The sequence below is a fragment of the Lissotriton vulgaris genome, chromosome 4_1, assembly GCF_964263255.1.
Source record: "Lissotriton vulgaris chromosome 4_1, aLisVul1.2, whole genome shotgun sequence".
Classification (NCBI taxonomy): domain Eukaryota; kingdom Metazoa; phylum Chordata; class Amphibia; order Caudata; family Salamandridae; genus Lissotriton; species Lissotriton vulgaris.
The window spans coordinates 16,594,642-16,666,730 of record NC_141691.1 but is presented as its reverse complement, the minus strand read 5'-3'; the positions used below and the strand labels follow the sequence as shown (position 1 = coordinate 16,666,730).

At 44.9% G+C, this 72,089-nt stretch overlaps 1 protein-coding gene across 1 annotated transcript; it reads right to left on the bottom strand.

Annotated features, from left to right (window-relative positions):
• Positions 1-16,302: 16,302 nt before the first annotated feature.
• LOC147718231 (indolethylamine N-methyltransferase-like) lies at positions 16,303-58,115 on the bottom strand. The gene is made up of 3 exons (XM_086966651.1): positions 57,955-58,115; positions 41,524-41,731; positions 16,303-17,282 (listed from the first exon to the last, which is right to left on the bottom strand). The coding sequence occupies exons 1-3, from the start codon at positions 58,100-58,102 to the stop codon at positions 16,778-16,780; spliced, it is 861 nt and encodes a 286-aa protein (XP_086822777.1). The 5' UTR covers positions 58,103-58,115; the 3' UTR covers positions 16,303-16,777.
• Positions 58,116-72,089: the final 13,974 nt, after the last annotated feature.

Below are 72,089 nucleotides of genomic sequence, written 5' to 3'. Positions count from 1 at the left end.
CAATATGGCATCCAGCAGTGAGAACGCCGTCAGGAGCTGAATAGCTTCTAAAGAGATTCATCTCCCTGCCAAATTGGAGCCATATCGGAGTGGACACTAGAATTTTGCTCTCCAGAATTGTCTAGTTACAGGAATTTATTATCAAAGCGAGAATACTCTCCATAGCCAGGGAGCATAGAACATTCACTGTACCAGTGGGGTATTATTTTTCCATATTCCAAAACTTGCCCATGGAAACTGCATTTAAGGTACAGAAAATGAGGGCTTTCTAGGTTTAAGGCCATTTCAATTCTAATTTCTTTTACACGGGGCTCGTCTTCAAAATTCCCTTTGAAAGGTTCATTTGTTATATTCTCCAAACCAGAGCAAGCCTAACAGTTTTTACAAGAGGAGAGTCCAAATTATTTGGCTTTGATGTATAGTTCATTGTAGGTCCAGTGAGTTGGAATTGGAGGGAAGAAGGTTTTTGGTGTTTATTCCGGAGACCAATTCCGGAGTTGGAGATGAAACTATACTATTGCCTGGATATCAGGAGTGACATCAGCACACAAGGTCCTAATCCCCATCCCTAGCAGGGCCAGAGCCAGCAGGGCCATTGCTGGATCTTTCTAGAGGCCTTGGGATGGGTTGGGGTGGAGATAGGGGAATGGATGGGTGAAGGGGAGGTGACAGGGAGGTGGGGGCAAACAAGAAAATAAAGTAAGGATTACTTAAAACCTGCCAATAAGGCTGCAATTGTTGAATCAGTTGCGGTTAACAATAAAACTAATGGGGGCGTGGCTAGCCGAGCAGCGAGATGGCCGCTCTCTGAGTGAGCTCCGCCGGCTACTCCAATTAATCCTTTAGTTCTCCTGTTCCTGGTGCCTGCAGACCCCCATTCCTCACGGGTTCAGCTCCGCACACCCGGGTGATCCTTAATCCCGAGTTTGGAGCGCTGGGGCGACTCTCATTAGCAGCGGAGACGGACTGAATTTTCGCCGGCCGGCGTGCAGATCGTGACCCTCGCCAGAAGTGCCTCTCGCTGGGAGCCGCGAGACACTGTGGGCCGCGGCTGCGGAGGCCCCTGTAGCTTGAACGGACTTTGCGGAGGAACGTTGCTGGCCGCGATACTGCCGAAGGCACTTTACCGCTGGACCCCCGCTGCAGCCGACAACGGTCTAAGCTGGCGAGAGGCTGTGGTGAGCCGGCAGAGACTGGCGCGGCTTGGCGAGAACGGCCGCACCGTGGCGGAGTGATCCTGCGTCCACCTGCGGCGGCGCTGACCTGTGAGGGCCCGGTGACGGAAGAGGAGATCGCGCCTGCACCACCCGCATTGCTGCAGAGGCCGGAGAGGAGGTGAGAAGGTGCTGCGGAAGGACGGGGTTAACTTGGTGCTCCTCCCGCTTCGCAGCCGCGCCCGGACCTCCCGCGGATCTCAGACTCGGCGGAGCGGACCACCGCACTCGCGGTGGGGTGCCTTGCTGCCCTGATCCCCCGGCACCCCTGGGCTGCGTTTTTCCTGCCTGGTGAGTGGATTATCCATTGCGCTGCAGGGACCCACCATTTTGAGCCCTGAAGAGGCCTGCTCCGCGTGCGGAAGATTCATGACCTCACTGGACACCTGCAGCTATCCTTAACGCGGCTGGCCCAACATACCGCGTTTGCATCATCACGCCTGGCGCGCCCTGGCACCACCTGGACAATAACGAGCAGGCTGAGCACTTGCTGGCAGTGGCGCAAGATAGGTGCTGCCCCATTGAGTGGCCGGCGGATTTATTTGGACTGCGGAGATGGGGAAAAACGACGCCAAACAATCTAAACTCAGCTTTGACAATAGAAAGCCACCGAAACACACGGCGATGGAATCGGATAATGGCGCATCGTCATCGCAAGGTGCTACCCCGGACATAGATTTTGGGGCCCTCATCATGGAGGTGAGAACCAGCTTGAAGAGCATAGATGCCAAGCTTGACAATATGGCCGCGCAACTCGAATCCGTGAAGGCAAAGGTGGACACCCACGAGAAGAGACTGGACTGTCTCGAAAATAGGCAGACCGAATGTTGCGAATTCCAGCAACAGGCCAAGCGACATATCACGACGCTGGAGCGGGAAATCGACAATTTGCGCGCCAAGTCGGACGATTTGGAAGCACGTTCCAGAAGATCCAACATCCGCATTACAGGCATTCCGGAGACTACCAACACAGGAAAGATGGAATCGTTTGTATCGAGCCTCCTACATGACCTGTTTGATCCAGATCTGTCCCCGGTTTTCGCGGTGGAGAGAGCGCACAGGTCCCTTGGGAAAAAAACCCCGGTGGGCGCCCCTCCGCGTCCGATTCTAGCTAAACTTCTCAACTACCAGGATAGGGACGTCATTCTGCGCTTGGCGAGAGAGAAGGGTAAGATCACACACCAAGGCAATCACATCTCCTTCTACCCGGATTTCACCCCCCTGGTGCAAGCGGCCCGTAAAGGATTCCTACCAGCAAAGAAAATTCTACTGCAGGCTGGCGTGCCCTACTCTCTCCTATACCCGGCAAAGTTGAAGGTTCAACACGAAAACACCGCTCACTTCTTCACAGACGCCAAGTCTGCCCTCAAGTTCGCCAAACACATTTGTGCTGGAGCTAGGAGAAAATCGCCGAGACTTGAGGAAGCTTCAGACCACCTCAGTGACAATGACTGAGGACTCTACAACGCTCACCCTGCATGGCTGCAAATTTACTCTTTGCCTCGAACTTGGGAGCCTGAGTCAGCCTTGCACACAGATCTGCTCCTCCCGAACTGACTCACTGGGGGTAAGTCATTGAGACGCTTTTGAGCGCCAAATTTTGCTGTTGTCACCGCGCCTCCTTTGAGACATTGGTTGCTTGCGGACGTATTGGACCACGGGATGGGGGCACTGCTGGAACCCAGGAACTCTAAAGTTTGACTGTAGCCACCCCGCGTATACGGGGGTGTTTGCCGAGCGCACCACGCCTCATGGGGTGCCTCCCTTTGTTGTTGATGTTGGGGTATTTTCACGCTATGCGTGCATGTTTCTGGGATATGTCACAACCTAATTGGGGGGTTGCTGAGGGTGGGGGATGGAGGGGGGGATTTCGCAAGTTGCGAGTTTTAGTTCATATCTGGTGCAATGTACTACTACACATGCCTATATATTTGCGCGCTGTGTCTGCAGCTATGGTGTCTGGGTGCCCGTCAGGCCTCCGGGGGCGGGGATATGTGGTGGGGTTTCAATGCTGTCATGCACTTTAATGGGGGGTATCAAACTTTGGACTTGGAACATTAGAGGCCTTGGGGACTTCAAGAAGGCCCGTTTGCTGCATGGCATGTTGTCCAGACACAATGTTGATATTTGCTTTCTACAAGAAACTCATTTGAATGTGACCCCCTCAGCTCGATTGAAAAATTCCAGATGGGCGCACGTCTATTCTTCCATATACTCCACTTATGCAAGGGGCGTTGCCATACTCATTCGCAGAGGGTTGGATTGGCGGGAATACTCCCAGGTGTGTGATGTGGAGGGTAGATATGTCCTGCTCCATGGGTCTTTACAGGGGCGACCCATTGTCCTGGCTGCAATCTATGGCCCCAATGTGGACGATCCTGACTTTTTCAGAAATGTTTGGGCGAGGATTGAGTTGCTGAACTGCCAGACGGTTGTGCTGGGGGGTGATTTTAACGTTGTGTTGAATGACGACATGGATCGTAGGGGTGTGAGCAGACCGCAGCATATTAGAGCACGTCAGGCGCTCTTTGATGTCATGAATGAGGGTCTGCTTTCAGATGTGTGGAGAGCCAGGAATCCGGGAGTCAAAGTGGGGACCTGCTACACCTGCCATAAAGCTGCCTGGTCCAGGCTAGACTTCTGGTTGGTGTCTCCTGAAGTTGCGACTTGGGTGTCGAATGTTGATATCATGGCTAGATCACTGTCAGACCATGCTCCGTGTCTGTTGGAACTGCGCCCCCCCCGACACTATAAACAGGGCGTTCCAATAGCGCCTTCCCCCACATGTGCTCACAGACCCAGTATTCGTAGAGGAGATCAGAGAGGACATCACTAAATATTTTGCTGAGAATGCTGGGTCTGCCACATCTGAGGCTATTGTGTGGGATGCCTTCAAAGCTATAATCAGAGGTCAATGTATAGCACGAAAAGCAGGGGTCCTACGCACCATCAGGGACACGTTGGCTAAACTTGAGGGGGAACTGAAAGACCTTGATGTTGCTTTTAGCTCTGACCCGTCGTTGGAGATTGCTGGCGCTCTCAAAACTAAATTGCTGGCCTTTAGTGAGGAAGCAGAGCGGGAGGTGCGATTTCTGGGGAAACAAGCTGAAGCGCGCAGATATGGGGAGGGGGATAGACCGAGCAGGACCCTTGCCAGGCTGATTACTCCTCGCACACAATCAAACTATATCCACACTATTTATGATAAATCCGGACACTTAGTGATGGGCCAGGAGGCAGTGTTAGGAGCCTTCGCGGACTTCTATGCTACCCTGTACACCTCAAAACAACCCACTGCACCGACATCACTACGAGAATTCCTTGACTCCATAGCGCTCGTATGGTTCAACAACAACCACAGACAGTACATGGACCTCACCGTCACAATACAAGATATCGCCCAGGTGATTAAAAGCATGCCGGCCAATAAAGCCCCTGGCCCAGATGGCCTGACCACCTCCTTCTATAAAACCTATGTAGCTGAACTGGCGCCGAGACTACACTCCGTATTTGTCGAGGCTCTTGAATTAAATTCCCTTCCAGACTCCATGCGTGAGGCTCTAATTATCACACTGCTTAAGCCGGATAAAGATGAACAACAGCTAGACTCCTACAGGCCCCTATCTCTTATAAACGTTGATGCTAAAATATACGCGAAGGTCATTGCAGATAGATTACAACCGATGTTGCCTATGATTGCGCTTCCAGACCAATCGGGGTTCATCCCTGGCCGCGCGACATCACATAATCTCAGAACTATCTTCTCTGTCCTTCACTATTTACACCCATCAGTACAGGCGGCGGTGGTGTTCCTTGACGCCACCAAGGCCTTCGACTCCTTAGAGTGGCCCTACCTCTTTAGTGTCCTGAGGCGGATGGGCTTCAGCCAAAACTTCATGACCCTGATCAAGCTCCTTTACACGGAACCCAGAGCCCGGGTGAGCGTTAATGGTCTCGTCTCCAAGCCATTTAGTGTCTCAAGAGGTACCAGGCAGGGTTGTCCTCTGTCCCCACTCCTCTTTGCGATTGCGATGGAGCCGCTTGCGGCTCGAGTAAGGCAACATCATACCGCCAGGGGCATTGGATTTAGTGCTAGAAGCTTACTGATTTCGCTATACGCGGATGATGTCACCTTGTACGTCCTGAATCCCAAAGATAACCTGAGTCCGCTACTCCGTGAATTTGTAAGATTTGAGGGCCTGGCGGGGATATCCATTAACTGGTCAAAGTCAGTGGCCTCCCCCCTGACGGAGAGCACAGATCGCCCTGCTCCTGACTACCCCCTCAGATGGGAGACGGAAGCTGTCAGGTATTTGGGCATCTGGATCAGCCGAGATGTGCAGGAGTTGTGGTCGCTGAATTTCGGGAGGGCGGTGGACTGGTTGGAAGGGAAGGTCGAGGTCTGGAACAAATTACCGCTATCCCTGGTCGCGAGAATTGCACTGGCCAAAATGGTGGTTCTCCCCAAATTCTTGTATTTGTTTGTAAACGTACCACTGCCTATGACGGCGTACTTCCACGCTCGTGTCCGCTCACTACTGCTGAAACTGGTGTGGGCCGGCGGTCAGGCCAGAGTCTCCTGGGACCTACTCACGCTTCCGCTCCGACAAGGGGGCCTGGGTGCCCCGGACTTGAAGCTCTATTCCCTCTGTGCGCAGGCTCACTTCCTGGAGCTAGCAGTGGTCGCCCCCTTGCCACTACGAGTGGCACTATACGGAAAGGTTACATGCCCGTCGCGTGAGGTAGACACAGTGGAAATGGTCCGCTGGTCCTGGCGCGAACTTCAGAAAAGAGCCGGTCTCTCCCTCCTTTATGCGCCAGCCGTCCCCCTGAGAGGTAACCCGATGCTGCCTTGTTTGACAGCAAGAGGTGACGTCCTCACTATCCGTGGAAATCGACGTCTCACCTTCGCTGACCTATATCCTGACGGCACTTTTTTCGAGATGCCCGCTGGTGGGGACGACCAGTCCTGCTCGTTTGCTGACACGCTACTATACCATTCCCTTAGGGAATCTTGCAAGAAGATTGGACCGTGCTTCCCGGAGGAACCTTGCACACTAGCCGCCCTCCAAAACTTGCTTTCACGACCTTCTCCCAAGAAGCTGGTGTCCAGACTGTATAACTGCATGCAGGACCAGGCCCCGGTGATAGTGGCCGCGGCCAAGCATGCTTGGGCGGAGGACCTGGGGAGCCTGCTGCCGGACGACACATGGGAGTATTGCTGTATGCAACTCACAGCCCTATCCCCAAATTATCGGTTGCGGCTTATCCACTTCAAATTCCTACACCGATATTACCGCACTCCGACACTACTACACCGTATGGGTATCCGTGAGGACGCCTCTTGCTGGAAATGTGGGGGTGAGGGTGCGTCCTTTATTCATGTGGCTTGGAGCTGCCCCAAGCTGAGTACATACTGGTCGGAGGTCTTCACGGCCATCAATCACATCATACATAGGAATGACTCACCGTCCCCACTACTGGGTCTGCTGGGGTATGTTAAAGACACTGAACCCTGCGACAGGAAACTGCATGCATTACTCCTATTATACGCCAAACGACAGGTCGCACTGCACTGGGGCAGACCGGCCCTCCCCTCTTTCGAGGGCTGGATCAGAGATGTGACATACGGCCACACACAACTGACGCACTACTGGGAGACCATGCCCACCGCTTCCAGACCCACTGACATATGGGGCCCGTTTATACAGTGGACTAAAGAGCGCACGGGTTCAGACACCCCAGGTACCTCACGTGCTATGAGTGTTTCAGACGACATGGGCTGAATGTGCGCGCTGCGTAGGTTAATGAGTCTAATCTCCTGGACACGCGCTGCCGCGGACAAACCCTGCCCCGACGCACGCTCTGCGTTTGCTGTCCTCACTGACCCTGATTATGTCCATGGCCCCCCCCCTCACTCTGGCCCACCTGTGGTCCACTCATTGCCCCTCCCCCCACACGCCCTTTGGCCTATACGTGCACAGAAAAGATGCACTTACACGCCCGCCCTGACTATGGCTTGCCCTCTATCTGAATGATCCGTGGCAGGCCCACAAGTCCCTTTTGCTGACTGAAGTGTTGTATGGCTGCTGTTTCTACGTACTTGCACCTAGGTTTGACGTTTTTTGGTTTAGCTTGTTGGGGGGTCCTGTTGGGAGAAAAATGGTGCTGATAGACACATCCTTTCTACAAGCCGCGGCAGCGGGTGGTTGACCGCTGCTTATTTAGGTGCGGCTTCATTGATCTTCGCTATCTTTCAAATGTCAACAGCACTGTGAGAAAAGTAAGACCGTTTACTTGCTGAAGTCGCACTGCACACGCTACAGATTTTATTGTATTCCGTGTTTACCTCTGTATGCTTCACCCGGCCGGATGACGGCCTCTGATCTGTTTCTCTGCAATTTTTGTATGACCTACCTGATAGCGGCCTGCCTCCGGGGTGTTGGCGTGACGCAGTGTGAATCTTCTTTTTCATTTGTTTACAATAAATGTCTTACAACAAAAAAAAAACAAAAAAAAAAAAAAAACAATAAAACTAATAAGGACAATGGTTACCATCTTGTCTTGAAATATTAATGGTATGAAAATTCAGAAGAAACATTGTGAATCAATCTAGATATTCCGGTAATACAAGAACTCTATATTTCTAAAATGGAGGCTAAAATTCACAACTTATCGAAATGCTGCAGAGGGTGTATCGTATCGTTGAGCTCCACAGAGCTTCTGCATCTTCTATGTTCGCTTCACTCAGTTATCATGTTGACATGGGAAGACAACTGTTAATTTAATACAAATTCATGTGACTTGTATTTCCCCAAATATATTTTAGGTTGTTCTATTTATATTCAGTATTTATGTACACTTAGGCATGAATATGTATTGATTAATCAAGTCTCAGCACATCCTAAAACAAACACAAAAAAAATCTCTGCAGGAAGGCGACTGAATATGTTCATTCAGATCCGTATGTCATAATTTATGTCCCGCTCAGGGTAGCACAAAAACACACATAGAAATCACGGTCTTACGCAGTTGTATTAAGGCTTTACTAACTCAATAAAAAGGCATTTCCAACATGTATGTTCCTTTTTGCATTAGTTCAAAAATCCTGCAGCTGTTGGCATCCTTAAGTAAACTCAACATGTTGCCAATTTCTATTGCTCAACTCAGGCATCCAGATGGCCAGCTATGTACTCATCACTCTGAGATTATATTAAGCTGCACTTTATTAGGCGGAGTCAGACAGAAGTACTACAGTCATTGGAGTTTTTCTCAGACACTTACGCCTGCGTAAACTTGATAATGGGATCATATCATGGTTAGTGAAAAGTTCTCCAAAAAAGAGGTTATACAAATCATATCTGATTTGCCTGGAGTGAAAGCCCCAGGACCACATTATATTTCAACCAAAATCCACAAGATTCTGTTTTTTAGAAATACAACTATATTTTTGGAAGTGACTAGGGGAAATTCAGAACTCAGGCTGTATTCCTTCTTCCTGAGATGCAGCCACAATAACAATATTTAAAACAATATGATAAGAAACAGGACAAATCTACCTCATATTGCCCTTGTTTACTAGTTCCTATTTTACTACTTAACAAAAATTCCAAGATCTGGCTTAAATTACTGTGTGCCCTTGGGAGGTGGTTGTCCCAGGGCTGAGTGGGGCACAATGCCTCCTGCACTTTATGATTAAAGCCCTGGGGAGGTGGCGGTCCCAGGGCTGAGAGGGTCACAATGCCCCCTGCACTTTATGATTAAAGCCCTGGGGAGGTGGCGGTCCCAGGGGCTGAGAGGGGCACAATGCCCCCTGCACTTTATGATTAAAGCCCTGGGGAGGTGGCGGTCCCAAGGGCTGAGAGGGGCACAATGCCCCCTGCACTTTATGATTAAAGCCCTGGGGAGGTGGCGGTCCCAGGGCTGAGAGGGGCACAATGCCCCATGCACTTTATGATTAAAGCCCTGGGGAGGTGGCGGTCCCAGGGGCTGAGAGGGGCACAATGCCCCCTGCACTTTATGATTAAAGCCCTGGGGAGGGGGCGGTCGCCAGGGCTGAGAGGGGCACAATGCCCCCTGCACTTTATGATTAAAGCCCTGGGGAGGTGGCAGTCCCAGGGGCTGAGAGGGTCACAATGCCCCCTGCACTTTATGATTAAAGCCCTGGGGAGGTGGCGGTCCCAGGGGCTGAGAGGGGCACAATGCCCCCTGCACTTTATGAGTAAAGCCCTGGGGAGGTGGCAGTCCCCAGGGCTGAGAGGGGCACAATGCCCCCTGCACTTTATGATTAAAGCGCTGGGGAGGTGGCGGTCCCCAGGGCTGAGAGGGGCACAATGCCCCCTGCACTTTATGATTAAAGCCCTGGGGAGGTGGCGGTCCCCAGGGCTGAGAGGGGCACAATGCCCCCTGCACTTTATGATTAAAGCCCTAGGGAGGTGGCGGTCCCAGGGGCTGCGAGGGGCAAAATGCGCCCTGCACTTTATGATTAAAGCCCTGGGGAGGTGGCGGTCCCCAGGGCTGAGAGGGGCACAATGCCCCCTGCACTTTATGATTAAAGCCCTGGGGAGGTGGCGGTCCCCAGCGCTGAGAGGGGCACAATGCCCCCTGCACTTTATGATTAAAGCCCTGGGGAGGTGGCGGTCCCCAGGGCTGAGAGGGGCACAATGCCCCCTGCACTTTATGATTAAAGCGCTGGGGAGGTGGCGGTCCCAGGGGCTGCATGGGGGGTCAAGAGCCCCCCTATGCTTTTCATTTTTTTTTTCAATAAAGCCACAGGGAGGTGGCAGTCCCTGGGACTGTGGGGGCTCCACAGGCCCCCCATACCTTTATTAAATATTGCCTCTCAGGGGCTTTAAGAAACCAAAGTGCAGAAGACCGCACTTCATTTTTTAAAAATGTTCTTCTTGATTTGTGAACCCAGTGCAACTCTGAACAATCTTTTTTTTAATTCTTTTTTTGGGCCTGGGCGTCCCCGACCCCCTGAGCAGGCCTAGGGTGTCAGGATGTTTCTACCCTTCACTTTTTTCTTTATTTTACATTTTTTTTTCCTCTTCCTTCAGTCTGGTTTGGAATGTTGGCAGCCAATCAGAATTAAGCTTGTGCTCGGGAGGATTTGTGGCTCTTCCTCGGTGCTAAGATATCCTACTTTTATTTGTTTAATTCCTCAGGAACTACTGAATTAATTTACTAAGGGTGGGCGTAAAATCCGTTTCGCGGGCGAATTTGCGGATTTTCCGCAATTTCGCGATCCGCGAATCTCGCGAAATCGCGGTAAATCCGCGAATCAGCGGGGACGAATTTTCAGCCAAGCAAGGGTTACAGCAGCAGGTGCAAAAGTTGAACCTAATTTCTTTGTAACCTTTTACAGTGCAGTGCAGTCCTCAACATCAAGTTGGCGACCACAAGCAAGCAAAATGACATCCCGGCGAGACTTTTTCCTCGCTCGCGATCAGCAACATCAAGTTGCTAATTGCGAGTATGGAAAAAAAACTCCTGGTGAGATTCTCAACGTGGGATGGTCAGGTTTCTCATTGCGAGTGGTTGCGTATGCTCGCAACCACTCCTGATGAGAAACTACCAGTCCTCATTGAGAAAGCTGCCGCTCGTGGAAAAATCTACTTGATCAGCAGTAAAAGACAGCTCTCACTGTGCAAGATGCCGTATTCAGTGATTGCACCGAGCGGATACGTATCTGGCACTCTGCAATCATCGTGAAAAGTGCACTACGCAGTTTGCGTAGTGCTAAGCTAAATTTGCATAGTGTGAAGTGCACTTCAGGTAGCTACGTGTAGCGCTACTTCTCGACTACGCCCAGGGTTTGTTTTTTTACTCATAACCTCTGCACAGTGCATATACAGCATAGTAATAATGGGCAAATTACATCCTGTGCTGATAGCTACAGAACCATTGGGATAGTCAGATATTCCTAAATGTAGACACTTCAGATTTGCATTTCTTGCTTTCATATCGCAAGTCATCATTAATCCAGTTTGTTAAATTGAGTTAATCATGACTCCAGGTCCCACAATACACCATGTCAGACCATGCTTTAACCCCTTCCATGCTGGTGACGAACCCCAGCCGACATGCACTACGGTGCTCGTGTGCTGATGACGGCTGGGGTTCGTCATGGCCCGCCCGTGTTCGGCCGGCGGCCGCACACGGGAAAAATCGCGGCCGCATCGAAGGGGTAAGCATGAAATCTTACTTCTGTGAAGGCTAATCCACCTGGGAGGGACCCATGTTACTGTAAACTCTATTGGCACAGGTACACTCGTCAATATCACGTGGCCTATTTTCTAACTGCATGTTGAAGAATGTTTAATAGTACTAGAGTAGCAGTGTCCCGGCGCTAATCCAGTAGCAAGCCGAGTTACAAAGTGAATATTCACGTTTGCATCCCCCTCCTGAAAGTATATCTTGAGCTTTCCTACTACAGGTGCACTGGAAGAGAATTCCATCGAGATGGCCTTAGACAGGAAAAGGCCCATCCACTAATCCTTGACAATCTCACTCTCGACACTCTACCCACAGCCAGATGTGACGCCCGGAGGCTACTTGCAGGATTTAAAAAATAGAATACGAGAAGCCAGATAGCATGGACCAATATTGTGGAGAGCACAAAAAATTATGCACCAAGGTTTTGTACCAAATCAATCAATCAATCATGGTATTTATAAGGCACACTACATACCCGAGAGGCTCTCAAGGCGCTGGAGTGGGGGAACGCTGCTACTGTTCGAAGAGCCAGGTCTTAAGAAGTCTCCTGAAGGTTAGGAGGTTTTCAGTCTGCTGCAGGCGGATGGGGAGGGTGTTATATGTCTTGGCGGCGAGGTGGGAGAATGATCTGCCGCCGGTGATCACTCTTCGGATTCTGGGGACGGTCGCGAGAGTGTGGTCTGCTGAGCGGAGCTGGTGGGTGGGTGGGGATGAAGAGGCTAAGTCGGCTGTTGAGGTATTCTGGTCCCGTGTTATGGAGTGCCTTATGTGCATGGGTGAGGAGCTTGAAGGTTATCCTCTTGTTGATGGTGAGCCATTGCAGGTCTCTCAGGTGGGGGGTGATGTGGCTGCGGCAAGGGATGTTGAGGATCAGGCGGGCGGAGAAGTTCTGGATGCGAATTGAGTCATTATTTATTACCCCTCAAAAATAATGATACATCATTTGTTGAGGCAGATAAATAAAGCCTATTTGGAGTTAAAGGGAATACCATGAGGATTTAGGTCTTTAGTGCATCAAAATCAGCATGATACAGCAGAGTACATATGCTTTCTCTGTTAAATTCCAGCAGGTTTGATGTCCTGTAATATAGTGAATGCTGGGATATTGAGGCACTTGAAAACTATCAAACCTGTTAAATTAAGTCAAACTGTACGTAAATAGTGATTTATGCAGCCACTCATAATTAGGCCCTAAGCAGTAAATGTGGGAGGGGAAAGAAGGTGGGCATACTGACACTAAATAAACGTATAATGACCTTAAAGTATTACATTTACTGTACTCTTGAGATAAACATAGACATGTATTTGAAATTCGGTTTCAATTAGTTTAATGTGTTGTTTAAACATAATAATTAAGATCTGTTTACTTAAGGTTATAGCAAAATCAGTTTTTACATATTAATAAACCTACATGTGTGCCTTATTCATATTCTGTGGTGAACATGATTGGCATTAGACATTTTAAAATATGTTTTAAAATATCTATAGAGCTGACTAGGACTTTGACGGTGCTACATCGGCTCTCCGCCGACACAGCACCGCCAAGCTATGCAAGGACTGCACACCTTATTATGAGTTGAACTCGTGTAAGGCAGTGTATCCTGTGTGGTGCTTGTGACCTAGTGTAGTATTCTGCGTTTAGAAAGCAGCTTTCAGCCAGGAGGTACAATAGAACAAGGATATCCGTAGTGCCATGTTGTTGGCTTCAACTTGGTGAATGGGGATGTGATCTATACGGGGCTTTTCCCCAAAAAAATATATAGAAAGAAGGTAACTCATGAGAGACATTTTTTATCCGTGAATTCCATTTCTATTTTTTGCACAGGTTGTCAAGTCGGGGTCCAAGGAATATGGTGCCCAATGCTGCTGACAATTCTAATTGGACGAAACGTCCTCCATCGAATCTATTTAGGGTATCAATGTGCACTTTTAGTGGGCCATTTTTTAGGTGCATTTTGGAAAGAAAAACAGTTTGTTTAGAGTTCAACAAGTCAATGTTTGAATTATTGAAGAGAAGAAAAGTGGTACACAGATTTTTTAGATTAGAGAATGGTCTCAGGTTTTTTAATAAAATGTGGTCCATTTTTTTTCCAACAGAGAAGTAGTTTGTCCAGTCTTGAGTGAGGAGAGGTATTTACCTGGGTACATGTCCATCTGCCGTATGCATAAAGAGGGAAGAGATTCCATGTGTTGGACAAATTATTAAACAATTTCTCCTATAATTGTAGATTACAAAAGATTTGCCAAAACCCCTTTCTATCCAAATCCATTGTGAAAGAACATTCAGGATTTATAAGATGGAGACTCTCTTCAGACAACACTAGATTGTTTTTTAAATGTTCTTAATAATTCTTCCCTCGTTTATAATCCATTAACAGCAATAACTGTAGATGTGGAAACAGCACTTGATAGGATTGATAGGAATTTTATGCTCAAATCTTTAGATTGGCATGGCTTTGGCCTAAACGTTATCTCACTCATCTCCTTACTGTACGTCTCTCCGAAAGCCTCCGTTTTGGTCAATGGGAAAACTTCTTCTTCTGTCTTTAAAGGAGGGCTCATAAAAAATCCCCAATAGCCCCTTATTATTTGTTCTGACCCTCGAACCCTTCATTTCAGAATTCATAGTCCCCCTCAATAATAGGTTTTTATTTGGGAGATACTCAATTAAGATAATCAGCATATGTTGAAGACATTTATTTTTTATTTTGAAAGGAGGTACCTCCATACCATCTCTAATTAAGGAAATGTTTTAATTTGTCCTTGATTTCAGGCTAGAAAATCAATTACAATAAAACTGAATTCCTCCCTCTCAATGCATTCTCAAAAATTAATTTATTCATCTAGATTGATGAAACCCTTGAACAAATACATATCTAGGAATTTCAATAAGGCCCACCATTAGTGAGTTATTTCTTTTTAATTTCAAGGAAGCTTTGACTACAGCAAGTTGAGACCTTACTTTCCCAATGGTATCCTTTGTTTATTTCTTGTTGGGGCCATCTCAAATTGAATCAAATGATTATTACTCCTGTATGATCACTGTAAGTGAATCTGTCCTTTCTGAATTCGTAGTGGGACATAACAAATCCAGATTTTCTTTAGCAAAGCTTAAGCAATCTAAACAAGAATGTGGTACAAATGTTCCAGAATTCTAGCTTTACCATAGCACCTTTTGTTTACAACAAGACTCTGCTTGAATGCTGGGCACTTCTTCCCATATTCTACGTTATTCCCAGATACCAAGGTGTCACTCATGACGTCTTTATTAACTCATGTTTTAACTTCTTTTGCCTCATATTCCCCAGTTACATGTTTACACCTTTTATAAAAATACTGGCCAAGTGCTGAACCCCTACTAATACCCATATGTTCTAAATCATAATAATACTTACAACCTGTTTACTGTATAACACATTTACAATTCCCCAGGCCTCAACTTTTTCAGAATCCTTTTGCCTATTAAGTTCCTTCCTAAAGCCCTCTTAATAAACAATCATTGTGTATTTAAAAATCTCTCTTCACCTAAATCAAAGTTGGAACTTCTTTGGGAATCTGAATTATGATGGGATAAAATGAAGCTTACCATGCACAAAATATCTACCCGGACTGATACAACACAAACATTGCTTTTTATCATGTACTCAATGATATTCCCTCTCTTACTGCTAAATTATCTAAAGCCAGTACTAATAACATTTGGTCATGTAACCTCACACTGATACAAGGGATATGCTATTTTGGGGTCCAAACAACATAACATTTTATCCTACAGTTTGGTCTCAAATTAAAGTGATCCTTCATATTCAGGGTCCATTCTTGATTTTAACTCCTTTTCTAGGAAGTTTGGTCGATAACAAAAATCAAACCATGTATACAATTAGGTTGTAAGATTTTTTGTTGTCTTTTGTTTTTCAACAAATAACTACTAATTGGAAATGCTCTTCTAATGTTTCCCTTGAAGCGTGTTGGTATAGCGTATGTCATCACCATAGACTTGTTAGAACCTTTGTGCCCCATTCTTTTTCTGTAAACATAGAAACTCTCTTTGCTTGCCATTTGCACTTTTTCTGGATTGTAATTTTAGATATGTTTCCAACTACAATTGTATATCATCAGAAAACTCTAAGGCACTATGAATGCTGAATTCTCTGGTTTTTTGTTATGTCATATTTATTAAACTTCGATAGCCTAATGTCACTGTATTCATTTTGATTAATAAACAATGCAATATTTTCTCTCATCCTCTTGTGTCCCCATCCCTTTTAACCTTTATCCTTGTTTTTCTTGATGTTAATGTTTGATGTTAATCGATAAATCGTTTCACCCCTAAACTGCGTACTTTGACTTATGATGCACATGGGTTTGTGTGACTCTATGCAGCATGATTCTGCTCTAACACCGGGGAGAGAGCAGGAAAGTGCTGCATCCCTGTAGATGTGCTGCTTTTCTTCTCTCTCTGTCATGCAATGCGGTGCAGCAACTTAGGGTGATATGCTGTGTTCTGTGGCATCTTCTAAACCAGGGTCTAAGACCTCAGTAATAGCTGATGATCATCATCCTGGGCACAGGCAGTCTTTGACCCAACCTTCATAGGCACAAGTCCTCCTTTGAGGCCAAGATAGCAGTAAGATCAGACTGGGGAAACAGGTCAATGTTGAAAAGCAGAGGGCCCAGAAATGATCACAAAGGAACCCACAGAATATTGTTTCAAAGATGGCATCATCTGACCAAGTGAGAAGATACAACCGTACTGTGCGCCGCACCCTGAAAAGCAGCTTCAAGTCTATGCAGTCAAACCTCATGAGAAGCAGTGTCAGAAAACATTGTTGATCTATGCATGCAGATCAAATAACATACAACCAGAAAATTAATGATGAAAACATTTATTTTTATGATTTCTAATGCACCATATTTACTGAGGGCGCCTTTCCGAGGAGCTCTGATAATCTAAAGGATGCTGGTGATTAATAAATGGCTTTATTTGAGCGATTGTGAAACATTATAGAAGTAAGCTCTTGAGATTTAACCCACATGAAAAAAAGGCCAATAACATTATTCATTCATTTACATTGCTAATTTCTTTAGCTGGGAAATGGAAGATACATTCAGCTGCTGCATGAACACTGGGCCTATAGGCTGAAAATGAATATACGTAGAACCTTGAGGGGGAGAAATGGAGAAACTGAAGCAGAAACCAGGAGAGAGAGGAGGAGAGATTAGACAAGGAGGGGCAGACAAAAAAGAATTCTACTGCTAAGCAGCAAGAGAAGATACAGAAAGCAACACATTCTTGATGTCAGCAGTCGTGAGGTTAATAAGAGTGGAAACAAGGAAAATGTTACTCAGGTCAAAGGTGACCTGTCTGCTTCCTCTTGGGTTGGAAGGTCAATCAAGTGTGGGTCATCAGAGGATGGGGTGTCTACCACTTTGCGGGCGAAAGCATATATAAAGCTATGATAATCTCCCATCTCATACAAGCGGCGACATGTTCTTGGTAATACATGTAGATCCTCAATGACATAACCATAATCCTCGAGTGCTTGTCTCACAAATTCCGCCTCAATGCTCAGGTGAGGCCACCGGAAATTCCCAACCAGGAAATAGGTTTCTCCAAGGCAAGCTATTATTATCAGATGCCCCCCCTTTTTCAACAGTGAGGAGACATTCTTCATGGCACTGCAGAACGCATCCTTGCTGGTCACGTGACACTCCAAGCAGTGTGCCAGGAACAGGCAGTCAGCTGGGGGCACGACCACAGGGTGGAAGGGATTACTTCGGCAGACATCATATTTAAGAACTTGTTTCATATTCGTCCTCAGCATGTCCTCCATCTCAGTCCATGGTTCCCTAGAAATAAAGATACACACACAACTCATTTCATGTTTGATTGTTGAATTTAATATTTGTTTTTCATTTTATGTCATAAGAAGTTCCTAAACCTGGTTTCGAGCCTTGTAATTTGGTGTTTTAGTAAAAAAGAGTCCTCGCTCTGAAGCACCTGTACAGCACATTTCCATTGGTGGTATGGCGGGCCCATCTGCACTGCCCACAGGTCCCCAGTGCTTCCAGTCCAGACTCCAGCACACAAATCTTGAGTATGGGTGGTAAGGCTGGCTCATTTGTGCTGCCCACAGACCTCTAGTGCCACCAGCCCAGACCACAGCACAAAGAATACGTCATAGATTGTGATTGGTAAGGCTGGCCCATCTACTGGCCATAGGTACCAGTCCTTACAGTCCAGTCCACAGCACTCTGAACATGTCATAGGTAAAGGTAAGAACATATAATAAATAAAACCCTACCAGCATGCATTACATAACACCCTGCAGAGTTAACAGCATGCATAAAATAACACTATTCAGAGGTAACTGCAAACATATAATAACATAAAATAAAATAAGGTAACAAGCACTTGAAGAGATTCCTTAAAAGGCAAAAATGTGAGAGGAGGACAGGTCTATGCCGTGAGGGCCGTCCTCACAGCCATGGAATGTGTCTGCTTCAGCCTGACTTTGCCTTCACTGAGATGACATTTATTCAACTTTTTAGACAAATTGTGAAAGAGACATGCAGAGAATGTTTGTGCCGCACACACTGTTGACTGAGCCTTGGAAAGGAAGACGTGTTAAAATGTATCTCATGTCTACAAGGAAGGAGGAGGTAACCAGGTGAGCTTGGAGCCAGTAACATGAGCAAGATAAAGATTGGGAAGATGAGTCACCTGGAATTTCAGTTTGTACTAATTTGAATGATACTTGGAAGCTCATTGGTGTTAGCATGACTAGACCCTTGCCTCATTCTGAGACCAGGCGGCTCCGCGGGACTGCGAGGACCAGCGGGTGTTGCGTTCCCAAATCGGCCCAAGCAGGTCCTCTTCCCGTCACTCCCCGCCTGCATCCACCTCCTACCTGCTGCCATAAAACGGCTTGCGGGCCCCGCTTCGCGGGAGCCGCTCACAGCAGTGTTGACTGCAACCTTCCTGGAGCCTTTGTTTTATTGTACATGCTGGATTAAGCTGATTACTTTTAGGGACCTTGCCTCATTCTGAGACCGGTCGGCTCCGTGGGACTGCCAGGACCAGCAGGCGTTGCGTTCCCAAATCAGCCCCAGCTGGACTCTTCCCGTCACTCCCCGCCTGCAACCACCTCTTACCTGCTGCCATAAAACTGCTCACTGCCCCCTCTTTGCGGGAGCCGCTCCCAGCAGTATTGACTGGAGCCTTCCTGGAGTCTTTGTTTTATTGTACCTGCTGGATTAAGCTGATTACTTTTACGGACCTAGATCATTCTGAGACCGGGCGTCTCCGCGGGACATGCGAGGACCAGCGGGCATTGTGTTCCCAAATCGGCCCCAGCTGGCCCTCTTCCCACCTACTCCGCGCCTATTTTAGCCCCGCCCTTACTGTGTTTTGCGGGACCGCGCGCTGGCTAAGCCTGGGCAAAGGGCCGGCCGTCTGAGGCCGTCCGAAGACGATCGAGGCCGAGCTGGGCCAAGCTCTTATTGTTGGAAAACACCTGGCTGTCTTTTCTGTTTGCCGGTCAAGTCATAGTTGTTAATTTACTAAATGGCGCCACACCCAGGGAGGGGGAAAAGGATCACCCTTTCCACAAATGGCGGGGTGGCTACTGGGAACCTTGATAATTTTCTTAAACGGGCAACGGTAATCCTAGAAAAAAAAATAGCTTATACAGAAAAACCCCTGTCTTTAGACCTTCTAACTGGGAAGTGTTCTTCTCTGGGCACTATTGGGTCAGCGACCACTTCTGAACAATTTAGACCAATAGATCCTTTGGTCGTCCCGAGTTTGAGTCCGTGTTCATTGTTGGAGGGGCCTGACAATGATCTGGCGGCTTGTTCCATCGTAAGCCTTACCCCAAGTAGTATCTATTCAAGTGCCTCGAGCAGTATAGTTTCTAAATCTCTATCACTACAGAGATCCCCTCCAAAAGCTCTAGAGCAGGTGCTAGGAGTGAGTATAAAACCTACAACCATAGTAACAACTAGTAAAAGGAAAAGAGGGGGAGGACATCAGAAGGGTGGTTGTGCAAAAATACCAAAGGCACAAAATGTGAATCAGGCCCCACCTACTATAGTTCAATCCCCTAGCTTGACTAGGGTGTCCGTTGCCTCTACCCAATTGCCAACTCAATGTAGTGTAAATGAGGGGTTATTGAGAGAAATAGGAAAACTTGTTAAATCATTGATGCTACCCTTACTGGAGAGGTCGAAAGTAATTAACTTAAAACTTGACCAATTGGAAAAGCTAGTAAGTGCGAACACATCTATGTTGAATAAGCTGACAAAGGGCTTAGAGAGAGAATGCACAAAAGCCTTGACTACCCCATATCGAGGGCCTAGGAAACCCACCAAATCTAGCAGGGTTGCTCAGTTACCCACTGCTGTAAGTTCAGAGAAAAATCCGGTAGTGAGTAATCCCCTACGAACTACTAGTGATAGGGGTTCAGGGGCAAATGAGGCGACTAGTTTGCAGCCTGCATCGCTTGTAAAACCATTGGGAAATCAGCTAAAGGGACAACAATTATTGGGCAACGTTGATTCCACACAGCAGCTACCTTGTATAAACCTTCCCCCTTAATCAGCATTGTATACTATCATATTGACAGGCATCCTGGGAATTAGGGCAAACCAAGTAGAGTCACATAGGGAGCTGAAAAATAAAGTCACTTTTTGGCTGAATAAAAATAGAACGCCCCCCCTATTCTAATGCCGAGATTTTAAGTGTCAGAAGGGTGAGCTGGTTGGGTAGCAGTAAGAAGGACCTTGAGGGTGACTGTGTTATTGTCAATTTTAGAGACCCCTGGGTAGTCGATTATATTTGCCAAGAAACAAGGTTTGGCAGAGTGGGAGTTATTCAATCCATAGATCTAAGTTATTTGTATCCGTATATGAATTGTGGTCCATCTCGTCCAAAATATAACCATTGTAGGGGAAGACCTCATGGTGAAAACCAATTTGATTAGGCAACCCAGTATCGCCCTTTGAGAAATCGATTTGAGCCACTCAAAGGGCTGGAGGGGGTGGACTGACTTGTAAATGGCCCTAGTGGAGATATTGTGGTTATTGGCAAGGCAAAGCACCTTCTGAAAGTCTAATTAGATTGTTAGTGGAAAGACCAGCAGTCGCAGAAACGGTCGTTAGTAGGGACACAGATCCAATTGTGGAACGTATGTGCCCAGTTTTTCCAACCAACTAGATGGGTGTACCTTCAGCTTAATTACATGGACTATAGCAGGTCTTTCCCGTAAGTTACAGGACGAGGCATGGTCCAAATATATAACAAGTTTTGACATTATCTGTCTCCAAGAAACGTGGAGCAGAAATGATTGAGACTTGGATGGTTACCAATCCTTTAATGTGCATGCTGAACCATCACAGGCAGAAACGGCAAAGGGCGGGTTAATGGCAGCTATTTCTGTAAAATATAATTCTGTAAAAACACTTAAAGTTGTGGATTCTCCTTGGTACCAACTGCTTCTGATTACAAATCTGTTCCCAGTTCCTATGCTTTTGATCAATTGGTATTATAACATCTTTGACCCTAACTCCACATTTGTTATTTATATGTTACAAGGGGAGATAGCTGAGGTGTCGAATAGCTTATCTTCACTGTTCACTATGTGGGTAGGGGATTTTAATTGTTCTATGTGCAAACTTAGTGGGTCCAGGGCTCGTGGACTGGTTGATACGAATGAGCAGCCATTACTGCATTTTAAGCACACGCCACAAGGAGAGGCATTGAATGACATCATTGTGATAAATGAACTTTGTATTTCAGATATGCCAACCACTGGTGAATCTTTGCCATTATCAACTTTCCAAGGGACGGGGGGCCAAATGAGTGTAATTATTTTTGCTATGGTTTCTAGTAGGTACACTCATTTTGTAGATGACTTTAAAATAGAAGTAAATCCTGCTAGTGACCATAACCCCCATGTTCTGAAATTGTGCCCTGAGATTGCAGGAAGCCAGCTCACTGAGCAACCAATGAAATATAGCCAAAACCAAGGTTTAACCATAATGTGGGACAAGGTTGATGTGAGAAAGTTGGAGGAAACGATTTTCAAGACAAATAATCTAGAGATAGATATTTGTTTAACGTCCACATCTGAGCCAGAAATGATAATTCAGAACTTTGAAGTTCTTTGTGGAAATGTGGCCACTGACCTTGTTAAACCGATAGGTAAGGGAGTTCCAAAGGAGCGCAAATGGTTTGATGCTGAGTGTTCGGGAGCACAAAAACTATTAAAAAAGGTGTTACGCCAAGTACCTCGGGACAAGGAATTGGTTAAAATTGCAAGGACATCTTATAAGGATACTATTATGAAGCGGAAATTGGAATTAAAAAAGAAGAAAGGCATCTTATTAAAAGCACCAGGTCCAGATGCAGTACCTTTAGACTTATTTCAAAGTAACCTTGATGTGTGGGCTCCATTACTACTTAATGTCTTTAGGGCGATCGTGGTCGGGCGTATCCCTCTGTCATGGAAAGAGGCGGTAGTTGTACCAATTTTTAAAAAGGGTAACACACACGACCCGTGCTGTTACAGGCAAATCTCATTAATAGATGCATCCTGTAAGCTGATGGGGAGGGTTATACTATCCCACCTGGAGACCTGGGCAGACTCGTCTGGCCTTCTTGTAGACTCACAGTATGGGTTCAAGAGAGGTAAGGGGACAACATAGCAGTGTCTGCATTTGGCCCTGGGTGTTTCTATACACCTGGCCTTCATGGACTTATCCACTGCCTTCAACACTGTATGTAGGGACAAGCTATGGCGGATGATGTATGCTATGGGGTTCGAGGAACCTTTGGTTACCTTGCTTCGTAGATTACACGCTGCTACTACTGTGTCGATTAGATATGGCCCGGGGGGAGAAAAAACAAAATCGATCCCTTGGACTGAAGGCATACGCCAGGGCTGTATTTTGGCCCCTTTTTTGTTTTTACTCTATACAAATGGTTTGGAAAAGTTTCTGCTACAGAATTGTTCAGATTTCCGGAAAGCAAATGGTAGACATATACCTTTGTTGTTCTTTGCTGATGACACTGTATTAATGACTCTAACTGCTAATAGCATGCAACAGTGTCTGACTGCATTTAATGATTACATGCAGGACCTAGACCTTAGGGTAAATTTTACGAAGTCCTTTGTTATGGTATGCGGTCCTAGAGGGACAAAAACCCGTAGACAACCTGAGTATTGAAATTATTTAGGTAATCTATTTAACAAAAATTTGAGCTGGGTTCCATTAATAACGGCTCGAGTACAATAAGCCACACGATCCATAGAGGCACTTTTCTGTTTCGGAAGTAAATTGGGTCAAAAACCAATTGCTGACTTTTATGAAGCAAAATGTTTGCCTGTTGCCACCTAAGGGGCAGAGGTGTGGGGGACACATAAAGCCACACAAATACAAGTCATGGAGAACAAGTTTTTAAAGCGTCTTTTGTCAATTCCAACCAGTTCACCAAATGATTTTCCCCATTTGGAGATGGGTATAGAATTTTTGAGCGATGTTATTCATGTCTCCCCATTACTCCTGTGGGGGAAAATCTGGTTATCTGAGAACCTGCATCTTATGAAAGATCGGATCATGCCATGCGGATCCCATGACTGTCATACGTGAAGGAAACCTTTTATAAAATTGGTCTAGGCAATATTTATGAAAGTCCAGAATTTATTCAGCAGGACACAAGGATTGTAATTAGGAACGCTTATCGTGATACTTTGGGTCAGTTAAAACACAATGAACAGCACAGTATCATAGGGGTAAATTGCAGCATCAATTTTATCTGACTTTTACCATACATATGCAATGGCGATTTTATTTGACGCGATTCCGATTAAACATATTGCATTTCCTTTTTGCTTTACCGAAACAGGGGGATTTGTGTGAGAGGTTACCCCCTTGCCCATGCAATAATAAAGCTCAATAATGCACTTTGCACTTTGTTCTTTTCTGCCCTTTGTACAAAAATCCCAGAAACCGGTTTATTAAACCGATAATAATGGATATTCGTCCCTGTATTTATAAAGAAGGCTATGAGCATTTAAAATCATTGCATACTGCTGCTATATGTAGTGCCATGCTTAACTTTATTAAATTGTCATTTACCATTAGGAATCGCTATTGAAATATTGGAATTGAAATATTGAAATATATACCTGATGTAAGATTACAGGCCAACTTGAAAGGTTCTATCGGTTTTTCATGTGATATCTATTATTTGTATTAGCAGATTGCATTTTACTATTGCATATTTGGGCTTTTGTATTTATTATGATTTATGATTTATGTCAACCTTTAGGTATTTTAATTGCTTTTAGTGATTCGCATTTGCTTTTGGCTTTTCTGTCCTTGGTTTGAGGGCTTACCTGCTAGCTGACGCTCCTGCTGACATCCTTGGTCCCCCTACCGCCGCCGCTGCTGGTTATCTTGCAGCTGGCAAGAGGAGGGAGACTACACTTCCCAGCCTGCCCTGCTCCCACCAGGAAACCCAACACAGCTGACACCGCGCCCGGAGGCGCTTTAAATTCGTGGCAGACCCCGCGTCACGGAATCGTACGCGGATCGCGCCGGGTGAAGCCCGGGCAAAGGGCGGGCCCTCTGTGGCTCTCAGAGGCCAGAGAAGGCCGGGCTGGACCTACACTCTTACACCCCGGCCAGGGCAGATTGTGCTATATTCTAGTAAGCTCAAATACGTTGCAGTCTGGTCAAAAGAATCCTGGAAATACTGTCTGTGCTCCTTTATGGTTGACATTACACTTATGCTTAAGTGTGTTCAAAATTGTCCCCCGCTACTCTTGCCACGCACCATGGCCTCGAGTCTTATCAAAGGAACATCCACGTTGGCAGGAGAAGCAAATAGAGGAACATTAGACAAGTATCCTATTAGGCCTCTGTGGACAACCAAAGGGAAAGCATACTTGCTGAGCGACGGGCTGAGTGATGTCGCTCAGTTGAGCTTATTAAAAACAATCGCTCTTCCTCGGGCCCGCTACAGCTAGTTACCTCTCCACACATGAGTCTTCATACTGAAAATGAGGACATTGACATATCTAGCAACAACAGCATCCCAATGCTCCTGCGAGACACAACTTGCTTACCCAACATGACTAGTGAACTGCACATAAATGTTTCACCCTCCCTTAGTAACTCGATACCAGAGGTAGAAGTACTAGCTGAGTCGTCCTCACCAGTTGTAGAGGTTATCCAAAAAAAGGCCAAAAAATCAAAGCAACCTCGAGTACAAGGTTCACCACCAAGAAAAAGGAGAAAGAGGGGGAGCGAATTACAGAGAAGTAAGACAAGTCACACCGACTTTGGTAAATCCACTAAAGACCCCTCATCAAACGCAGCCACAACACTAGGCTTAGTTACCTTACCACATTGTCTGTTAAAAGAAACATTGAGTAACGAATTAATAGGAAGTATGGAACAATTAATTAGATCCTTTACATTGCCGTTAATGGAGAGATTAAAAAGAAAAGAGCATCGGTTGGGTACTCTAGAGCAGGCAATCGGTAAAAACATAGGGCTAATCAAGGACCGAGTGAAGCCTGTACTGGCGCCCCCAGCCACTGTATCATCTCCAAATCTTGCTCCCGAAAAAGGAACCAAAAATGAATAAGTTAACACAATTATCCTCCATCATCCTCCATACTCCCACAGATGCAAACCTCGACCACCTGCTCACCATCTGCGATCAGCTCACCACTAAAAATACCACAGGCATTATGAATTCCATCCTATCAGGAGCTCCCTTGTATCCCTGATTGTATCCCTGATCCCCACCACATGTTCAACCTCTGGAGCAATAGGACCATCACAATGACCACCTTCCCCGAAAAATGGAAACACACAGTAGTGAAACCCCTGCGCAAGAACTGTTCCGCTGACCCCAACAAAATTAGGAACTACTATAATAATCCAAATTTGTGCGAACAATCACCCGTAGGGGTCTCCAGGCGCTGGGGGCTGTTGTGAAGATTAAGCAAGCTATTGCTCAGAGTCACATGGGGCGGGCTAATCTGCCGCAGGCGCCGGGGATCGAGCTGAGATCCCCAGATTCTAGTGTCAGTCACCCTAGCCATGGCAACACTCCTATCCCATCTCTCTGCTTCTCTTTCATGACAAAGTCCTCGAAAAGTCCATCAGATGACAACTCATGGAACATGGAACAATCTTCTGGACACCTCCCAGTCTGGATTCCGAATAGCCATGACAGCAAAACCAACATAATCATTCTCACTGACAACATTAAAACCCTTGTCGACCAGAGAGAAGTGGCAGCCCTTATACTCCTTGCACCAATGTTGTTTAATCTATACAGGTGGATATGTCCTAAGCACTCAACAACACTAATCGAATCCCTCCAAAGATTGGCAAAACTAAAATCACAATATTGCAGTAAATGGATGACATAGTTCTGTTAGACATTTCAAAAATAGGACTACAGAGAGCATTGCACTCTCTGCACCAATTAAATATAGCTAGCAAAATGATAGTAAACACCTCTAAAACAAAGGTGTTATCATTTAGAAGGCCTACGCTTAAGCAGCAACTGGTCTCTAGGCCCCTTAAAAATCTCGGGAGCCAAATCTTATACCTACTTGCATACATGGTTCTCTGCAAAAGGTGCAGCTACAGCACACAAGGGCCACCTAAAGGATAAGGCGGCACGGATAACAACTAGACTCTGCCAATTAGACACAGCCCCTTGAAAGCCCCACCTCAGCACCAATCAGGAAAGTGCTCAGGGCCGTATTACCATCTGCAGGCCAACTCATAAAAACCATAAAAAAACTACACCTAAAAGTCTATAACAGACTGTTCAAATTGCCTTATTACATCAGGGGATCCTTGGTGAGACTTGAATTTGGCCTGGACGGTATTGCATGGTCCACTATGGGGTCTTTTCTAAAGTACTTTGATAGATGTATCAAAGTAACGCCGGGCACAATGAAAATTGTCCTGCAAAATATATTCAAACTCAAAAACAATCTGTGGTCCACCTACCTAACAAAAGCAACAGCCTCCCTTCACATTGACTTGATTGTCTTGAACACCCTATTACTCAAGCACACTGCAGTAAAAAGCACATTGAAAAAACAGATCAAATTCCTCTGCGGACTTGGAAAACAATAAGCTCGCCCTGCTATTAAGGGCCTTGGGACGATCATACAAAAACGACAGCCAAGTTGGCCTTCTGGCTCAATCTTATCTGAATTGCACAATCGGGAAAGCTTGCTTGACCCAAATTCTGGCTGCAAGTATGCTGGCATTACAAATTGCATTTTTTAACGCCAACTGGCCAATGCTTTCCAAGATAGTCAAGTGCAGACTTTTTGGCTACAAATCTGAAACCTTTTAACATCTACTTTGCAGCTGTCTGATGCTGCTCGGGCTTCGGCAAACACTATTAAAGCCATTTTTTCTAACCCATGGCATAAGAATTTGCAAAAATGCAATGTACAGGATTTTTAGTACCATGGTTCCCCTTGAACTGGCAAGAATAAGCATTTAAAGTAGTGCAGGACCTTCTTAAAAACACACAAAGAAGCACAGAGATGTTTATAGATTGACAATTCCCAGCGTCTGCACCTTGGATATTAGGCATAGTAATGTTTGACCTCTTTGCACTTGAGTTTTAAAATATGTCATGTGTTCACTCTATCTTACAGTTGATACTTTTGTATAAAACTATTTAAACTACATTTTTCTTCATAACAGATTTTAAATAGTCAAACATCCTAAATGTAATAATACTGCTTGTATTCCTAGAATGTTACCTTGTGGCACCAATTGCCAGCTATTGCACGGACCCATTGTCTTCCTTTTTTCTCAGCCTAATATGCTATTCTTTTTGATGTTTTATATTGTTTTGGTTTTAAGTAACCTACACAATAAACCGTGTACTGATTATGATTGTATATTCTTCGTCCTATTAGCATCATTTGAAACCATACTCAACCACACCCTTATCAGGAGGATTCGCCTCATTGGAATCCAAGGAGACAGCCTCAAATAGCTATCCTCCTTCCTCACCAGAAGGACCCAGAGAATCCCCCTACCGCCTTTCACCTCTGATCTTAAGAATATCATCTGCAGCATCACTCAAGGCTAGTCCCTCAGGCCCACACAGCTTAACACCTGCATGACCCTCCAGCCAACATCGCCAGAAACCATGGACCAAAGATACCCTATGCACACAACACTCCGCTAATTATCTTGCCAACTAGATGAAAGATAACTGCCTCAAACTCAACACAGCCAAAACAGAAGTACTTATCTTTGGGAACAGCACCTTCCTTTGAACCAATGCATTTTTGCAACCCAAACTAGGAACCTCACCCTCTCTGGTAGCTCATGCCCACAACCTCGCCATCATCCTGGACAGCAAGCTCACTATGAGAAGCCAGATCACCACAGTCTCCTCTTCCTGATTCCCCACTCTATGCATACTCTTCGTATAGCTCCCGATCAACCAGACTTACCATCACTCTTGCCCTAATCACCATCCAGTTGTACTACCGCAATACACTCTACTGAAGAATCACCTCAAACTCCTGAAGTCCGCAGACCATATAGAATTCTGCAGCCAGGCTCCTCCTTGACCTCTCAATGTGGAACTACATCCCAATTTACCACAAGAAGCTCCACTGTCTCCTCATTCAGAGGAGATCTCAATTCAAGATACTGATGCACACCAACAGGCCCCTACATAACCAAGGAACAACATTACATCAACCACTGCCTGAATCTCGATCAACCCTCCAGACACCTGCACCCTAGCTCCCTCCCCTCATTCACATGCCCTGCATATGACGAAGCAACAGCGGACAAAGCTCCTTCTCCCACCTCACTTGCAAAGTCCTAGAACAACCTCCCCTACCACCTCTCGATGTCATCCTCACTGCTGAAATTCAGAAGAGGACTCAAGGCCTGTCTGTTCATCAAAAGCCTCGCCCGGGCACTGGTGATTATCTGCGGCTCATAGGTCCTGATTGGAGAAACTTTTATATACAATACATCATTTTGAAAACTGTAGCTGTTAGATTACTAATTGGTTGAATATATATATATATGTTCTAATACAACATATCTTTTCTCCCCATTCCAGGGAAAGTAATATGTACCACAATAGTGGCCTGCATATTTCTGATTAATTCTGAACCTTTTACTTTTTAAAAATACCTTTTATTGATGCATGTGGACAATATGCCATGGTGTTTGAATACACAGGTATACAATTGCATAGTCTGAAGAATGCAGGTGTTAGAGCAAAACCAGCATCTAATGAGCATGGCTGATCCACATGCAAATGCCTTTTTTATCAATGAAATGCCCCAATATATTCTTCCCTATCCCGTCCCTCACATCCCGCTGCAAACATCCACCCTCCACCTAGTCAAAAAAGGCTCAATAGGTAGACGGACAATAACTAAACATACTGCTCCCCTTTCTTCAGTCCGACATCCAGCTACAAATTAACAAAGTCGTCTCTAAATCCAAATATAGCTAAGTAGTACATACTACTGAAGGTTATATGTATCAGGAGTGATCTACAGTGGGTAAGTGTTGTCTTTGGTAAGTTACTAAACTCCTTGAGCAAAGTCGTGCAATGGAGTATTTTCACAGTATGGCTCGTTCCCCTTGTGCAACAAGGGACTCTGGGAATGAATCCAAGAGAGAGATGACGCTAGAGGTGAGTGTTGGGAGTATGGGACTCTTCCAATGCGTTGAAATATGATACTTGGCAAGAAGCATGGTTAGGTAAAGGAAATTAGTAGAAGGTCGTTCAAGATTAGAATGAGGGAACAAGCCCAAGAGTACCACATATAGAGCATTTACTGGAGTACTGCTCATCACCGTGGATGCCAAGTTAAATATTTTCAGCTAATGTAAATGAAGCAAGGGGCAGGCCTAGAGCACATGGAGCAAATCTGCATTGAGGAACAATCAGTTGGGACAGACATCTTCAGTACCTGGATACATTTTATTTATGGTGGGCAGTGCGAAATAGGCCTGCTTAAAGATATTAACTATTAAAAATAGAGCCTTGGGATACTTTTTGGGGATATTCCATCATCATATTCCATTCTTCATCATGTAGTGGCCTGCATAGGCCTGTCTTCTAGATGGTCTGAAGAGTAGCCTGGAGTCATATTCCTGCTGTAATTATGCCCTGTGGAACCATTTGATCTATTTTTCACTTGATGTAGAGTGTATAATAAACTTTGTGTGGAGAGGGTGATAGGTGACGAATGCGGAAAAGAATAGTGTGTGATTGCTTAATGTGTTACTAGCTGAGAAACGGATGCAGGGGGAGAATATAGTCTATCAAAAGATTCAGGAAATCTAGCATCTCTCTGTCAGCAAACAGAACCCTGAGGGGCAAAATTATTAAACAAATCATGCATTTTGGTCACTGAAGACACATAAGAATGACCTCAATAAGGATATTCCATGGAACCAATTACATTGTTTTTACTAATAGGAGCAGGACGTCTCACAAACAAAAAACATACTCTGAAGTTTCGAATCACCAAACTACAGCTAGAGCTCACACGGACTACCTCAACAAAAACCATCTCCACTCTGCCACTAAAATATACCTACAGAGAGGCCCATTATTTCAGGGTATCTTTAACATAACTTGCAGGTACTATGTCTCCCAGAACTCACTTTGAAAACCTTAAAATTAGGTCTTGCCTAGGCAGCACTTGCACTATCTCTTTTAGACCTGCTATATTCAGGATCAGTGAATTAAGCTCTACGCACTTTCAGAACAGCATTTTAATTGGCTCCTGTCACTGTCTTTTGTAAATTCTGGCTCTTCATTGGTCAATAGTCTTAGAAGTCCCTCCTTAGTACCGCCTTTTCTCTATTTGTAACCTTCCATGAGTACACCCTCATTACATGTTTTGTTACTCTGTACATTTTCAATACAGGCTTTGGAGCACTATTTTCTTAAATAGCGTTCTCTCCCCTGCTGTTGCAAGCAGGACATGCTCTCCTGCAATGTTTTTTTATTTATTTAGTGTGGCATGCCACGGCTGGAATGATGTCGTCCGCACCTTTCTTTTGTTTGTTGCGATTGCATGCCTTTATTTTGGTTTATTTGCTTGGGTTACGATAGCGGCGCCCATGATTTATAGCCATTTTAACAAAAGTAAATAAATAGTAAAAAAAGTGTACTTCCGCCATTTTTTCACGTGTTTACTTTAAACATCTTAGGCAAAAGTGCTGGTGCCATGATTGCTTCACAATTGAAGAAATAGAACATTTTATTTTTGTCTATTTCTTTACTTTTGAAGCTATTGTAGCACCCGTGTTTTAGCTTATGATGTTTGAAGCTAAAGTGTGTGTACCACATTTGATTTTTAATGCAATAGCTCTCACATTTCCAAAAGTTTGATCTATTGGTGTTGCATTAATATTTAACCCTGGGCAAAGCACTACGCTACGCTCGCGCAGTTTGTGAAGTTTCCGCTACTTTGCACTATGCAAATTGCACGTTGCACAATGCAAACATGCGTATCGTAGTACAGCAGTCATTTTTGCTTGCTCGTAGTCCTCAATGTCAAGTTGACAACCGCGAGCAGGCAAAATGATATCCTGCGAGGCTTTTTACTCGTCCGCGATCAGCAACATCAAGTTTCCGATCGCAAGCATGGAAAATATATCTCCCGGCGAGATTCTCCCGGGAGGTCAGATTTTTCATTGCGAGTGGTCGCTTATGCTAGTGACGAGAAACTACCAGTCTGTGTTGAGAAAGTTGCCGCTCAAGTAAAAATCTACTAGAGCGGCAGGAAACTACAGCTCGCACTGTGCAATATGCTGTTTTCAATGATTGCACAGTGCCGGATGCTTGTCCGCACTGTGCAATCATTGAAAACGGCATCTTGCACAGTGCAAACAGGCTACTACGCAGTTCGCATAGTGCTACACGTAGCTCGCGTAGTGCATAGTGCAGTTCACGTAGCTCCGCGTATCGCTACTTTGCGAAATATGCCCAGAGTTAAATATTATTAGCAATGCCAAAAGCTAAAACTTTCAATAATGCAAATCCTATTGCATTACAGATGCTTTTTCTAACTAATTCATCTAGTAACCTGTCCTATTTGATGGATTTTTTTCCACCTAAACACATACTTCTAAATGTATTTAAATAAATACATCAAGAAGACAAGACCATCTAAACACACTGTGTACGTTGCCACTTGCACAACTACATGACCACTTGATGCATAGTCTTTCTAACATGGCTGCTAGTAGCAGATCTGCACTAGCACCAGTCCAAATAGCGCATACTAGTTCAGTTTTTCTTTCATTCCTTGCTTCTCAATTTGGTCCACTCCCTCTACTTTCGGATTGTCTTTAACAAATTCACAGCACACATCCACGTGACTCCATATATGCCTGCGGAGGAAATCGATATCCAATGAGTTCCCCACAAGCATGTGACATAACCAATGTGATCTGATCCCAGGACCACCAGAGAGCGTTTTTACATACAGACTTCAGAATGAGCCGGGAGAGTACGGCACTGAGTTAGGTGATTGTGAGGCATCTTACCCATAATGACAGGAGTAGGGGATTTTGTTCCCATAATTTCTGCAACTATGCACATGTCTTCTTTTTCTTCATTACCAAGTTTTAAAACCTGTTTCAAACTTTTACCACAATATTTACCTCGTGGGGTGTCTTGTAATAATGTCAAGTCTGTGACTACAGGGACATGCTCCCCTTTCCCCTGAGTGGCAGGACCAATATCCCAAAATGGGTAAGTGACAATTAACAATATGCATGAAGGTGCTTGCACCTCCTGTGTGCTTTTGCACATGTTATTTCACTAACGAGGCTAAGTATAAAACCAAAAAGAAGAATTGATGGACAGAATTCAGAACAATGTCATACCTTCACCCCATTACAGAGATCTGGACCTAAATCTATCATTTTTTTGCTACCCATGCCATTTCAGTTTGAACCCAGCCATATGCAAATCCTTCTTGACCCTGCTCCCTACGGTAACATTCCTGCCCGACCTGCCAGGGCTGGTCCTTCCTGGACTGGAAACAAGTATCCTAGGATTGGCTTCGGGATTTCACCCCTCATCCGCCAGGCTAGTTTCACTCCAGTAGTATGAAGAGCACAGGACCCACGTTTGGGCATACCTGTCCCACTCGGTGTAAAAAATGCAAAAAGAAAAAACTGCCCTGGCAGTTCAGGCGGTAATGTTTTCATTAGGCACAGGGTCAAAACTGATTTGCATATGGCTGCGCCCAAACTGGGGTCGCAAAGTGAGCTAAAGAATGATGATGGATTCAAACCACATTTGTGATTGGGGTGAGTGTCTGAAAAGTTTCAGCACTCCTTGTGTTTGCCCCAAATTGTAAGGGTATGTCCAGACGTGGATCCCTTGCTCCCTTCAAGCTAGCTTGGCTGGCTGATGAAAGTTGTTTTACTCCGAAACCAGTCCTAGGATGCTTGTTTCCGGTCCAGGGATGATCTGCCTGGCAATTTGGGCTGGACTGTTCCCAGGAGGCACTTGGTCAAGACTGATTTGCATACGGCTGGGTCCAAACTGGGGTGTCAAAGTGAGCTAAAGAACAATGATGGATTCAACCTAGATCTGTGAATGGGGGTGAGTGTCTCCATCCATCATTTCCTTGTATCTTCTTAGTATACAATCAAGGCATGACAAACAAGGACCACAACATGTGGGTAACATGCCACATATAAGATACAAAAAGTGAAACACATGAATAAGTTGGGTGGCTCACATGAGCTTGAACCCAATTATGCACAAATATGCGTGGTGTGGCACTACTCAGTTGATGGTCTCCAATCCCAGACAAGAGTCATTGGACCCGGGTAACAAAACACTGGAAGCAACCTTATCTATCAAATACCTGGGGTATATTTTAACTACTGTGGGACCCATCAAGACTACCTGGCTGCACAGATGCAAGATAATTTAGCATTGATTGTGCTGTTGTGTACACTGATACACAGGATGAACAGACCACAGGTATCAGCACTGTGTCTAGTGATACATTTTAAATGAACACCAACTTTATTGTATAGAGCCTTTTGGCTAGATCGTGCCCAGAACCGGTGTTATCGCTCAGCCTTCTCATTGCATCAATATCTAAAAGCATATCTAAAAGCATATTCTATCAACACTCATGTCTAGAGTTTTATCTAATCAAGCAAATTCATTTCTAGACTAAATTACAATGTGGTGAAATCAGGAATACTGCCTTCTCAATACAACCAAACAGGAGTTTCAGGAGTTTTGGATCCACCCTGAGAAATGTCAATGAAGCAAGTTTATAACGCTTACGGTGTTGTGTGATTCAATTGAAAGAATATTGCTTTGGATTAATTCAAGGTTCAATGGACCACCCTTGCTGACTCTGTGGAATGCAGCTGGAGTCTTTGCGGCACATTATCTGTATCAGCCAGAGTTTCTTCTCTTAATTTTGAGAATCTGTAAAGATGCATTTGATGCCTGACAATCTGGGAAATTCATGTAATTGACAGTCCACTATTTGAAATGTATGTGACTAGATTTTAAGCAGCTGAATAATAAATCCTTGTAAGAAGATAAAGGGGGCAGTGATGATCTAAATTTAGGCTGATAATAAATATTAAGAGTATTAATGAATGTATTCATAATGGAGATTCCACTACTCAGCAATAGATCCTGCTCCACATGCTAGTATGTTTTGTACGATGTGTATCCTATTTACCTTAGAGTTTCATCACTAACACTGGATATTTAAGTTACAAATATTTGCTTTTCAGTGGATTCCCATGAATATCAGATAATGTTCTGAAATGAGGGATATTATTCTATTATGGAGATGAGCACAACATAATCCTATTCAATCAGAAGATATGATGGAACTGTGCATAATGCTCATACACTCAGGCACTTTAGAGGTACACATGCTATAAATATTTAATAGAATTTCGTGTTACAGACTGCGCTCCATCCAAGTTATTTTCTCCCAAAATTATTCTCAGTTTCTATTTATATAAACATTATATAATTGTCTCTTTAGCATTTTCTAGCTTTGAATCTATTTTGTAAAGATTTCAATTAACTGATACAAATAAAGATTAATTAATTCATTCATTCACTACCAGCACATGGTTTGTGATTGAGGCATGACAAACAAGGAACAAAACATGTTTGTAACATGATATGTAAGTGCCAATACGTGAAACACATGGGGTGTGAATGAGTGGGTTGTCTCACCTGAGCTTGACATAAATTGTACACAAAAATGCCCAGTGTGATGCTAATAAGTTGATTCTCACCCGCACCATCACGAATTAGTGACAAGTCACATTAGTCACAATTAGTGACAATGATCCTGTTCCTTTTCATTTGGGGTGCCCCATGGTGTGCACGTTGACCAGTGATAATGATGATGCTATGCTTTCTCTAGTTCAGGTATAGTGATCCTACAACGAGGCAAGTAAAATTGCTCACCTTTCACTCAATTTAGCTTTGTGTGCCCTTTATATGGATTGAGGTGTTATTGATAACTGGTTTGTGTTGCGCTTGCAGCACCCAACGTGCTGCATGAGCGATCCAAGCTCAACCTTGTGTGGCCGTGAGAGGCTCCATACATCTAAAGTAACACAGCGCATTCACTGCCCTGCATTAGTCTGCCCTGGGAAGGTGTTCCATGGACATAGCATGGGTGTTCACATGCAGCTTCCCTGGATTGTACCGCATTCACAGATTTACCATTGCTAGTCCACCAGGGAATGTGCCAAACAGATAAACCTTCTCAGGGAAGAACACTGACACATTTCCTCTTTCTGTGTGTGCTACACTCTGCAACAAACATCAAGGGAGAAATATGTCTTCTCAGGATTATTTTTGTTCAGAAAGGTTCTCCTTCCTGTAAAACAACAATCCAGTCTGCAATGTAGGCATCGCTGCACCATGGTGAATGGGTCCCTACTTTGCTGCCAGGCAACCAAAATGACGCCAGTGCTCATTTGACAACAACTGAGGAAGTGTAACCCAAGCCATGTCCAAAATGCTACGTCTGCAATCACTGAGCCTTAACTACTAGACAGGTTGGTCTGCGTAGTAATTGCAAAGCATATGTTATTAGTGTGGTGGTTCTGATTGTTTGTAAATGTTGTAACATCTATCTTGCCTCATTTGATTACTAGGTTGCAATTATTTGACTTTGTGACTTTTCAGTAAATAGTGGTTGATGAAGACCAATGAGTATATGATAGTGTGCTGTCACGTCTATCAATGAGATCGGACGGTAGCACTGGGCATTGTTCCTATTCCCCTTCTTGAAGATTGGGACTATTGTTGCGGTCGACCAAGAACACAGTAAGGCAGTTGTTACTGCTGCGTTTATCACCCTTGTAAGGATAGGGGCCCATAACTCCAAATTGCTAAGGAAAAGGTCCGGTGGTATGCCACCTGGGCCTGGAGCTTTGTTTCGTGTAAGGGCCTGAACGGCCGCCGTGATTTCCCCCAGAGAAAATTCTACAGAAGAAGCCCACTGACCACCTCCTCCTGCATTAGAGTTATTCACTTCTGAGTAATTGTACAGACCTATAAAGTGGTTGTACCAATGTTCGGGCAAGATCGTGGTACCGATTTCTGGGATGTTACTGTCCTGGAAACATTGTTTATTTATTGTTTTCCAGAACGATGTCATGTCTCTTCTCTCTGCGGCATCCCTTAAATATTCCCAGGCTTGTAATTGGATGGAAGTCTTCCTAATTTTGATCGCCTTTTTATATGCACTCCTCCACTGTATGATTTTAGTCTTATCCCGGGGGTAGCTTTTAATGCAAAGTTTCAACTCCCTCTGTGCTCGGGAACATTCTTTATCAAACCATCTCGGGGTAGTGTTTACCCTCCCAGGAGTGGTGGTCTTTAGAATGCCATCTATCAGGTGGGCCACTGCCTCGAATGCCCTCACCAGCGACGGCCCCTCCACCGAGAGCTTTAAACACTCCCCGATAGGGACTTTCCCGGTTTCCATCAGGGATTTATAGAAGGCCTCCCCATTGATTTTAGACCATCTCAGACGTCTTTGCTGGTCCGTTAACTTCTCAATATTGCCTGCCAACTCTCTCCTCCTAACTTTCTTCAGGGGCAAATTCCTTAGCTCAAGGACTAAGGGGTTGTGGTCACTGAAGTGTTCCACTCGATCTCAGCCCTTGTTGTCCAATCCTTGAGTAGACTTGATACAATTATGAAGTCTATATACGATCTGCATGCCCTGCCTTTAAAGGTAGGGGTACAGCGACATCCCTTCCAGTGGTCACCAGGCCAATAGTATGTTCTGAGGAATGTCTTTTTAAAACGTTGCCTAATTCCGAACCTTCATTTGTATGCTCGAAATGCGGGCCTTCTTCAATCGGGCAGCTAGACCATTCTACATTGGGGCTAATAAAGTCGGACATAAATGGCAGTTAAAATAACAAACTAATATTACAAACGGGGCCACAGCCCCCTTCCTCCTTGCTAACTCAGCACTTCAGTTGTTATCTACTTCCTGCGTTATTGATTCTTTACCCCTAGTTGTGGTAGCATTGTATAGGTTGATCAATATCATGCTCCACCCGTTTCTGGCAAACCCGAGAGCCTGAATATTGTTGGAGGTCCAATTTAGGTTAGTCCAAACTCCCACCATGTGTATGTCTATAAATATGGAAAGTCCACCCATGGCTCTTCCTGACCCTGATTTCTGAGCAGGGACAGAGAAACGCTTGTACCCAACTAGATAAAAGGGACTACAATCTACTGCCCAAGTCTCCTGTAGACAGATTATCTGGAACCTTGTGATGTTTTGCCTCCATTTGAACTTAGCTGACAACCCGGCTATGTTCCATGATACTAACTGGAGTCCCCCTTGCGTATAACTTGCTATGAGCTGGAGTGTAACGGGGATATTCACTGTTGTTCTCTCCTCATTTGGATCAGCAATGGGTCTTGCCAGCCCTAGTTGGGTATTTATTCTGTGGGCTGTTGAAATGGATTGATCTACATCCAATACCTCCTCGCTCCCTGTAGGCATGGGCAAAGGCTCATACTGGGGTCACAATGGCACTAGTACGGACATGGGAGCTCTTGTTAGAGGTCTCCGATATTGGAAAGGAATACCGGGAATCATTCTGATGCGCCGACTGCAAACCCCCACACAAATCAGATACTACACTAGTGGACTCAATCAGAACTGGGTTAGGTGGAAGGGGATAAGTCGGACGGACAAAAGTGGGGCCTCCCTCTTCCCCTAACCCCCTCTTGGGATAATCATTAATGGGCACTAGTCTATCCAGTTCCTCCAAAGACACCAAGGGATCAAAGCTATTTCTTAAACTCAATGCCCCCAGGTGACCTTAGTGGGCACCCTGCATTAGAGCACATTGTCCCATCCCAACAACAGGCTATCCCTTCTTCCTGAGTACACAGGAACTTGATTAAAACTCGGGGTTCCTCTCCAATAAAAATAACCCAAGGGCAAGGGTATAATACTGCTTGAGTGGGTAACCAGTCCGCCCCCTAAAATGTGGTTGACTAATCTACAGTCCCTGAAATTGATCACCACACAATTACCCACAATATCCTTTTTCCTGTTTCCCAGCCAACTCACTCTCCGCACATGCAAAATGTCCCCCTGTTGATTTTCCGGGAGCGGCCTGTACTTTTTTAGCCAAAATACGGTCTTATTCCTTAGTGTTTCATGGTATTCAGTGTGTTCTGACTTCAGTTCAGGTACTCATGCAAGTATAACCACATATGGGGCTGACTCGGGAGGTAAATTAATACAGGGTAGATGGTTCAGTGGCACCTTGGGAGATTACCCTTTTGGATAACCCAGAAATGGGGCTTCAACAGTAGTTAACTTATGGATTGGAGCTTGTGTATTAGCAATTAACGGGGTAATAGGTGCCTTTCCTGTATTGGTGATGGTTCTTTGAGGGGGGGCACTAATTAGCGCTTGTACAGTGGTGGTGACCGGGGTGCAGTAATTTTCCCTGTACTCAGGGTGTTTTTGTTGGAAAAGCCGCTAGTACTTAGCTGGTGCCTATTTGTGGGAGATGGTATATCCCTTACGGTGCTGGTTTGTGCACTGGGGGGGGGTCGGCTGTGCTCCTTTCCTTCTGTAGTCTCTGGGGCTTTGTTATTAAGTGCAATGGTACAGGATTGAATACCATGCTGAGCCCCCCCCCCTCGTTTTCACTAGGCTTACTATCTTGTCCAACCTGCTCACAATAAATTTCATTTTGGTTATTATCCACTTGCTCAAGGTGCGATTCTAAATCTGCAATAAGTTGGGACACCCAGATAGGGGGATCTGTGGTTGCATAACATGGCCAGCTTCTTCCTCACCCATGTTTGATCCTATATTCTGTGCTAGGGTCAATTTACGCTTTCTAGGCCTAGGTTTACAAAGACTAACCCCGTTTTTCTTTCTGGTTGGAACCTTTCTCCCAACTTTGGTTGTCTCAGAGTCAACAATACTCATCCAATGTGCACATAAAATAACCATAGATGGCCAGACTGATGAGCATGTGGCGAATCAACCATAATGTCATTTTCAAAATCTTGAGTCATCACAGTCGGGTCGATATTTGGGGTTAATGACAGGCATCTTTCTGTTCGCTCGATTTCATTGGATACCACCCTGATTGCCCTTTGCAACATTCAATCGATTGCAGTGGGCTATAGGGTGGGTGATGGGAGTGCTTTTGTTTGGTCACCGAGCTGAAATTGGGAGGAATGTTGAAACCTCTTTTTACTGATCTTGTTTGCACAGTACTGGCCATTATATTACTCACAAAGTGTACACAGGTACTATCTTTGTGCAAACTTTAGTACAAATCCAGCTCCCCTGAAATTCTCTATAACTTAATAAAGTCAACCCTGATGGACGAAAGTCTTGTATATCCTAACTCCACCCTACAGATACTAGTTAATATACAGCAATAAAGTGGTGGCCCCGCCTAATCACTCATGGTCCAGGCACCAACTCTTGTCTTCGGAAACAAGGTCCTTGCCAACAGGAATCAGCTCTCCCTCCGGAGTAATACACAAAAAAGGGGAGGTCCCAGCCCAGCCACGGTCTGCCCTGGAAGGCCTCAGATGGCCTGCCCTTTGCCCGGGCTTAGCCCGGCGCCACCCGCGTGCGTCCTGTGACGCGGGGCTCTCCTCTGCTCTTAGTGCCTCCGGGCACGGAATGGGCGTATGCGGCTTCCTGCCGCTAAGGCTCCTGGGACATGTAGTCCCCCGCTCTCTGACCCCACGCCAAGATGTCAGGAGGCTTACGGCAGTGGGGAGAGACCATCACCAGGAGCAGGGAGCCTGAGGCTGCTGAACAAGAAAGTAAGTTTTGTCCCCCAAAGCTGTGGACCACTCCACATAGTCATAGGAACTCTCTATGACACCTGGGAGTATTGTCACCCATGATCATAGTCAAAGGAACTCTCTATGACACCCGAGAGTATTGTCAGCCATGGCCATAGACATAGGAGCTTTTGTGCATTTCCACCCATTATAACATCATGCTACTGAAAAATGTCTAGCCCCCCCCTTTCTTGAGTGCATGCCTAGACGATGGATAAGATGCTGTCTGTACTTTGTGACACATCGAAAAGGGCCATCAACTGAGTAGCCCAAGTGGTGCTCTATTTCCCAGATTGTAATCACATCTCACATGTCTTAGACGCCCCCTCTCATGTTAATTGGTGGTGTGACTCTCACCCAACTCCTGTGCATTTACCCAAGTCACGCTGTTTGCACTGCGTGGGAACACATTTACTACCTCTTCCTTGTAGTGACAATGCTTGCAGCTGGTGCTCAGTGAAACCCTCACCCTGTTTAGAAATGAAACAATGAGTCTTGTTTTATAAATCTTCTATCTGTGCTCAGTGCTTAGAGGCACTATATGTATGTGTGAGCTATGAGTATCAATTGATGATGATGTGCTCCGGGACAGGTTAAACACACACCATTGTAGTGTCACAGCATAGGGAGATTTGCTACCTTAGGAAATACCTTTATTTTTCCAGACAGATCCAACAGTATGAAGTCAAAAAGTAACCAAAACTATCAAGGGCAAGTGCCTGGGGTGATGAGAGTGTGGGGTCAGAAGATGTGTCTTTGGTATATGCTCAGTGCCAGGACACCTTAGGGTAACAGTTGCGCTTTAGAAAATATAATAACATAACATAACATATGCAAATGTTTGCCACATCGGTCCTAATTAACAGAGTTAATTGTTGAGTGAGAGATTCCAATAAAATGTACTAAAATGTGATACAATGTGCTTAGGCCTAAGAGTTGATTGCATCTGAAGCTGAAAAAGGCCCTTGTTTACAAGAGGTCTGCGCCACCAGATGGTCAATGTTCTTTTCGCTCAGGTGGCTCAGACTTCTCAATCTTATCTGTGAGGCAACGCAAGCCCCCTTTTTCTGCATCTAGGTTTCGTTCATTATTGTTGTGTTGAGTCTTCCCACCCAACACCCGTGGATTTTGACACAGCCCCAGATTTACAACATCACGCAAACCTGGGCAGCGACAACAACTTACACTTCCTCCTTCTTTTTTCTTCTTGCCACATGTGCTGCAGCTCACATAGAACGGGGTAAAGTCCTCTTGTGATTGTTTTTGTGCAGAAAGGTGTCATTTCCCGCACAAGAAGGGTTACGATTTGGTGCTGGGCGGCAAATCTTGTACTGAGACTGGCTGGATGGAGAGAAATGCACCCTGGCCTTTCAATACGGTGCATTTCTGCCCTTTCAAATTGGCGAAGAGTGGCAAAGCAAAACCACTTGTGGTGATGCCTCTGCTCTATGCCAATTCATTATAAATGAGGCCCTAAGTATGGACAGTGATACGCTGGTTGTCTGAGGCTTACAAACCTGCCCTTGATTACCTTGCCTGGAGTAGAGTAGAGCTAGAGAACTGTTGACTTGTATTTGATGTCTAGATGTGTGTACCATAATCTTGGTGAGAAGCAGTGCAGTCATAAACAGTTCTTTTTAATAAACTAGTTACCCAGTGACTTGATGTTCAGAAGCAACCTCCACTGCATAACTGATGTCGATAGCGTCAGGGGCCTTTGTCCTCCATTTCTCTACCTCCGTGATGCATTCATCAGTGGGTCCCCCAACAATGAAGTCTCTGAAATGTTTACAGGCTGGAAGGGTGTAGGGGAAGTAAAGACCAATGGACATCTGAATCAGCACCTCACCTTTGACAGCATCTAATGACAGAAATAAAATTATTGGTCAATGGGAGAAGCAAGTCATTTGAAATATCCTATGAGATCTCACTCATCTATTCTCTTTTTGGCTAAACTTTAGACTCATACCAGTCAATACTCCATATTTTTCAGAAAAACATAAAAATGTATTTGTATGATAGGGATCTGTAAGATGACGGAGGGGAGTATTTACAGGCCCAACATGCTACTGGTCCGTCACTTTTTTGACATTGCTGCAGCACACAGTGCAGAACCATATCCATCTATCGCCTGCATGTCTTTTATCGCCTCATAGAGATGGTGGAAGGCAATGCGGCGCAGGTCGCTGCGTTGATCACAGTGCCTCAGGGAGTCATGCCATGGGCATTGTGGTGGGTTTCATGTGAACGCCTATGGTTTTTCAAGACATTTCCATATTTACAACACAGCATGAATCCGGGAATATGTCAGAACCATGTGACTCCCCAAGCAAGGCGTAATGGTTGTTATTTGTGTAACACTTATTTCAGTAAAACAGTGAAAACACCACACGAAAATAATCCAATGCTGTTTAGAACAATAGATTTTGATTTATTAAAAAGAACAAGAACAAAATGTCCAAAATCCAATAAATAAAACCAGAGTTGTACATATTTGGAGAATATCTGTAAATCCAGTGCTTAAAAGTCAATCGTTTAAAGGGGTTACTTGAGGTCATGGTGGACTGGGTCAAACCTGAAAAGTCAAGTTGACGTCAATGGTAGAGCGGTTCGGATTCAGACGCCACAAAGGAATTGCAGAAACAGAACCTTCTCAGAGAACGAGCGTCAACATCAAGGAGCGGCTGTGAGGAACGGAGGTGGTGAAGTGTTTTCATCAATGATCTGGAGGATTGTAGACCATGCGTCAGCGCTGAACCGTGCAGTTGGGTCTCCGCTCTGACATCGAGCTTCATTGATGAAGGTAATGTGTCATTGTTGAGCTCTGCTGGCGGTCCTGTGTTATCGCTGAGCCTCAGCGATGAAGGCACTGTGTCAGTTCCACCCCACGCACAGTCGGGACTTTGAGGGTTTTTTAAGCAGAACAGCACAGAACACCACTTCTGAAGCCCTGGACTAGAGGGGTGACCTCAGGCAGAGGTGGGAGTCACAGATGGCATAGTCCAGGTGATAGATGGAGAGTTGCAGGTAGTCTTTGATATCCCTGAGACTGCAGAACAGGAGGCAAGCAGGGAAGCCCTCGGAGTCACTCTTAGTTCAAGTTGTAAAAATCGATTCCTTCTCACCCAGGCAAAGAGAGCAGCAGTGAGAAGATAGGGCAACACAGCAGAAAAGCAGATCTTCCAGAGCAGCAGTCACACAGAGAACCAGTCCTTCCACTGTACAGCAGACCTGTTTCCTGGCAGAGTATCCACAGGTCCATAAGTGAAATTAAATAGTGTGGTCTGATGTCTAAAATTTGTACTTTGGTGCATTGGTTCTGGTAGGTGGTAGAAGTGTTTAGAAGGGTACTTTGCAGTGCACATTAGTCCTCCCTTTCTTACCCAGGCTCTATACACACTATAGGGGGATATGCAGCTCTTTGTGTGTAGACAGGCACAGCACTATTTAGATGTAAGTATCAGCTCTTCTGTCCCCTCTTAATTTAGGAAGGCCCATCAGTCTTGTGATAGACCATCAGGATTGAAATAACACACCTCAGTTCCCTTTGGGTGTGACTGTCAATTGGGAATGCTCAAAGCCCAGCTGTCACCCGACCCAGATGCGTATTGGAGGCAGGCTGTGGTGCACAGGGTGTAAGAGCATTTTTAAATTCCTAGTCATAAATACAACTTTACCATTAAAGAGTATTTATCAAGTCCAAATGTAATAAACATGATTATCCTACTGCTACTCATTCAGTAATTACACTTTATTAGGTATATTAAGTAAACCCAAACGCTAACCTCAGAGAGGGGTGGGCCTCACACTAGAGAAAAATGAATTTTCTGAGTTTTTCATTTCCAGGGTATAAAAAAAAACTAAAAAGTATATGTCCTGCCTTTTACTTATACAACACCCTGCCGTAGGAGCTACCTAAGAGGTGACGTATATGTAATAAAAAGGGAGTATAAGGTTTATCAAGGTTTTAAATGCTGAGTCAACATGGAAGTGAAACTACACAAACAGACTCTGCAGTGGCAGGCTTGAGACTGGTTTGAAGGGGTTCTAAAGTGGGTGGCACGGTCAGTGCTGCATGCCCTCTAGTAGCATTTAATTTAAAGGCTTAGGGCACATAGAGGGCATTTTATTAGGGACTTTCAGGTAAATTAACTATTCTAATTGTGGATACACCAATGTTACCATGTTTATGGGAATAAGCACATGCACTTTAGCACAGATTAGCAGTGGTAAAGTGCCAGGGTCATACGGCATCAAAACAGAGCAGCAAAAAGTAAGACAAAGAAGGCAAAATGTTTCTGGGAAGACCTCCCTAAGGCCAACAGGTCTAACAGGGATGCTAGAGTCATAATACTAAATGTGCATCCTCATAGATTTTTCTTTTTAATCTTGCCCAGGATGCTGCCAATAAACTATTTCTGGCTTGAAGGCACAGCCATTTACGGCCAAATGTCATATGCCTGGGATTACCAGCCTTGCAAAGCTGAGTGCATGGCAATGCTATACAGTCAAACCTGTGCCATGGAAAAAGTCTGTATAAAGTGGAGGTTTATTCATTATAGATGGTTAGATTCAGGACTACACTGGCAGTCGTACTTTATGGATGGCTCACATGTGTACGCTGCCAGTTTTTTTTTTACTGCCCTCATACCACCATTAAATGCAAATTGCTGCCTGCCAGCCTAGTCAATAGTACTGCGCACGAGCCCATCCAGTTCCCTGGTTCCACGTCCGCGCAGGTGTAATCTTAGGACTGATAGAGATCCATTTTTAAGTTCTTATTATGCCGTACTAATTCTGAGAAACTTCCCAGATCTTAGAATGAGTATAAAACTCTAGACCGGTATCCTTCTTACAAGTGCTTTTTGCCACCTGGAACCAGTCTATCCCGAGGGGTGGGGCAGCTTCTATCCATTTTTTACAAATGTCTCGCCTTGCAAGAAAAACCAAATAAAAGAGCAGGGCCTGCTTACCCCAGTAAGGGGCGAACTTGAATTATCTTCTACTCCTAACGTTATTTATGGTAAGCTTATTTTAATGCTGGCACACCGAATTTCATTCACAGCTTTTTTTACTGTGGACCAGTAATCCTCTAACACAGGGCATTCAAAAAACATATATCTGTCGTCAGGGCTCTTTTATGACATCTTGGGGGAACAGCTGTTACAAACTTTTCTAGTTTATATGGTGACCAATAGAGCCTGTTTACCGTAAAAAAATGATTCAGTTTTATGGTTGATGGTTTAATTATTTTATAGAGTAACTTAAAGGAACATTGCCACAGCTTCTGTGGGTCTGACATCTGCATCGCTCAAACCCAGATCTCATAGGGAGCTCTGATTTTTTTATTCCTCAAAAGATAGCAAAGTTTGATACCAATCACGTACTTCCTTCTTCACTGGGTTTCATTCTGTAGCTTTTTTTCAAACTCCCAAGATCCTTCTGTGTCATTCCTATTTGTCTCCCCCATGACAACAGCTGAAGATACTTAAAACTTGAGAGGAATCCCCCTGTCTTTGCCCACAATATTTCCCATGGCACCACCTCTTTCATCATCATATGATCCCTTCGGAACTCAATTCCGGCCTCCAAAGTGAAATACTTAATTGGTCTTGCAAACATACATAGTGGAGAAGTGTGGCTCAGGGGTTAGAGGCGGCAGACCCGGAAGCTGAGATCGGCCCTGGACCAGGGTTCAATTCCCCGCCTCGGCGGGTCTTGGGCTCAAAAATTCCACGGACTCGATAATTCTCGCTCCGGTGCCTTCTCAACTCACGGGTTCACACTCTGCGACTCTGGGCAATAGCTTGCTTAATCTCCACAACGGCCCCTCGCGGCGTGATGCCTGGCTTTCACCTTGTGGATACCCTGCCGGGGTTATCTCACAGGGGAATACCAGGACGGGTTCCCTAAGCAAGCGCCGGGAAACCCTTTGTGGGTAGCTGTGCGCTATATAAGCTCAAATACATTTACATTTACAGCCATACCCCTGAATACTATCCTATTCCTAATGTATTCCTAATTCTGACCCACAGAATCAGCACTTCCTTTAACATATTAAATTTTACTTTTTTTAAAAATTTCTTAGCCCCGAATTTATACAAAAAACCTTTTGCGCCCTAATCTTTAACCATGTCCTCTAGCAATCCACCCCACACCCAGTGCCCCGGTGTACATAATATGGCAGAGTGGGCTAAAGAACGGTGATGGATTAAACCCAGATCTTTTGACTGGGTGTGAGTGTTTGATTGATTCAGATGCTCCGTCCATCACCACCCCCATTTGTACCGCTTTTGGCCATCATAAGTGTGGCAGGGTATGCTCAGACATGAGTCCCTTGCTCACTTTGCCACTGGATTCAAGCAAGCCAGGCTGAAGACGGCTGGAATGTCAGAAACCGGTCCTTGGAAGCTTGTTTCTGGTCCAGGGAAGGCATGGCTTGGCAGTTTGGGCTGGACTGTTCCCATGAGGCACAGGGTCAGACTGATTTGCATATAGCTATGTCTGAACTGGGGTGGCAGAGTGGGCTAAAGAACGGTGATGGATTAAACCCAGATCTTTTGACTAGGTGTGAGTGTTTGATTGATTCAGATGCTCCGTCCATCACCACCCCCTTTTGTACCGGTGTACATTATAGCACTCTACAATTCTAAAACTGGAAAGCCATGCAATTTAACCTTAGGTCTGGCAATGGTAACCCTCAATCAGCCAATTTACACCACAGTTTCTTCCAGGACCTATGTGCTTCCCTATCTGCCCAAACAAAACTGCCTAATTTGCCCTGTATCGTATCTATCAGGCCTCTCAGGAATGTTAGGGGTATGCAGTTAAAAAGAAATGTAAGGTTTGGCAATAGCACCATTTTAATAAGATTAACCCTTCCATATAGCATTAATTGGAGATTCTTCCACCTAGTCAGTGCTTTGTCAAAATCTTTAGCAAGCCTCTCTAGATTATGTTGCGAGATATCCAGTAATGTGTTGACAATACATATTCCCAAATACCTCAGCTCTCTCTGGACACTCCCCCTCCAATCTGGGATATTCCAACACATTATCTAGTTTTTTTCCTTATTTACTGGGTATCCTGAAAAGGCCCCATATTCTTCTGCTAAACGTTCTACTCTTGGTATTATGGTAAGAGGGTCTGCTGTATAAACAATTAGGTCATCTGTATACAGAGATTTTCTTACCAAATGCTCCCACACAGAAAGCCTTAACCTGGTCATCTTGACGGAGGTCCTGGGTGAATGCTTCAATATATATTAAACAACAAGGGAGAGATGGGGCAGCCCTGCCTCGTCCCTCTAAAGATCATAAAACTCTTAGTAAGAGGTACATTGAGGAAGATTCTAGTCATAAAACGATGATATAGGGCTTTTAGTATAGTTAAAAAAGAGGGCTCAAACCACGTGGTCTCCAGTACTGGCCATACGTACTCTTAGCAAACTCGGTCAAACGCCTTGGCGGCGTCCAATGTGACCACCGCCAGAGGCGCCGACCTCGCTGTAGATATATCAATACACCCTATTAATAGCTGGGTCAATTAATGTATTTATCTCCCGGGGATAAATCCCTTTTGGTCTTCATGTCTCAGGTGAGATACAACTCTAGACAGCCTCCCTGCTAAAATCATGACAAATATCTTATAATCTGCATTTAGCAGGGATATCGGCGGATACGATTCCGTCTTTACCGGGTCCTTAGCCGGTTTAAAAAGTAGAACTATAGAGGCCCTCCTCCAGGATTCAGGGACCTGCGCATCCCCCTTAAAATCATATTAAACAGGCTTTCCCAAACAAGTAGTTCTTCTGTTATCATTTTGTATACTTCTGATGGGACAGCATCGAGCCCAGCCGCCTTTCCATTTTTAGATCTTCAGATTGCTCTCCTGATCTCTTCTTCTGTAATTGGGGCTTCCATCATTTCCTTCCCTTTCTCATTCAATACCGTAAGGCCAAGCAAGCCAAGCCAGCATCTTAACTTTGGGGAATCCGGAATGATATTTTCTTCATGAAATTGCAAAAACAGTGACACTATATGTTCCTGCATAGTTTCCAAGCTGTCGAGTTTTATCCAGCATCACTTCTTAACTCCTTTAAATCATTCCTTGATCTTTCAACCCGGGCTTTCCAGGCAAGCAAGGCTCCTGCTTTCTCTCTATACTCAAACTCCTTGGTATTTGCAGCTTGCCATCTTGACTTACACTTTTGTACCAGCCTGATTTTAAATTCTAGTTGGACATTTTCTAGCCTCCTTTTGGTCTTCTCCCTTAATCTCTACCACTCTTATAGTGTACAGAACCTCCTCTAAAATACCTTTTCCAAATTTGCTAGTTCTGCCTGGTGTTCTCGATTTTTTGCACAGGTGAGGCTTTTTAGGATCTCCCGCATACATGCATTAAAAACAACCCATACGATTCCAGGGGAGGCAGTATTGTTGTTGTTGACAAAATACTCTGTTGCTGCTTTCTTCAGAGCTACCTCCACCCCCTCTTCTAAAAGCAGGGCACGCTTTAGCGTCCTTCTCCTAGGTAGCTGCTGACCAAATGCTTGTAAAGTTACTATAACAGATGAATGATCTGAAATGTGCACTGGAAGGTGTTCCATCTTTTTAATATTCATTGCAAAACATCAATCAATTAAATAATCTAATCTACAAAAGTGATGGTGCTTTTTACTGTGGTACGAGTACCCCCTCATCATCCCTTTCAGATCTCTTCACACATCCAATAGATACGGATCCTATACCATACTTTTCAAGGCATTCCACATTCTAGGGACATATGCACTCTCCCTGCTTGTTGAGCCGTCCAATACATAATCCATCAGTACATTAAAATCCTCACCCACAATTGCTGGAGCTAGAATTCCCACCAGCCTCAGTTCTAAATCTTCAATATGCTGTGGATTGTCCTCATTGGGCCCGTACAACCCCACACATAAGAAATCTCTATCTGCCTACTTTAAACAAGCTAAAGCTTATATGCCTGAGCTTTCCGTACTTGCCTCCTTAAATTCTATCCCGCATTCACTCCTAACTAGAATTGCTGCACACTTACAACATTGTGGTTGACCTCAAACTATGATGTTTTGGACCCATCCACACCTACCAAACAGCTCCTTACTTTTGTTTGCTACTGTGTGTCTCCTGTAAAATCATAATCTGTGCTTGTCTATTTTTTAAATATTCCATCACTTTCCTCCATCTGGGTTTAGACCTACGACTATCCATATTCCATGTAAGAATATTGATACTTGGAATGTTAGCCATAATGCTTCCCAAGTCGTTCTATTCCTTGCTTCTTTACTACAGTATTGCAATTCTCCTACTTAAAAGGTTCTGAGGACTTACTTTTTTTTCCCACTGCTCCCCACCCGTGTCCCCCCAACAACTTCCCACCCCACTCTCCTACACCAACCCTGGGAACCCTCCCTATCTTTTTAGGCATACGAATGCCTAAGGAAGTACCGTTGGGGGAATTCCGGAATACATTAAAAGTTTCAAACTCTAGAGATCAACCTATCGTGTAACACTTTCAATCATTTAGCGGTATTTCCCTTCCTGATCCTGTCAATTAATAATTCCACATCCTCAACTGTTCGAAAGTTATACATTTGATTATGCCAAATAATGCGAAGCATTGCAGGAAATTTTAGCTGAACTTTTGCTCCCATCTTCCGGAGCTCCTCCATCTTGCCGCCTAACTCCCACTGCCTCTGTTCTGCAGCCTTGCACACATCCGATCTAACAAGCAAGGAATATCCATTTACAGAATAGGGACCATTTTTCCGTGCTCTACTGAGTATCTCTTCCTTGATGGTATAGGAGAGGAAATTGACCAAGATCTTCCTAGGTTTAGTTCTTTGCAAATTGCGTCAGACGGCTCTCTATGTGCCCTCTGAATTTCATGCTCAAGATGTATCTCTATCTTATCGTTCAGATTTTCAGAATTGTTTTCCGAAAAAAAGTGAACGCCTTCATGTCTGACCCTTCACCAGTTTTGGGAATATTCAGAAACCGTAGATTATTTCTACGAGAGTGGTTCTGCACTCTCTCCAGATCTTCTCTTAGAGCTTGATTTTGCCTTACAAGTTTGGAACTCTCAGATACGTTTCACTGTACCTACTTCTTCCTCCAATTTCCTAGTTCTCTAAGTTACTTCATCCAGCTTCTGCACTAACTCAGAACATGAAGCTTGAATGCCTAGTTGGTTTGCCTCTGAAACTTCAAAGCGCTTTTTTATATCATCCTTCAAATCGAATAATATACTTGCCAGCGAGATTTCTGAATCTTTATTTGCTTCGAGCATTCCCATATCTCCGCTATTTTGTCTGTCCTCATTTATTCCCTGGAGCAGAACTTTGTGGTCCTCAGGTAATGCCAGCACAGCAACCTATTGCTCAAGGGGACTGTTATAGTGTCTCCCTGGTTCAATTCCACCAAGCCATTGGTGCTATTTGCACTCTTGTCCACGTTGATGGTAGTATCTGATGTATTAGCCCAGCTCCCATCCCTACTCACAGGCGTCCCTGAGATGCAATGTAAGGTAGGTTCTTCTGAACTGGGGCTTGAACTCCGGTACGCCATTTTCCTGCATACTTGGGAGCACACAGAAAAAGTATTTAAGTGAGGGAGTAATTTTAACTCTAGGAGGTACAGCGGCAGATTTTTATGTGCCTTTCCCCTTGTTAGTTTTCGCGACTGGGGACTTTCCTAGCTCCCTGCCTTGAGAGGTCGCCCCATTTGCCTAATATTAGTTTTAACTCTTTGTAACAATTCTGGCAAAGTGTCGGGTGATTTAGGAAGGTAATTTGTCTTATCTCCGATGTTCCTGGTCCTCAACGGGTACCTGGAGGGAGCCTCAACTTACTTGTTACTTCCTTTCACCATATGCAGATGCAGCCCCCACTCCTACTCAGCTCTCCACCCTCAGCTGCTTCCGCTGTTTTGACACTCTCCTCAAGCTCCCTTTCTCATCTTCCACCTCCTCGACATACTGCAGGCAAGCTTGACTTGTTCTGACTCTGCCTCTGCCTCCAGCTCGGAATCCCGCCTGCCAGGCTCGCTGGAGATTTCCTGCTGCCTCACTCAAGCGCTTCCCTGAGGATCCCTGCAGCAACCTCTGGTCTCCTCCATCTAGCTGAGAAACGCCACGTTCCAGGATCATCCAAGGTGCTCAGTAAGTGAAAGCTCCTTTTCCGCCTGCTAATACTCAAGTCTCAACTTAGATTTCGGCTTTAGTACGGCCGCTCTCCCGCCCCCACTCCCTCCGTAATGGGGACCGCAGCCGCTAGTGTCTAGCTAGTAACTGCAATGTTCCCTCTGCCCATGGAATTCTACCAGTTCACTGCCAGGTTGAGCTACACAGATGCAAGTTAGTCCAGGCATTGGCAATACCTGTGGCCCTAACATTAATATCTGTAGTACACAGCAGAGGACTGTACGTAATATGGGGCTCCATTAGGATGTCGGGCAGATTTCCTCCGCCAGGGTAGCGGTGGCCACCGCCACCCTGGCGCAGGCAATCCGCCCGACATCCTTCCCTGCATTCCCCCCAGCCATATTACAATGGCGGAGGGGACCGCAGAGGTGGGAAACACTGCCCGCCTGTTTACCGCCCTGGTCGCCTTACGGCCGGGGCGGAAAAGGGATAACATGGTGGCGGTGTCTATCAGACACAGCCAGCCATATTAGAATATGCTTTTTTCAATGCCTGTCTGTGGTGGCAATGCCGCCACGGAAAGGCAGTGGTGTTCACTCTGGGGGGCCCCTGTGGGCCCCCAGAGTGACGGCCAAAGGGGGTGGCACACGGGGGGTACCTGTGGTACCCCCCTTACATTTGCATAATCGCAGCAGCAGGCACACGCGCGGTGCCTGCCACTTCGATTATGCAAATGCGTGCATTTGTTATTAACATTGTGGCGGGTGGTGCAGTGAGCACCGCCGGCCACAATGTTAATTTGAGAAATGCGCCCGCCACTGTGGCGGGCGCATCCTAATGCCAATGTCTGGACCCCCGCCCTTTAGGCAGGCGGTCCCGATTTACGATGGGATGACGGGCGGGCAAAGTCCGCCCGTCATCCTAATAATGGAGCCCATAGTGTTAACCAAATGCAAAGGATTATCCATCTGGCCTGGCTAAAAATTGCAATTTCATTGATCAGTTTTAGCTGCACATTGTTAAAGGTGTTGCACAAACTCAACAAAAGGTTCTATCAAGGTCTCAATAAATGATTCTCTCGCACAATCCTTGGTAGCTGGCAATGAACAGGCAGGCTTAACTTAGGAGACAGGTATGTAAAGCATTTAAAACCACCAACACATTAAATAGGTAAGACACAGTTATATTTTTATTAACAAACAGACACAAAAATGACAAAAATCCAATCTGGAGAACCGGAGATATGAATTTTTAAAGAATAAGCACTTTCAAAGTGCCTCTTTGGGACATCAGGGCTCACAGGACCTGAAAAAAGTCAGAAATTGAAGCCGACCACAATGGAGTTCTGGTCAGATATGCTAAGCGTGAGGCCTCAGTCAAAACTTTACCTATGCACTCAGTAACTTTTCTAGAGCCTTTTAGCTGGACATCGAGCAAGACTCTTCATCAGGCCAAGCTTGGTGTTGATGATGGCAGCTTGGATTAGCACAAGGCCTCTGTCAAATCCTGGAAGTCTTAAGCTCCGGAGGATTCAGGGGGGCGAACCTGAAATCAAAGCCGGGTCGCGGTTCAAGAACAGCATCTTGACTCTTGTCGATGGGTTGGTCACCTTATGGAGGTTTTTCAACACAATTCTCCAAACTTCCAGAAGGTCCTTTTTGGATTTCAAAGTGTTGACAATGCATATTCTAGAGTTTAAAGAGCACTAAGATGATTCTTGGAATGTAAGGAGCATATTTCCCAAATGCACCCGGCCAGCTCCTTAAAAGTCCCTTCAAAGCCTTCCAGCTGTGCTCTTCGTGGTGGGGATGGTGCAGGAAGAGCTCTTTTAACCCGGTGCTTTCAGCTAATCCACTCCATTCAAGGGCTGTAGTTTCAAGTGTGCTGCAGGTGCTGCCATTCAAAGTGCACTCAAGTGCATTCATTCTGCTGGGTCTCTAGACATGCACATGCACTACCATATGTAAGGGACTTAGAGCTAGGTTGTCTGTGCTTTCAGTAACTATACCTAATTACCATGTAATTTTAATCAGAGCACAGGCCCTGTTTCAGGTTAGTAGAGCCCAGGGCACAATCACATTCAGAAAACCAACATCTATTAGTCAAACAAGGACAAAAAGTGGGTGGATACTGCAAACAAGTCCCGGTTTCTCACTCTTAGTTTTTTATATATAGCGGTCACCACTGTGTAGTTAGACTTAGAACCTGGGTACCATGGGAAATTGATGTTTTGGTTTGTTAGCCAATCTTCACAAACCTTTCCCTATAAAAGGTTTATCCACCTCACCAAGCAGAGGTCATGGAAAAAGGGGGACCCAACACACAATTTTTGCAAGAAGCTTCCCTGAGGACTTTTAGTCACTGATACACCTAACAGAATTTAGCTGAAAGCTTGATCTTTAGCCGGAAAGTATTATATTGTCAATTCACTCACCATCTTTTGAGAAAATAAAACAAAATGTATAGATATCTGGAGTGTTGGATTTGTGGGACTCTTGTGGGAGTTCCATGAGCACATATCTTGAAATAACTGTGCAATCTGATTGACTGAGAGGGCTTTCCCCCCTTCATCTGTTTTGCTTCCTCTGGAGCGTGTGCTCTGACTGGCTGGCTGCAACATAAAGGCACATTTTTCAGCCACATACTGGACACAGTATAGTTCTTGTGTCCTGAAAATTAAAATAAATGTATGGGTAAGGGGGCCCTGAACCACTGGGCATTGTGGTAGGGGTCTTCAAGGGACATTCCCAGGAACAATTTAAACAAAATATTTGTGCTGCTTTTATCTTGAAGGACTCTCATGGGACTAAGCACTACCTCATATGTTCCAAAGAGAGTCTTGCAGTAGTATTAAGGGTCTGCGCTGGCTCCCACAAGTGTACAAGATTGGAAAGCAATTTAAAAAAAAGGGGGTATGGATATCTGTAGTGGCAGTTTAGCGCAAGACCTGGCTGCAGACCATGCCTGCGGCCAATAATGGTGCTCATGTCCAATGACAGGATATATCTAGGAATAGCTTCCACAGTGCATTGGCACAGGACCTTTGGCCAACTCATACCAGCCATATTGAATCAGACTTGTCTCTTGCACTACATTGTTAGCTCAGCAATCTATAACTTTTTAAATAATATATTTTGTTGTTTTCTAAACATTTGATTATTTGTTAGTTAATCAACTAAAAATAATGTTACTTTGACTGAATTTCTAACTCTTTTATATACAATCTTACTACCTCACGTAACTATAACATCACTTTAACCGTTTTAACATTTCTTTTTCTGTGACTATATATCTAAAGCTTTATTTAAATCTAAATGTAGTGTTGCTTGTCAAATCTGCATGAATATTGGCAGATATTAAGCATGTTTTATTGTCTTTAACACATTTTTTATGATCCGTGAATGGGGTCAGAGTTACGAGGGGATATGGTAAAAATGCTCATTTCGGCTACCCTTTCATAAGTATGCATGACATGTTAGCATACCTTTAGAATATAATGCTTTCTCTTTGAAGATCAATTGTTTTGCAGATCAATCAAGGTGCTAGCCAGTTTAAAATAGGTGTGACAAAAACCTTGACTTCCTAATAACTTATTTATTTATTCACTTATTTATTTATATAGCACCTGAATCAACCCCAGAAGGGGTATCTCTGCGCTTCGGACAGGCAACGCGAAAGCTGAGTTGCTAGAACATGATCAGAAACTGAAAAGAATAGTCTTAAGATGCTTCCTGAATGGTAGGTTGTCAGGGCATTGTCTCAAATGCATTGGTAGCTTAAGCCAGTAAAGAGGGCCCAGGTGGGAGAGAGCATTCCCCCCCACCGCCTGGCTTTTCTGACTCTGGGGACCACAAGAAGAGATTTAGATTCAGAACAAAGGGACCTAGAGGGCAGGTAAGGTGTGAATTTCTCTGACAGATAGGCGGGCAGAGATTGAATATAGCTTCATGAATAGTCCAGCAAATTTTAAACTTAACCCGTTTGCGTATTGGGAGCCAATGAAGCTGACAGAGAAGATGGCGGGAGGCAGTCCTGGTAGGGGCATTAAGGACCAATCGCTCCGCGGTATTCTGGACCACCTGCTATCTGCAGAGCGTGGACTCATTAGCAGAGACCAAAAGGCCTTTGCAGTAGTCCAGATGGCTTAGTATAAGCACCAGAGTCGGGTCTTCCGAGCAAAGGAAAGACTCAGCATAGTAAGCCCAACATATGAAACATATGAAAACAGGAGCCAATTGTCTGAGCAGTGTGCTCCTTCAAAGTGAGAGCCTGGTCCAAACGAATGCCTATGTCCTTGACAAGGGACTCGGGGCAGGAGGAACGCCAAGGCCGGCCAGCCGGCCACCATTTGGGGGTCCACAATAGAGGGGCATCTTCAAAGAGCAAGATCTTGCTCTTGCCAACATTAAATTGGAGGAAAGTAATTATCTTCCAATTTTAGATAGCCCTCATTCCAGAAGAGAAGGCCAACTCTACAGATGGAGTAAATTTATCAAAAGGAAATAGCAGCTGCATATCGTCTGCGTAAGAGATGGGAATGAACTGACAGGTCCTAAGTAGGTTGGCCAAGGGAGCAACATAGATGTTAAACAACTTGGGGCTTGGACAAGAGCCCTTAGGCAATCCCTAAGTCAATTCCATAGGCACCAAACGATAAAGCCTAAGATTGATGGTCTGGGAGGGAGAAGATAAAAAAACGGGTCATCCACTGGAAAGCAGAGTCTCTGAGTGCAATCTCCTCCAAACTCCCGAGTAATGAAACCATGTCAAACACAGCAGAAAGGTCAAATAGCACTAGAATCCTAGATTGACCCTTTTCTAAGGTCATCCTGATGTTATCTGTGACCACTTGCAGGGCTGATTCTGTGATGCATTTGGCCTAAACCCTGACTGAGAAGGGTCTCAGCTGCCCGTAAGTATGACATAGTTGGATAGATGTTTATTAATGTGCTGCTTCAGTAGTTTGCTCAGGAAGGGGACTAGCGAGATAGGACGGAGATTGTAAAGATCCACCAGAGGAGTCTTGGTGTTCTTACGGATAGGCATAACCTGTGCTGCTTTCCATTCTAAAGAAAAATGACCCTCTCCCAGAGAGATATCGACAAGAAACTCAATGGAAGGAGACTGTTGACAGGACAGAGAGGCTACGACTTTGGTTGGGATATCATGTAGAGCGGAACCCAATTTTACGGTGCAGAGCAGTGTTTCTACATCTACAAAGGTCACTGGGCGGAAACTCTCTAGCAACTGGGGGGTTTCCTGTTCTGGCTGATCAGATGCCAATGCAACCGAACGCTGGCTGCCTGGCAAAACTATTTTATCATAGAAAAGCTCTATTTTCTGCAAGAAATATTGTGCAATGTTATTATTCAGCATTTGAGAGGGGGCCTCTTGATTGTCACAAGCCTTAGGATTAATGAAAGACTGGAGGATTCGGTAAAGGATTTTGGTGGCATTTTCCGCTTGGACTAACTGGGATGCGATGTCAGCTTTACATGCAGCCTTTATATTTTTATGGTAGCCAGACAGAATGACCATTAATCTTTCTTTATCCCTCTTGTCATCTGTGCGAAGTCAGCGTCTCTCATGTTTTCTGCATAGTTGCTTTTGAGCTCGGAGCTGCGGGGAAAAGAAAGCAGTCTGGGGACGCTTAGAGAGATTCGGAAGTGATTTCAGTGGTGCGAGTTGGTCAACGTCGCAGGAAACAGCTGAATTATATTTAGCAAGAGCATCCTCTATGTTGTCTGGTGCACTGTCCCAATGCACCAAGAAGGAGGTTTGGAAGCGCTCCAGGGTGACTTTCTGCCATTGTCTACCAATGTAAAGAGTGATAGGGTTGGGGCCTTTCGTCTCCCTCAGGCCTTAAATGAGGAATTTGATTAATGTATGGTCCGACCATGTCAGCAGCTGGGGAGGTTCACACAGAATACTGGAAGAGTTGGAAAGGATGTGTGTGTTGGACCTTCGTTGAGCTTAGATAAGCCCAGCAGAGCAAGGACTGTCAAGAGCGTCAGTGCGTCGCTGTTGGAAGTACATTTGCTACGGACTTTAAAATCTCCTAACAGTAAAACGTTGTTGGTGGAAATGACGTGGGGGGCTATTTGTTCAGTAAGTTGTAGTGAGAATTCAGTTAAAGGACCTGCGGTGCCCCCTTCCAACTAGATTGGGATAAAAGATCGATTCAGAAGACCAAGATTTCAATATTGGCATTACAGCGCTGCTCCAATACAGTAACATTAATGTTATCCTTATGTATAATGGCTATCCCACCCCCACCTTTGGCTGTCTTTCCATTCTTCTAATCCTATATCCCTCAGGCGGGGCTAGAGTGATGGAATGAGTAGAATGTGGCTTAAGCCAAGTTTCTGGGAATGCTTCGGAATTCATGTTCAGATGGATTGGAACCCCCGCTTCACACATCCAGCACCTTCCTTGAGCAGAGTCACTTGAGGCAGCAACCTCTGCTGCTCTTCATTATTCCAGCTCCACCGGGCAATGCCAGGCACACACGGTGGCCTTACCTGGCTTGATAAGTCTGAATTAAGGATTACAATGCCCTGGCAGAGGGCAATGCAATCCAATGATAAATCTGCCCCATGCTTGTTGTGTCTATGTCCTTGTTTGACGGAGGTACAGTTAATGTGTCATTTCAGATTCCGGGGTCACTCATTGCTAGTTTGTTGATAAAATGAGGTAAATGTGACCATGTGCATGACTTAACAAAAAAACTAAGATTAATGAGTTAAACATACTTTCCTGTGTATTTTACTGTGCAAAATGATTGATAATAATTCATTAGTTTAGACAACAATACTGTTCCACATATAGGGTGGCTGCATTTTAAATTACCCTAATACCTGGAAACCGCTAACAACAGAAGTAAGAAAATTGATTATTTAGTGGAAGAAAAATATCACATACCCGAAGAGAAGGTTTTGTTCAACAGCGGAAATATATGTATTATTGTATCTTCCCGGAAGGAGGATTCCTTACAAGTAAATTGCTTCATCATAGTCCTTGCGTCAAAGTAGCGATCAAGGAGCTCTTGATGAACAGAAGGCGATGCCATGTCTATGACAGCAGTTGCCACACTCTTCTTTGTTAATGTCTGTGCGTATTTTTATAGAGAAATATCAGAATAGAACACTGTGAGCAAACAGACTAAAGTCATTATGCATTTGATTTAAAACTCATTCCAAATTCATTTTTTATTTGTTGACAGCAGCTGATCACTTAATGTGCATTCATCATGTTTACTAAACCTGGGGCCATATTTAACATCAGTTCAAACAATGCAATGCATCAAGGCAACTTTCAAGGCTCGGTGCATTCCTGTCTTTTGACTGTGCGGGCGCACACTCTACAGCCTAATTCCATTGCAAGCACACTTGCACCATGGAACTAGGGTGCCTGTGCTACTGGCAGAATTGTTTCTGAGCAGGAAAGGACATTTTCCTTCTCAAAAACCATCCTTGTAGGCATTTCCACACACTTATGCAGCACAGTTAAAAAAAGGAAACAATGGGGAGAAATAAAGGTATTTCTTCTCATTTCACCTCTGGTTGGTAAATCTGGTATGCTTCAGAATATATAGATGAATGTGGGGAAGACCTCGCTCAACCCATGTAGTGCCCCACCACAGAGAGTAACTTAGGCGGCCTTGTGCTGCTCCAGATTTTCCAAGCCATACAAGACCAAACAAGGTGCTCATACTTTCCTTGGTAAACCTCGTTTTAGGTTTTCCATCGCACTGCATCCCCATGCGTGGTGAAAGGGTGATACAAAACCTTCATCAATCTCGACTATAGTTTTGTAAATCATGGCACATTTGGGATGAGCATATCTGAAACAATCAGAGGCAATTGATCTGGTTCTTTTATGGTAACACATGTATGAAGAAGTTCTTATCCCATCTGTTTGCCACAATAAAGACAGAACTATTAGCTTGATTTTTATACACAATGACATTCATACAAACCACTCCAAAATATGAAACACAAACCACATTCAGGGTGGTGGTTTTGGTGGAAGCAATGCCTATAGTAATTGATGGTGTTTATGGTTGTTGAAGAGTTAGTAGTGATAATGAGGTGGTGGTAATAGTAGTTATATATTTAGGATTTTCAGGAATTTTTGTTGATTCCATCCTTGATAGATCTTCTTTGACCACTGACGTTCTCTTAAACTTACCTTGAGACCATGCAATGGAGATGTCAGTTGTTTGGATTATTTTGCAGGTGGCTGACATCCCTATTCCAAAACACAAGCACACACAATGTTATTCCTAAATTCTCAAATTACCTCCAATTTTAGTCTATCCTATTTGTCAAAATATGTTTGCAAATATATTAAAAACAATAAGAAAGCAGAAAATCAGCATAGAAAGTCACCTTTTTCATATGGACATCTCATATAATGTATTTGCTCACTTTAAGAACTCTGCAAACTTTACCCCGCTAATCAGAAGTAAAATGCCTGTGCTCCCCCTCAAACATAGTCACATTCCTAATGTATTAATTTACCTTTATTCCAAATTGGATTTTTAGCAGTGGCCTCCACTGCAGTAAAATTAAAAACATGGCTTCAGACCTGCCATTGTAGTGTGCCTTTGGCAGGTCAAAACCACCTTTTAAAATATTGACATTTAATACTAATATGTCCCTAAAATCACTAGTATACTAAAACATTTCTTCGCTGTCCTGTGTAAAAAAACAGAGTGCTGATTGAAAATTGGAATACTGTATCTTGGTAATGGGACTAGCTAGAATGTTTTTGATAGTTATTTAAAATCAGATACAGTGGTGAGGTCAGATTTTTGATAAATAAAAAAGTAAAGGTGCTTTTAGAAAGTTACCTTTTCCAACTCAGCCAAACAGTCATTATCATTTTAATATGTGTGAATGAGTGAGAAAGGCTTCTGATGAGCAAATAATAGTCTGACACAAATTAACTGAGGTTACCTTTCTGAGCCTCCAAGAATATGCTTCCTTTTTAACATTATATGTCAAATCCTGCTTGCATTTTAAATCCTGCCTGACAAATACACTGGAGTTTACATATAATACTTCTAAGGCGGAAACAGGATGCCAAAACAATCAATGTGAATCCACTGCCTGGGTACATTGACTGGCCCAAAAAGGTTGTTACTCTTATATGTGGGAGGAAACTAAGCATACATTAGTTCACTGCTCAAAGACACAACAAGCCCTCAGAGCCCACATTTAGTGTGGCCAAAGTTTTCTGCCAATTGTAAAATGACCAAAGTGGATAGGGTTGGCCCATGGAACATTTGCCTATTGGTTAGGGCATGTCCAGGAGTCATTAACACCCACCTCCAATCAGGACTCCAGTTGTAATCTGTGACTTGAGAAAAGCCCCAAAAGGCAGAATCCTTACTTATATCTATCTACATTTCTTGTCTCTTGGATAAAGAAGTCGTTTCCAAGGGTCATTAGAGTGACCTGTGGTTAAAGCTATAAAAACACAACAAGGTACAAGAGGCTTTTGCCTGCAACTGTCCAGCAGACCAGTGGCAACAGGACTTGGACTGGACCCTGCTGTTTGTCCTATATCTGACATCCTATGAGTCTCTAAGTGCCCCTCAATGTTATGGATGGTTTTAAAAGTGTATTCCTGTGGTGGAATGAAACTTAAAGGAAGGTAAAAACTTTTTTCGTAGAAAAACATAACATGTGTAAAAAACACACGTTGATCAAAGGATATCTAGCCACTGAATAAGAAATATTTATTGTTACACAACGTAATGGTAGTAATTTTCTTGACCTCAGATCGATAAAAGGATGACTAGACCTGCCAGGTTTCGAGCCTGTGAATATCTGATCATGAGGTCAAACTAAGGCCTCTACAGTGAACACATCAATCCACTAGGCCAGCAGACCCAGCTGGGGGTGTATCCAACTTGCACTCCATTGTGATCTAGGTTTAGGTCCACCATGAACATTTACTATCATTCTTGGTGCTATTCCTACATAAAGTTTGAACATTCATATCTCTGATTGCCCTTATCAGGTTTTTGCAATGTTGGTATCATTTTGTTGATTTAATTTCACTTTAGCCTATTTCATTTGAGGTGTTCCCTGTTTATCAGTATATTGGCACACTGCAAACAGTTTACACTTTGCCATAACTGCCAGGTCATTGAGCTCATGTTAGTTTATTGACATCGAGGGTTTACCCTGACAAATGTGGTCTTTATTCCTTGAGTTTGACACTCACCCACCCCAAATGATCATCTAATTTCTTATAAATAAGCTCGATGAAAATGTTTTCCATTTGTTATTTTCCTCTTCTTGTGAGTTCTCGTTATGTTTTATTCAGTGTTTTCATATCTATAAATATCACTGTTTATCACTATTTCCCTGGTTGTGTGCATAAATATTAATTGGCATTATAACTATCCAGGGCTTTGAGGAATGCAGCCTTGATTGTCATACTTGGTTCCTCTTCTTTCATGTATTACTATTGTTAATGTGCCCTTCCTTCTTTCCAGATCCTAATTTCCTTCTCTGTACCTTCACTTGAATGAGATATTACTACAAGCTTTCATTACTTCCATCCTCTCCTGCCTGCCTCATTTGCCACCATTCATACTCTATCTAGGAAGGCAGTTTTACCTGTGTCCAAGATGAGAATGAAGGATGATATGTTGTTCATACATTTTTAAGATGTGTTTGCAGCACACAAAAATATTTATAATACAAACTTAACTCACCTCCCTGGTTCTTTATTCTCCAAAGATTGACAGAATGGAAACATTCTAGTAGGGACACTTGTTATACATTTTTGGATGTCCAGGGTGATCACATTGGAACACAGTGTGACACTGTCCCCTTCTTTGCCTTGAGACACCTGGCGTTGTAACAGTGGTATTGTGAGCCTAGTCCTCATCTTCATGGTCATAGGGGAGAAGTCAGATAATAGATTATTGTTGCCTTAAGTAGTTTGTCCAGGCCATTCACACCACAAATCTGGTTTATTTTTACATTATTGAGCCATGCTTATGAGAATTTGTGTTTAGTTTCAATGTCTTTACAGGGACTTTTAGGAACCATTTTTTAACCTTCATGTGGACCTTTCCTTACTGCTGTTTTTTTTTCAAGCCGTCACTGTTAGTGAGAAGAACGAGCACCATCATAGAATTATATTACATACATCACCATAACTTGTGGGGATGATTTTGTTGAGCCTTGTTTCAGCACCATAGGTTCTATGCTTCATTTTAACATGGACGCACTAAGTGACCTATGTGATGTGAACTTTTCAAAACAGCATTCAAAAGTCTGGAGTTCTTGGCTTGAATCAGAACAATATTTGGGCTGCAGCCAACACACATCACAGTTAGCAATTGCTGTATAAGGTATGTTTCTAGTAACCATCAGTCCCATGAGACAAGACAGAGACAATAGGTGGAACCTCAAATCCATTTTAATGAATGGAACACAAAATCAAGGAGCACTAGAAAAATAAGTATGCATTTTAAAATAGTTATTTTAAATTCCTAATCTAGTGCACACACTATGAATTGTAACCACACAAAATATAAACAATAATGATGACAACTTTTACGGAAATTCTTTATTAATTAACTGTTTAATACCTTTTTAACAATTTAATAATTGTCTAACAGTGGTTTTCCCTTTTTCTTAAAATATTCATTGTAATGTATTTATATCTTTTATTAATCTTATTTCGAAATAAAGACTTATTGAAACCTGAAACCTGATAAACAATAAAGCAACCAAAAACAATAATGAATATTGTGAACAGCATAGTCGTTGTATTTATAGTGTTATAACCTTCGTTAGCTACTTCTAGGCACTATGCTTTTATTAGATTAGTTAAAAATCAATGTTTTTAATCCCAAAGACGGTGGCTTATTGTTCCATCCGAGTAAGAATCCGAAAATGATTATCTGTAATTAATGTGTTGGAGTACATTTGATTATGATAAGTGCAGAAACCACATGTCAGGAATGTGCACTTGTAATCATCATTATTTGCAGAAAAGCTTAAACACAGTTGTTAAACAAAGGTGACAGGCTTTTGAAGGAAAAGCAAAACAAAGAATGCTGGGCTGTACTCAACCAAAAGAATGTACGTGTAACACTAGTGAGTCATGGATGGTGTAGGGTCATGTGGTGTCCTACAGTTGGGCATCCACTTTGTTGGATATAATGCCCTCACACACCCTTGCAGGTGCCATGCTTCATCACCTGGGCTGCTCCTCATTGGGTCGGAGGTGCAATACCAAATTGGCGACACCTCAAAGAGGGGCACTTTGGCGGAGATCTTTAATCCATCTGCCATCAGGTGAAATGTGGGTGTGGGGCCAGAACAGGGTAGACGTGTCAAGTGAGTTAAAATAAAGCTCGGAGTACCAGGATCAATTTTATTCTGGGGGTCCCCTGCTTTAATTAAAAAGTTTTACAACTAACTGGAACTCAATGGGATATAATGCTTCCTATTGCGAGTCTCAGTTTAGATTGTGCTCTAATCGGTTGACATGTTTCTCGCATTGCACATTGGCTGCGATTCTTCAGGACCTAAAAACAAAAATACCACTGTCTACGTGAGTGTGATCAAATGTAAGTATCTAATGTTATGCTTGTCAATAATTAGAATGCTCTACACGGATTGGATTCCATGTGAAATACCTGTGTTGCATCTACCTAAAATGGGAAACAAAGGAGAAAATCATAACAGGTATATGGAACACACAGCCATAGGGTTACTCAGTGCATTTCAAGTATCATGCTAGAATAAGTGCAACTAGCCTGTGGGATAAAACCAAGGAACAAGTGTTTGTGGTGTTCTACAGTAAGCAAAGTTGTGGGCCTGCCCTTGTGGAACAGTTAAAAATTGCGATTTTTACACTAAAAACAGTACGCAAGAGTGATTTCATAGGCGTTGAGCCAATTGACTCACCTACTCGGTATAGTATACAGACAGTATCAGTACCCGACGTGTTGTACAACAGATTCAAAACTCCAGTGTGGCTGGGATTGAGAGGGAATTTACAATTAGAATCAGATCACTCATGAGTGTGTTGTAGGCTTTCCTAGCAATAGCTGGAGTAATGTGTACAGTATTGTTATTTGGTGCGCTTGGCCCTTGAATACTGGCAGCTGAGTATATTGTCACGTTGTTCCTAAGGTATGGGTTTGATAATTATTCTGGGCTATGGGGCGCTTCCTGATGCGAGTGCCATCATGAATATGTCAAATATGTGCAGTTAGTCATGGTGTGAACCAAACTGGTTTAAGCCCCCGTCCGTGCACGCGGATTCTATTGAGACTCACTGAGCCCCGTGTCTTGGAGTATCTCAAATAGCGTCTGAGCCCATGTATTAAGGTAACCCCAAATAGTCAAGTGACCTCAGCTGTTCTGGTAGGAGTGGGTTCCTGTAAAATCATTGTCAGTCAGTGTCATTGTGATCCCCGATCCAGTTTAATAAAGTACCCAAGGCGCTACACACTCTATGCTTCAGGTAATGCGGCGGCGTATCGTGTCACATCGTTGTTTACGAGTTAACGTCTATGATTCCTCACCTATTACACAGACAAGACAGCTCAGGTCGGCGTAATAAGTCACACCATATTCTCACTTACTGCTGTTAACAGTGTAGCCTCTTCTGCGACCTACCCATCAATGCCGGGTCCGGGAGGTAACTGGAGCCCAGCGGTCATTGTTTTTCATTAGTGTTCCCAGTCACGTGACGGTGTGCGCAGAGGTGAAAGGTCAGTCCTTGCCTCTGACACTGCAAAACCCATTAGTCACGTGATCATGGTAGTTATCAAGGCGGCCATGTTAGAGTGGAGTATTAATGCATTCTTTTCGCCCATTCGATCTTGTAAAATAGCTGATTTTATTGATTCTAGGTCTCAACATTATCTGAGGCCATTCGCTATATATGGTAATGCTATGTGCCAAGTGGTGTAGATGCAGCATTGTGGCACAGAGGTGAAAGGTCAGTCCTTGCCTCTTGTACTGCAAAACCAATCGGTCACGTGATCAAGGTGGTTATCAAGGTGGCCATCTTAGAGTAGAGTATTAATGTATTTTTCCGCCCATTATAATATTGAAAATGATGGGTTTATTAATTCCAGGTCTAAACACTACATGAGGCCTCTCGCTATATGTGTTGTGTAGTGTGAGGGGGCTATCAAGTGAAGTAGTGTGGCTCAGTGAAGTAGTGTGGCTCACTGGTTAGGGGCGGCAGACCCGAGAGCAGAGGACGGCCCGGGACCAGGGTTCGATTCCCGGCGCGGCAGGTTTCTGGACCAGGGTCAGCGGACTCGATAATTCTCTCGCCTCGGTGCCAACTCTGATCAGCGATCACACTCAGCAACTCTGGGCATTAGCTTGCCTCATCTTCACTAACGGCCCCACCAGACCGCCGGGGATGCCTGGTCTCACCCTGGAGATACCCATTAAGGGACCATCTCTCAGGGAAGCCAGGAAGGGTTTCGCAGCGGTCGAAGCGCCTTGGGACCCTACGGGTAAGTAGTGCGCTATATAAATGCCAATACATTTACATTTACATCAAGAATGTGGCCGCCCCCTCTATGGGTCACGTGGTTAGTCTAATTAGAACGACGGCCATGATCAGATGGAGTTTTAAACTCCTAGCCTACCTTGTGCTAGCAATATTATTTGCTTTAGGGCTAACAATACATAGATGGTCGGAGGGGTGGTGGGTACTATGTCTGGGTATTCTGTGTGGGTATGGAGGATTAGGGCATCGCTCCCTGTTGTATCTCCATTGAAATCCCTCAGACAGAGATTGTCAATATAAAATGTACAGCGTTCGTGATCATATCCTCCATGTACTCTATAGGGTACTCCACGGTATATCCTCGTTGAGGCCACTGCTGTCTGTGGATAATAGATGAATCCACCTTTGTTCTTTAAAGAACAGGCTCTGTTTGGACGTTTGCTGGTTGGCTTCCAGGACCAGCCATTTGAGTGAGTCTGGAGTATGGTTATACTCTAAGTAGTGTCTGCACATTTTAGTGTTGCTCTTCTTACACCAGAAGTTACTCCGGTGTTCAGTGATCCGTGTCTTGATTGGGCGAGTTGTCATCCCAATATAGAATAGTTCACATGGCATATTAAGAGATAGATGCAATTCACACTATTGCAATTTGTGTGTCCCCCTCAACTCCCAAGTGAAGGAGTCAGTCAGCTCAATTGTCTTATGTATTTTAGTAAAGGGGCGAGCACTGCAACTAGTGGTTTTACCATTGACTGCCAAGTTATCGTTTCACAAGAGTTAAATGCACTGTTTTCTTTAAAAATCACTAACTCCGGTTATACTTATCTGATTGTCGTTGTTTTGACATCTAAATTTATATACAAAATCTGATTTATTTTTACAAAATGTAATTGCAAATATAATTTGGTGTTGGATTTCTCTCTCGTCTTATCATTTACTCATCGTCCATGTTGTTAGTCTGAAACGCAAATATTCCTCTAGTAAAGACTGACTTCTCTGTGCCACACTACCAGGAATGAGTTAGGGATTTATTAGGATGAATTCCAGAGACTTACCTGGGGTAATGGGAACCTAACCAGACTCACTGCATAATTCCATACTTTCTACAATGGGATAATGGAATAGTCCTTAAACAAATGTTACATGAATGCTGGTGTGGGCCTATGGCAGGCAGGGGCTGCTGGAGATAATGGATTATTCCTTAAAAAATGAATGCTGCAATCCTTAAAAGAATGAATGCTGTTGTACGCATATGAAAGTCAGGGGGTGCAGGAGAAAATGAAATAATCCTTAAAAATGAGGGGGCGTGGCCAGCAGCCGAGGACGATGGTGGCGTAGTGACGGAGCTGAGCTAGAGACCTTATCTGTCCCTTGAAATCCGGCATAATCTGTGTACTGGAGCGGCTGTAGTTGACACTCGCAGGTGGTGCAGGAGTTGTCTGGCGGTCCGCGACAGTGCTTCTGATGCGGCCACGAGTGTCCTGAGGTGACGGTGTCAGATGAGGGGAGAACGGCCGAGTGCGCTTAAAATGGTGGCTGCCTGAAGGCTGTGAGCGGTACAAAAGAGGATGGTGATGGACGGAGCATCTGAACCAATCAAACACTCACACCCAGTCAACAGACCTGGGTTTAATCCATCATCATTCTTTGGCCCACTCTGCCACCCAAGTTCAGACATGGCCATATGGAAATCAGTCTGACCCTGTGCCTCATGGGAACAGTCCAGCCCGAACTGCCAAGCCATGCCATCCCTGGACCGGAAACAAGCTTTCTAGGACCGGTTTCTGGCATTACAGCCGTCTTCAGCCAGGCTTGCTTGAATCCAGTGGCAAAGTGAGCAAGAAACTCACGTCTGAGCATAGCCTGCCAACTTATGGCAAGCAAAGCGGTACAAAAGGGGGTGGTGATGGACGGAGCAGTTGACCAATCAAACACTCACACCCAGTCAACAGATCTGGGTTTAATCCATGACCGTTCTTTAGCCCACTCTGCCACCCCAGTTCAGACATGGCCATATGAAAATCAGGCTCACCCTGTGCCTCATGGGAACAGTCCAGCCCGAACTGCCAAGCCATGCCCTCCCTGGACCGGAAACAAGCTTCCTTGGATCGGTTTCTGGCATTACAGCCATCTTCAGCCAGGCTTGCTTGAATCTAGTGGCAAAGTGAGCAAGGGACTCAAGTCTGAGCATACCCTGTCAACTTATGGCAAACAAAGCGGTACAAAATGGGGTGGTGATGGACAGAGCATCTGAACCAATCAAACACTCACACCCAGTCAACAGATCTGGGTTTAATCCATCACCGTTCTGTAGCCCACTCTGCCACCCCAGTTCAAACATGGCCATATGCAAATCAGTCTGACCCTGTGCCTCATGGGAACAGTCCAGCCCGGTCTGCCAAGCCATGCCTTCCCTAGACCGGAAAGAAGCTGCCTACAAACTGATTCAGGCATTACAGCCATCTTCAGCCAGGCTTGCTTGAATCCAGTGGCAAAGTGAGCATGGGACTCACGTCTGAGCATACCCTGCCAACTTATGGTGATCAAAGTGGTACAAAAGGGGGTGGTGATGGACGGAGCATTTGAACCAATCAAACACTCACACTCAGTCAACAGATCTGGGTTTAATTCATCACCGTTCTTTAGCCCACTCTGCCACCCCAGTTCAGACATGGCCATATGCAAATCAGTCTGACCCTGCGCCTCATGGGAACAGTCCAGCCCGAACTGCCAAGCCATGCCTTACCTGGACCGGAAACAAGCTTCCTAGGACCGGTTTCTGGCATTACAGCCATCTTCAGCCAGGCTTGCTTGAACCCAGTGGCAAAGTGAGCAAGTGACTCACGTCTGAGCATACGCTTCCAACTTATGGTGAACAAAGCGGTACAAAAGGGGGTGGTGAAGGCTGTGAGTAGCAGCTCCCGGGTTCGAGGGCGGACGGAGGCATTGCCCTTTGAGAAGCGGGCCCCAGCTTGCGGCTCAGGCGGTGTCCGGGTCAGTGATCCCGCTCGATGTAGGGATGCACAGCGGGAAATGCCTGCAGCGGGGGGACCCTGGCGTCTAACAGCGCGGCTGAGGCGGGCGAACAGCGGAGGCCTGCGAGTGCGGGACAGCATCATTCCTATGGCGGTCCTGGTGCCTATACTCGGAGCATTGAATTCGGAGCTGGAGCCCCTGTACCTGGGGTCATAATTCAGGTATCCTGTAGGGGTGAGTGGCGGCAATCGGCGGGTTCCCTGTGGACAGCAGCGCTTGGGAGGACATCTGCCTGTGAGGAGACAGTATTGTGTGTGCTCTTGTGGCAAGTGAATGACTGAGCGCCCACAGGCAAGGGGGCATTGGTGCTTGGTCTAGGGCCCTACTTAAGAAGGCTGCAACGCGCTGTACTCAGGAGGGGTACCTGGTGACTTGCGGTATATACCCTGTGAGTGGCCCATTAACTGCTACACAGGATCCAGACTTGAGTGCCTGGACTGAGGGGTTATGGCAGAGCAAGGGGATCTAACAGACTGGTGTGGCGGCTGCAGTGCATTGGTGGGGCAGGCGCTTGATAACCTTGGTGTTTCACAATCTGCGCCTGGCATGAGCGGCCTTGAGGGGTGTAGCAGAAGCAACAAGTGAGACTTCCTGGACGGCTCCAACTCCGGTGTGGTTGGGCAGCCGGGCCCGGTATAGGCCGAAACAGAGCACAGGGCCGGTCCAACTAAATCGAGAAAACACAGTGGCGATGGCCGGTGATCAGGGTGCGACTGGCGGCGACAATGTTGGCGACTAAGATTATGGAGGTCCGGACCCATTCCATAAGGACATTTTGAGGGCCATCAACGACTTTCGGGGCACCAAGGAGCCAAAATTGGACTCGGTGAGGATATAGGTGAATCTCTTGCGGGCAGATTTCTGCAAAATGTCTGAAAAAGTGGCGGCGATTGAAACCGGCATAGGCGGGCTGCAGGCGAAGACAAAACATCTCAAGGAGCAGGTGGCAATCCTCTGCAAGAACCAGGCTGATGTGTATACCCACCTGGAGGACCAGGAAGGCCGGGCTAGGCATAATAATATACGCATAGTGAGGGTGCCGGAGGGAATGGAGGGGCCCTCGACAGACATCTTTGTGGAAGACCTCATACTGAACTATCTACAGCCAAAGCACCTCTGGAACTTCTTCTCGGTGGAGCAGGCACACAGAGCCATAGGCGGTAAGCCTAAGCCCGGGGCCCCCCCACGCACGATCATTGTCCGCATCCTCAATTATCATGACAGAGATGCCATCCTGCATGCTACACTGGTCCGGGGGGACCTTCACCGGGACAATGCCACTCCATTTTTTCCCAGACTTTACGGTGCATGTGCAGTGCCAGAGGCACTCCTACGATGGCATCAAAGGGGCGCTCAGTGATAGGGGGGTGAAGTACATGATGCTGTTTCCGGCCAGGCTCAAGGTATTGGATGGAGACAAGCCTTATTTCTTTGATACGCCAGCGGATGCCGCCAACAGGATGGAAGGTTGGTGCATGGTGGGCCGACATGGGAATGAACACGAAACACCGGTGGAGAGCGGGAGCCGGTGGCGAGCCCAGAAGCAGTGAGTGCTCCCAGAGACGACACAAGGCAATGGGCTGAGTGACTATGTTATGGTAGGGTCTTGCTTTACTATGGGATTGGCCCTGCTCTGCTTGTGACTTGGGGCGAAAGAGATGTGTGGCGGGGAGGCCTGAATCCTGTAAGGCGAGAACATCAAGGACTGCTCTGATTGTGGCCTTGGTGAAAGACTTGGACTGAAAGGCACACAGACCAGGGTTATGGCTACGAGTTGGGCTGGCTGCTAAGGGCATAATATTGGGTGGGGGCACCTGGGATATTGGGGGGGCACCTGGGGCCGAATCATACACGAGGGTGTGTAGTCTGATATGTTACATATGCATCCTCTTTAGGTCGGTAACTCCAAGTTCCTCTAACATGGTTTCTGTTGTGGGATGGGGCGACAGGCGCTCTGCATGTTTCAATGGTGGGTGGTTGGAGGCTCACCAGGCAGGGAGGCAGGAAGGGGGGAGTTGGGGGGTGGTTTGTTGGGTCTGTATGGGGAAGTGGTGGTGGGGTTTGTTTTGACAAGTTGTGTATACTCATTTCTTGGTCAGTCTTTAGTTGATGGGGGTGGGGGTGCACGGCAGGATAGCAAGCTCCGGTTATAGGGATTATATGACACAAAGCGCAGATGGGCTCCCAGTCCATGGTTAAGATCTGGACATGGAACATCAATGGTTTGAGCAACAATATCAAAAGGACATTAGTACTGCAGCACTTGAAGCGACATTTGCCAGCGGGAGAACAGGTGCCAGGCATTAGAACGCTTTGGGTACAAAATGGTTGCCCACTCAGGCTTTACGTCGGGCTCTAGGGGAGTGGGTATCCTATTGCGGAAGGCTCATCATGTGGTGGTCACCAGGACTTGGATGGATGATTCTGGGTGTATGGTGGCAGTAGCGGGATGGTGGGAGGGGCGGACAGTGGTGTTTTGCTCTTGCTATGCCCCGCCGGGCCTGCATTCCACTACTTACAAACACCTGTGTTCCTTCTTGGCAGATCTCCCACTGGGGACGCTTTTGGTGGGAGGAGACATGAATGCCATTTTGTCCGCAGACCTCCATAGGTTGAGTGGGGGGCAGGGCCACCAGTGGTAGCGGGGGCTACAGGCGTTCCTGGAGTCTCTTTGTTTAAGCGACTTGTGGCAGGCACACCACCCCTCCTCGTGACAGTACACGTTCTATTCAGCCAGGCATGGGTCATTCCCCAGACTGGATCACCTGCTGGTGCGCACTGATCAGTTGAGGGACCCCATAACAAGATATATCACACAAAGACAATATCAGCTGTGACGTATGGAGCAGGGGTCTGGGGAACGGCCTCTGTGGCTACCCTCCAGTAAATCGAAAATAAACATTTAAGTCACTGACCTTCCTCCCGCAATCATATTCAAATTACGTTACTCACTGAGAACTGGGTCTTCCATATATGATTGACTCAATTCATATGGCTCTCAATTTGTGGTAGTGTTTCAGTCCCCCTTGATAAAAGAATTATAAGCGATTTGCAAAAGTTGGAGAACAACACTAAGAGGTGATGGCTAAATTATGTTGAGCGAGAACTTAGTGAGTTAGGTCTGATAAACCTTTTTAATGACCCTGATTTGTACAAGAAATTTCCTAGGCACAGATTGGTAAAGGTTTTTAAGTTAAGGGCCCAACATGATCACAGAGAGAGGAATTAGCGAGCACAGATGGTATGGATGTATCAACTGACCCCGCCACTGGTAGATAATGAGTTTTCTTATCTAGCAGAGGTCTTGTTCTCAGCCCATCAGTTAGTTCTGATGAGATTCTGTTTGAATCTGATTCCTTTGATGTTAGGGTATCCGGCCAGAAGATTCTAAGACTCGTATTTTCCCATGTGCTCCTGCGATTCTAAGTCGCCACAAAACAATCTACATCCGGTGAAATACATTTATTATACTTATTTAGTAGATGAACCATTTTCGGCAATGTTGG

Coding starts and splice junctions, on each gene's coding strand:
- LOC147718231 (XM_086966651.1), bottom strand. CDS start 58,102: ATGGCATCGCCTTCTGTTCATCAAGAGCTCCTTGATCGCTACTTTGAC. Junction 41,732..57,954: donor GAACAAAACCTTCTCTTCGG/GTATGTGATATT, acceptor TTCTGTCATTAG/ATGCTGTCAAAGGTGAGGTG. Junction 17,283..41,523: donor TCTGAACATCAAGTCACTGG/GTAACTAGTTTA, acceptor CTTTATTTCTAG/GGAACCATGGACTGAGATGG.